At 35.9% G+C, this 72,089-nt stretch overlaps 1 protein-coding gene across 2 annotated transcripts; it reads left to right on the top strand.

Moving 5' to 3' along the window:
* Nucleotides 1-26,643: 26,643 nt before the first annotated feature.
* ZNF484 (zinc finger protein 484) lies at nucleotides 26,644-54,391 on the top strand. Of its 2 annotated transcripts, XM_061200602.1 has the most exons (6): nucleotides 26,644-26,821; nucleotides 36,620-36,664; nucleotides 38,800-38,849; nucleotides 44,740-44,866; nucleotides 45,142-45,237; nucleotides 51,794-54,391. In XM_061200602.1, the coding sequence occupies exons 1-6, from the start codon at nucleotides 26,785-26,787 to the stop codon at nucleotides 54,019-54,021; spliced, it is 2,583 nt and encodes an 860-aa protein (XP_061056585.1). In that variant the 5' UTR covers nucleotides 26,644-26,784; the 3' UTR covers nucleotides 54,022-54,391. The 2 variants fall into 2 exon arrangements, with proteins under 2 accessions (XP_061056585.1, XP_061056586.1); XM_061200603.1 differs by lacking the exon at nucleotides 38,800-38,849 and having other exon boundaries at nucleotides 26,644-26,805.
* The last annotated feature ends 17,698 nt before the right edge of the window (nucleotides 54,392-72,089 follow it).

Here is a 72,089-nt window from a genome sequence, read left to right as displayed (position 1 = left end):
CAAGCTACAGTGCTGGACACCCTATGCCAAACAACTAGCAAGACAGGAACACAACCCCACTCATTAGCAGAGAGGCTACCTAAAATCATAATAAGTTCACAGACACCCCAAAACACACCACTGCGCATGGTCATGCCCACCAGAAAGACAAGATCCAGCCTCACCCACCAGAACACAGGCACCAGTCCCCTCCACCAGGAAGCCTACAAAACCCACTGAACCAAACTTACCCACTGGGGACAGACACCAAAAACAATGGGAACTATGAACTTCAGCCTGGAGAAAGGAGACCCCAAACACAGTAAGTTAAGCAAAATGAGAAGACAGAGAAATATGCAGCAGATGAAGGAGCAAGGTAAAAACCCACCAGACCAAACAAATGAAGAGGAAATAGGCAGTCTACCTGAAAGAGAATTCAGAGTAATGTTAGTAAAGATGATCCAAAATCTTGGAAGAAGAATGGAGAAAATACAAGAAACGTTTAACAAGGACCTAGAAGAACTAAAGAGCAAGCAAACAATGATGAACAACACAATAAATGAACTTTAAAATTCTCTAGAAGGAATCAGTAGCAGAATAACTGATGCAGAAGAACGGATAAGTGACCTGGAAGATAAAATAGTGGAAATAACTACTGCAGAACATAATAAAGAAAAAAGAATGAAAAGAATTGAGGACAGTCTCAGAGACCTCTGGGACAACATTAAACGCACCAACATTCGAATTATAAGGGTCCCAGAAGAAGAAGAGAAAAAGAAAGGGACTGAGAAAATATTTGAAGAGATTATAGTTGAAAACTTCCCTAATATGGGAAAGGAAAGAGTCACTCAAGTCCAGGAGGGCACAGAGAGTCCCATACAGGATAAATCCAAGAAGAAACGTGTCAAAACACATATTAATCAAACTATCAAAAATTAAATACAAAGAAAAAATATTAAAAGCAGCAAGGGAAAAGCAACAAATAACCTATAAGGGAATCCCCATCAGGTTAATAGCTGATCTTTCAGCAGAAACTCTGCAAGCCAGAAGGGAGTGGCAGGACATATTTAAAGTGATGAAAGAGAAAAACCTACAACCAAGATTACTCTACCCAGCAAGGATCTCATTCAGATTTGATGGAGAAATTAAAACCTTTACAGACAGGCAAAAGCTAAGAGAATTCAACACCACCAAACCAGCTTTACAACAAATCCTAAAGGAACTTCTCTAGGCAGGAAACACAAGAGAAGGAAAAGACCTACAATAACAAACCCAAAACAATTAAGAAAATGGTAATAGGAACACACATATTGATAACTACCTTAAATGTAAATGGATTAAATGCTCCAACCAAAAGACATAGACTGGCTGAATGGATACAAAAACAAGACCCGTATATATGCTGTCTACAAGAGACCCACTTAAGACCTAGGGACACATACAGACTGGAAGTGAGGGGATCAAAAAAGGATATTCCATGAAAATGGAAATCAAAAGAAAGTTGGAGTAGCAATTCTCATATCAGACAAAATAGGCTTTAAAATAAAGAATATTGCAAGAGACAAAAAAGGACGCTACATAATGATCAAGGGATCAATCTAAGAAGAAGATATAACAAATGTAAATATTTATGCACCCAACATAGGAGTACCTCAGTACTTAAGGCAAAAGCATGCTAACAGCCATAAAAGGGGAAATCAACAGTAACACAATCATAGTAGGGGACTTTAACACCCCACTGTCACCAATGGACAGATCATCCAAAATGAAAATAAATAAGGAAACACAAGCTTTAAATGACACATTAAACAAGATGGACTTAATTGATATTTATAAGACATTCCATCAAAAACAACAGAATACATTTTCTTCTCAAGTGCTCATGGAACATTCTCCAGGATAGATCATATCTTGGATCACAAATCAAGCCTTGGAAAATTTAAGAAAATTGAAATCATATCAAGTATCTTTTCTGAACACAATGCTATGAGACTAGATATCAATTCCAGGAAAAATCTGTTAAAAATACAAACACATTGAGGCTAAACAATACACTATTAAATAATCAAGAGATCAGTGAAGAAATTAAAGAGGAAATCAAAAAATACATAAAAAACAAATGACAATGAAAACACGATGACCCAAAACCTATGGGATGCAGAAAAAGCAGTTCTAAGAGAGAAGTTTATAGCAATACAATCCTACCTCAAGAAACAAGAAACATCTCAAATAAACAACCTAACCTTACACCTAAAGCAATTAGAGAGAGAAGAGCAAAAATACCCCAAAGTTAGCAGAAGGAAAGAAATCATAAAGATCAGATCAGAAATAAATGAAAATAAAATGAAGGAAACAATAGCTAAGATCAATAAAACTAAACGGTGGTTCTTTGAGAAGATAAACAAAATTGATAAATCACTAGCCAGACTCATCAAAAAAAAAAAAAAAAAAGGGAGAAGACTCAAATCAATAGAATTAGAAATGAAAAAGGAGAAGTAACAACTGACACTGCAGAAATACAAAGGATCATGAGAGATTATTACAAGCAACTATATGCCAATAAAATTGACAATCTGGAAGAAATGGGCAAATTCTTAGAAAAGCACAACCTCCAGTGACTCAACCACGAAGAAATAGAAAATATGAACAGACCAATCACAAGCACTGAAATAGAAACTGTGATTAAAAACCTTCCAACAAACAAGAGCCCAGGACCAGATGGCTTCACAGGCGAATTCTATCAAACATTCAGAGAAGAGCTAACACCTATCCTTCTCAAACTTTTCCAACATATAGTCGAGGGAGGAACACTCCCAAACTCATTCTGCGAGGCCACCATCACCCTGATACCAAAACCAGACAAAGATGTCACAAAGAAAGAAAACTACAGGCCAATATCACTGATGAACATAGATGCAGAAATCCTCAACAAAATACTGGCAAACAGAATCCAACAGCACATTAAAAGGATCATACACCATGATCAAGTGGGGTTTATCCTAGGAATGCAAGGATTCTTCAATATACACAAATCGATCAATGTGATAAACCATATTAACAAATTCAAGGAGAAAACCATATGATCAGCTCAATAAATGCAGAAAAAGCTTTTGACAAAATTCACCACCCAGTTATGATAAAAACTCTCCAGAAAGTGGACACAGAGGGAACCTACCTCAACTTAATAAAGGCCATATATGACAAGCCCACAGCCAACATCATTCTCAATAGTGAAAAGCTGAAACCATTTCCTCTAAGATCAGGAACAAGACAAGGTTGCCCACTTTCACCACTATTATTCAACATGGTTTTGGAAGTTTTAGCCACAGCAATCAGAGAAGAAAAAGAAATAAAAGGAATCCAAATCAGAAAAGAAGTAAAGCTGTCACTGTCTGCAGCTGACATGTTACTATACATAGAGAATCCTAAAGGTGTTACCAGAAAACTACTAGAGCTAATCAATGAATTTGGTAAAGTAGCAGGATACAGAATTAATGCACAGAAATCTCTTGCATTCCTTATACACTAATGATGAAAAATCTGAAAGAGAAATTAAGGAAACTCTCCCATTTACCATTGCAACAAAAAGAATAAAATACCTAGGAATAAACTTACCTAAGGAGACAAAAGACCTGTATGCAGAAAACTATAAAACACTGATGAAAGAAATTAAAGATGATACAAACAGATGGAGACATATACCATGTTCTTGGATTGGAAGAATCAACATTGTGAAAATGACTATACTCCCCAAAGCAATCCACAGATTCAATGCAATTCCTGTCAAACTACCACTGGCATTTTTCACAGAACTAGAACAAAAAATTTCACAATTTGTATGGAAACACAAAAGATCCCGAATAGCCAATGTAATCTTGAGAAAGAAAAATGGAGCTGGAGGAAGAAGGCTCCCTGACTTCAGACTATACTACAAAGCTACAGTAATCAAGACAGTATAGTACTGGCACAAAAACAGAAATATAGATCAATAGAACAGGATAGAAAGCCCAGAGATAAACCCACGTACATATGGTCACCTTATATTTGATAAAGGAGGCAAGAATATACAATGGAGAAAAGACAGCCTCTTCAATAAGTGGTGCTAGAAAACTGGACAGCTACATGAAAAAGAATGAAATTAGAACACTCTCTAACAACGTACACAAAAATAAACTCAAAATGGATTAGAGACATAAATGTAAGACCGGACACTATAAAACTCTTAGAGGAAAACATAGGCAGAACACTCTATGACATAAATCACAGCAAGTTCCTTTTTGACCCACCTCCTAGAAAAATGGAAATAAAAAGAAAAATAAACAAATGGGACACAATGAAACTTAAAAGCTTTTGCACAGCAGAAGAAACCATAAACGAGATGAAAAGACAACCCTCAGAATGGGAGAAAATATTTGCAAACAAAGCAACTGACAAAGGATTAATCTCCAAAATATACAGGCAGCTCATGCAGCTCAATATCAAAAAACAAACAATCCAATCCAAAAATGAGCAGATCTAAATGGCCATTTCTCCAAAGAAGATATACAGATTAGCAACAAACAAGTGAATAGATGCTCAACGTCACTAATCATTAGAGAAATGCAAATCAAAACTACAATGAGGTATCACCTCACACCGGTCAGAATGGCCATCATCAAAAAATCTACAAACAATAAATACTGGAGAGGTTGTGGAGAAAATGGAACCCTCTTGCACTGTTGGTGAGAATGTAAATTGATACAGCCACTATGGAGAACAGCATGGAGGGTCCTTAAAGCACTAAAAATAGAACTACCATACGACCCAGCAATCCCACTACTGGGCATATGTCCTGAGAAAACCATAATTCAAAAAGAGTCATGTACCACAATGTTGATTGCAGCACTATTTACAATAGCCAGGACATGGAAGCAACCTAAGTGTCCAGCAACAGATGAATGGATAAAGAAGATGTGGCACATATATACAATGGAATATTACTCAGCAATAAAAAGAAACGAAATTGAGTTATTTGTAGTGAGGTGGATGGACCTAGCGTCGGTCATACAGAGTGAAGTAAGTCAGAAAGAGAAAAACAAATACTGTGTGCTAACACATATATATGGAATCTGAAAAAAAAAAAAGGTTCTGAAGAACCTAGGGACTGGACAGGAATAAAGACGTAGAGAATGGACTTGAGGACTTTCAAGGGGAAGGGGAAGGGTAAGCTGGGTCGAAGTGAGAGAATAGCATGGACATATATACACTACCAAATGTAAAATAGATAGCTAGTGGGAAGCAGCCACATATAGCACAGGGAGATCATCTCGGTGCTTTGTGTCCACCTAGAGGGGTGGGATAGGGAGGGTGGGATGGAGGCACAGAGGGAAGAGATATGGGGATATATGTTTATGTATAGCTGATTCACTTTGTTATACAGCAGAAACTAACACACCATTGTCAAGCAATTATACTCCAATAAAGATGTTAAAGAAAAAAATGGATTAAGAACCTAAGCATAGGACCTTAAACTATAAACCTCCTAGAAGAAAACTTGGGGGGAAAGCTTAATGACATTGCATTTGGCAATGATTTCTCATTTATGACACTAAAAACACAATCAACAAAGAAAAAATAAATAAATTGGACCTCATCAAAATGAAAAACTTTTGTGAATCAAAGGACTGTATTAACAAAGTAAATAGTAAATCATGGAATGGGATAAAACGTCTGCAAATCATATATCTGACAAGGGATTAATATTCAGAATATATAAAGAAATATAACAATAAACACAAACAGTCTTGTAGTCTAAGTACATCCTATATTTAATCTGGCACTCCTAACTCTCTGGTCCCATCAAACTCTCTCCAGTAGGGTCTTCTCTTGATTACCTTTCTGTTTTGGAGTCCTGCTCCTCCTTGGAAGAGTCACTCAACGCCTCTGACCTGCTTCTGCCTCTGGGTAAAGGAGATAACAGCACCAGCAACCCAGGGTGGAATTAGGACTCCAAGAAAATGAACTACCCAGTTCTTAGCACCCAATACAGATGCCATAAAGAGCAACAAGTAAGGCCATTAAAATGGGCAAAGGATTGAATAGATGTTTCTCCAAAGAAGATATACAAATTGACAGTAAACACATGAAAAGATCACCAATCATTAGGGAAATGAAAAGCAAGACCGTGAGATACCACTTAACATTCATTAGTATATCTATTGTTTAAAAACAAAAAACTAAGAAACAAAATAACTGTTGGAGAGGATATGGAGAAATCGGAACACTCCTGCATTGCTCGTGGGAAAGTAAAATAGTGGAGCTACTGTGGAAAACAGTTTGACACTTCCTCAAAAAGTAAAACATAGCATTACCATATAATTCATCAATACCGCTTCTAGGTATATATCCCAAAGAACTGAAAGCAGAGACTCAAACAGATACTTGCACACCAATGTTCATAGCAGCATTTTTCTTAACAGCAAAAAGGTGGAAAGAATTCAAATGTTCATTCATATAATAGATAAACAAAATGTGATATATACTGTACATACAATGGCATATTATTCAACCTAAAGAAGGAAATTCTGACACATGCTTCAGCATGGGTGACACGTGAAGACATTATGCTAAGGGAAATTAGCCAGGCCCAAAAAGGACACATGTTGTATGATTCCACTTATATGATGTACTTAGAGTAGTCAAATTCATAGAGAAAAAAGTAGAATGATTGTTGCCAGAACTGAGATTAAGGAAGAATAGCAGTTATTGTTTAATGGGTCCAGTTTCAGTTGGGAAGATGAAAAAATTCTGGAGATAAATGATGGTGATGTTTTCAAAATAATGTGAGCATACTTAATGCCACTGAACTGTACACTTAAAAATGGTTAACATGGTAAATTTTACATATGTATATTTTACCTCAATTTTTTAAAAGCCAGTATTTTAATCCCCAATTAGGGAAACGAAGTAGGGGGTGCCTCTCATATTAAACAAAATGATCTCTTTTTTAGACAAAGGGAACAAATATTTTCCTCAGGTCCTTTTTTTTGTTGTTGTTACCTCAAGTCTCTAAAATGTTTAGCAAAATGTTGAATTTCATGCCATGGGATGATTTTTCAGTCAATTTTTTGTTTACATACCGTATTTGCAATTTCTGGCTCTGAGTTATCAAGAAAAAAAGTCAGAAGAGCATTAGAAATGTGAACAGCTGAAGGTAGTTCTGAATATTGTCTAAAGTTACTGTTTAGGGAAACAGTTTCTCATATTTCCTCATAATTCTCATATTAAATTTATATAATATTATAGGGAGGCAATTTTTGAGTCTAAGTTTCATTTTGAAGCCTTCGCATATGAAACAGACAGTTGAACAGTAAAAATATTTTGTTGTTCTTGTTCTAAGGCACCTCTCATATGAACAACTTGTTCATATTCAAGTTCTGCAAAAGTGACCACTGTAATTCTGAAATGTTCTTGGTGTCTAATTGCGCCCGTTAGAAAGGTACACTTAGGAATTAGCATTAGAGTGAGAAAACAGAAAGAGAGTAGGTGCTTTGTGTGCAGAAGGCACAGTTTTAGTTTGAAAAAAACACATAAGAAATGCAAAGTAAGAGTGGTGCTTGTGACCCATGTCTCTGTAGCCATGGCCATCAATAGGGAGGGGGTTCAATGCTGCCTTGTTATTGTAGGGCAGGGATGAAATACAGGGCGCCGCACATATTCTCGGAGCCTCAGAACCTGATGAGGAGAAGGGCACAGATTTTTTGTGGTGTTTACTTGGAATTGGGTAGTACTATGGCCTAGATATCTGCGATCTCCCAAAATTCATATGTTGAAATCCTAATGAGGAACAGAGCTTGGCCAAGATGGTGGAGTAAGAAGACCCTGAGATTACCTCCTCTTGTGGTACACCAAAATTACAACTATTTACAGAGCAACTATTGATGAGAAGGACTGGAATCTACCAGAAAAGATTTACAACTAAAGAAATAAAGAAGGGACTAAAATGAGACAGGTAGGAGGAGCAGAGTCACAGTATAGTCAACACCCATACCCCAAGGTGGGCGACCCACAAATGGAAGGATACTTATGATTGCAGAGTTTCTTCCCAATAAGTGAGGGTTCTGAGCCCCATATCAGGCTCTCCAGCTCGGGGGTCTTGCACTGGAAAGACAAGCCCCCAGAACATTTGGCTTTGAAGACCAGTGGGGCTTACTTTTGGAGGAGCAAGAGGGCTGTGGGAAATAGAGATTCCATTCTTAAAGGGCACACACAAAATTAGATGCAGAAATCAGATGCACACAAATATCAGATGCAGAAAAATCTTTTGACAAAATTCAACAACTGTTTATGATTAAAACCTCGTCATCAAGTGGATATAAAGGAAATATACCTCAACATAATAAAGGCCATATATGATACGCCCACAGCTAACATCATACTCAACAGTGAAAAGCTGAAAGAGTTCCTTCTAAGATCGGAAACAAGACAAGTATGCCCACTTTTGCCACTTTTATTCAACATAGTATTGGAAGTCCTAGCCACAGTGATCAGACAATAAAAAGAAATAAAAGGAATCCAAATTGGAAAGGAAAAAGTAAAAGTGTCACTGTTTGCACGACATGATACTATATATAGACAATCCTAAAGACAGCAACAAAAAACTAATAGAGCTCATGAATGAATTTGGTAAAGACATAGGATATAAAATTAATATGCAGAAGTCTGCTGCATTTCTATACAATAATAACAAACCATCAGAAAGAGAAATTAAAGAAACAATCCCATTTACCATCACATCAAAAAAAATAAAATACCTAGGGATAAACCTACATAAAGAGATAAAAGAGCTGGACTTGAAAAACTATGAGACACTGATGAAAGAAATTGAAGACAACACAAACAGTTGGAAAGATATACCATGTTAATAGATTGGAAGAATTAATTTTGTTAAAATGCCCATAGTACCCAAGGCAATCTACAGATTCAATGCAACCTTTATTAAAATACCAAAGGCATTTTTCATAGAACTGGAAGAAATAATTTTAAAATTTGTATGGAAACACAAAAGACCCAGAATAGCAAAAACAATCTTGAGAAAGAAGAACAGAGCTGGAGGAATCATGCTCCATGACTTCAGATTATACTACAAAGCTACAGTAATCAAAACAGTATGGTACTGGCACAAAAGCAGACACACAGATCATTGGCACAAAATAGAGAGCCCAGAAATGAACCCACACACTTATGGTCAATTAATCTATGACAAAGGAGGCAAGAATATACAATGTGGAAAAAGTCTCTTCAGTATGTCGGTGTTGGGAAAACTGGACAGCTACATGTAAAAGAATAAAATTAGAACATTCCTTCACACCATACAAAAAATAAACTCAAAATGGATTAAATATCTAAATGTAAGATCTGAAACCATAAAACTCCTAGAAGAAAACATAGGTAGAACACTCTTTGACATAAATTATAGCAACATTCTTTCAGATCTATCTCCTAAGGCAAAGGAAACAAAAGCAAAAATAAACAAATGGGACTTAGCAAAACTTAAAAACTTTTGTACAGCAAAGGAAACCATTGACAAAACAAAAAGACAACCTACTGAATGGGAGAATATATTTGCAAGTGAATGATCATAAGGGATTAATATCCAAAAAATATAAACAGCTCATACAACTCAATACCAAAAAAACAAACAACCCAATTAAAAAATGGGCAGAAGATCTGAATAGACATTTTCTGAAAGAAGACTTACAAATGGCTAACAAGCACATGAAAAGATGTTCAACATCACTAATCATCAGAAAAATGCAAGTCAAAACCACAGTGAGATATCACCTCATACCTGTCAGAATGGCTATCATCAAAAAGAACACAAATTTTGGTGAAGATATGGAGAAAAGGGAACCCTTGTACACTGTTGGTGGGAATGTAAGTTGGTGCAACCACTGTGGAAAACAGTATGGAGGTTCTTTAAAAAACTAAAAATAGGGAATTCCCTGGTTGTTCAGTGGTTAATACTCCATGCTTCCACTGCCGGGGGTTCGGGTTCAATCCCTGGTCAGGGAACTAAGAACCTGTATGCCACATGGTGTGGGGGAAAAAAAAAGGAGAAAAGAAAGAAAAAATAAAAAGAAAATGAAAAGGCAAACTAAAGATTGGGGGAAAAAATTAAAAATCAAAACAAAACTAAACTAAAAGTAGAACTACCATATGATCTAGCAATTCAACTCCTGGGTATATATCTGAAGAAAATGAAAACACTAATTCAAAAAGATACATGCACCCCAATATTCATGGCAGCATTATTTGCAATAGCCAAGATACGAATCCAACCTCAATGTCCATCAAGAGTTGAATGGATAAAGAAAATGTTGTATATATACACAAAATGGAATGCTACTCATCCAGACCAAAGAATGGAATTTTGCCATTTGCAACAACATGGATGGACCTAGAGGGTGCTATGTATGCTTAGTGAAATAAGTCACAGGTAAAGACAAATACTGTGTGTTATTACTTATATGTAGAATCTAAAAATAAACCTAAAAAATAATCTAAGAAAAAGAAACAAATGAATATAACAGAAAAAAATAGACTTACACATATAGAGAACAAATTAGTTTTTACCAGTAGGGAGAGGGAAGCAGGGATGTGCCAGATAGGGGTAGGGAATTAAGAGGTACAAACTACTATGTATAAAATAAATAATCTACAGGGATATATTGTACAGCACAGGGAATATAGCCAATATTTTATAATAACTTTAAATGGAGAATAATCTATAAAAATTATGAATCACTATGTGTACACCTGAAACTAATATAATATTGTAAATCAACTATACCTCAAGAAAAAAATAAATAAAATAAAGAGAAGTTAGAAAAATTCTAACCCCCAAAGATGATAGTATTAGGAGGTGGGCATTTGGGAGGTGCTTAGTTCTTGATGATGGAATTAGTGGAATTAGTGGAATTAGTGCCTTATAAAAGAGGCCCCGGAGAGATCCCTAGCCTCATCCACCATGTGAGGACACAGTCCACCATGTGAGGACACAGCAAGAAGGTACTGGCTATGTACCAGGAAGGGCCCTCACCAGAAGGCAAACATGCTGGCACCTTGATCTTGGACTTTCCAGCCTCCAGAACCATAAACATTAAATTTCTGTTGTTTATAAGGTACCCAGTCTGTGGTATTTCTTATAGCACCCTAAGACAGGTCAAAATGTTTCTGTCCTGCTGGACTGCCTTCTTCCTTGCTTTTTGCTAAATAGAGCTGGCTTTTCTTGGGGGCAATTTTGTCTACATCCATTAGTGTTATAAGTTGTTATGTCTTGGAGAGCTGACCCCTTTATCATTATGTAATGCTTCTCTTTATCCCTGATAATTTTCCTTGCTCTGAAGTCTGCTTTGTCTTAAATTAAAATAGCTACTCCAGCTTTCTTTTCATTAGTGAGTGTTAGCATGGTGTGTCTTTCTCCATCATTTTACTTTTAATCTATCTGTGTCTTTGTATTTAAAGTGAGTTTCTTGTAGACAACTTATAGTTGGGTCTTGTTTTTTGTCCACTCTGACAGTTTTTGTGTTTTATGTGTACTCAGTGTGTATTTTAACCATTGATGTTTAAAGTGATTATTGATATAGTTGAATAATATGTTTTCTTTCTATTTGTTGCCTTTGTTCTTTGTTTCTTTTTGTTTGTTTCTACTCTTTTTCAGCTTTCTTTTGTTTAACTGAGCAATTAATATGATTCCATTTTATCTCCTCCCTTAGTGTGTCAATTATATTTCTTTTTAAAGACTTCTTAAGTGATTGATTTGAGTTTGCAAAATACATTTATGACTAGTCCAAGTCCTCTTTGAAATAACACAATACCACTTCACAGGTAGTGCAATTACCTTATAATGGAGTATTATATATCCAATTCCTTTCTTCATCCCTTACAACATTGCTGTCATTCATTTCACTTATCCATAGGCTATAGTCGCTGATTATTTTGTTGCTATTATCATTTTGAACAAATTATTATCTCTTACCTCAATTAAGAATAAGAAAAATGAAAGATTTTATTTTACCTTCATTTATTCCTTCTCTAATATTCTTCCTTTTTTATGAGATCCAAGCTTTTGACCTATACATAATTTCCATTCTTTCTGAAGAATTTCTTTTAACATTTCTTGCAACGCAAGTCTTCTGGTGACAAATTCCCTCAATTTTTGTTACTTTTGGAGGTAATTTCACTGTATACTACTTCTTCAGCTCCTTTCTCTCTTTCTTCTTCTTTTATTCCCATTAATCAGATATCACACCATTTTTAACTGTCCCTTGGTTCTTGGATAATATGTTCTAACTCTTCCATTCCTTTTTTTTTTTTAAAGGTAAATTACACTAAGTTTTCAGAGCTTCTCTCATGTTTCAGACACCAAAGAGGTGTATTTTGGGGTGGTATATATTTTTATTTATTTATTTATTTATTTATTTATTTATTTATTTATTTATTTATTTATTTATTTATTTTTTTATGGCTGTGTTGGGTCTTCGTTTCTGTTGGAGGGCTTTCTCTAGTTGCGGCAAGTGGGGGCCACTCTTCATCGTGGTGCGCAGGCCTCTCGTTATCGCGGCCTCTCTTGTTGTGGAGCACAGGCTCCAGACACGCAGGCTCAGTAATTGTGGCTCATGGGCCTAATTGCTCCGCGGCATGTGGGATCTTCCCAGACCAGGGCTCGAACCCGTGTCCCCTACATTGGTAGGCAGATTCTCAACCACTGTGCCACCAGGGAAGCCCCTTTTCCATTCCTTTTTATCTTTGCTTTTCATTTTGGAAAGTTTCTATTGACATATCTTCAACCTTACTGATTCTTGTTTGACTGAGTTCACTCTATTGATTAGCCTATGAAAGCAATTCTTTACCTCTGTTACAGAGTTTTTTATATCTAGTGCTTTCTTTTGATTCTTTCTTAAGAGTTTCTATCTCTCTGCTTACATCACCCATCTATTCTTGCATGTTGTCCACTTTTTCCGTTAGAGCCCTTAGCATATTAATCAAAATTGTATTAAGTTCCTAGTCTGAAATTTTCAACATCTCTGCTATATCTGAGTCTGTTTTGACACTTGGGTTCTATCTTTTTAAACTGTTTTTTGTTGTTGTTTTTTTAGTATGCCTTGTGATTTTTTTGAAAGCTGGACGTGATGTACTGGGTAAAAGTAACTGAATAGGTCTTTAGTATGAGGATTTATGTTTATGAGGATAGGAATTAAGCTGTGTTTAGAGTTTGCTGTAGCTGAATGTATCAGAGGCTATTTCCTCTGGTGCCCTTGGTTTTATCTCCCTTTTTGTGCAAAAATGCTATTGATGTGGTGGTAAAGGTGTGTGAGGGGTATTCATTCTATATCCCTCTGATTAGGTTTCATTTTTAGTGAGTCTGTGCTCCTGGGCTGTGACCTTCACACAGGCTCCTCAGATTGTTTATCCTTTAGGTGGGTCAGAAAGGCTTGAGGGAACTGGAGTTGGGTATTTCCCTTCCTTCATGTGTCTTCTTGAAAGACACAAGCTGATAAAATTCACACAAGCAGAAATAGACACTCTGTATAGGCCTATATCTCTTAAAGAAGTATAGGCCTATATCTATTAAAGAAATTGAATCAATAATTAATAACCTTCCTCATCAAAAAGCACCAGGTCCAGATGGTTGCACTGGTAAATTCTAACAACTATTCTGAGAAGAAATTATACCAATTCTTTACAGTCTCTTACAGAGGATAAGAGCAGAGGGAATATTTCCTAATTCTTTCTTTGAGATCAGGATTGTCCTAATACCAAAAACCAGACAAAAACTTTACAAGAAAAGAAAACTAAAGAACAATATCTTCCATAAATATAGATGCAAAACGCCTCAACAAAACATTAGCCAATTAAATCCAACAATGTATAAAAAGAATTATACACCATGACTAAGTGGGATTTATCTCAAATATGTAAGGCTGGTTCAACACTAGAAAATCAATTCATATAATCCTTCATATCAATAGGCTAAAAAATTCAGATGATTATATTAATAGATACAGAAAAATAATTTGACAAAATCCAGCACAAACTTATGATAAAACTCTCAGTAAACTAGGAATAGAGAGGAACTTTCTCAAGTTGATAAAGAATATTTATTTAAAAACCTATGCTAACATCATATTTAATCATGAGAAACTCAAAGCTTTACCACTAAGATCAAGTACAGTGCAAGGATGTCTCCTCTCACCACTCCTTTTCAACATCATACTAGAAATCATAGTTAATGCAATCAGACAAGAAAAGTAAATAAAAGTTATACAGATTTGGAAAGAGAAATAAAACTGTCTTTGTTCACAGATGACATGATAATCTATGTAGAAAATCTGAATCAACCAAAAAACTCCTACTACTAATATGTGATTACAGCAAGGTTTCAGAATACAAGGTTAAAATACAAAAGTCAACCACTTTCTTATATATCATCAATGAAAAAACAGAACTTGAAATTAAATTAAAAATACAGTATCATTTATGTTAACACCCCCCCCACCACCAAATGAAATACTTACGTATAAAGCTAACAAAATATGCATAAGATCTATACCAGGTAAACTACAAAACTCTGATGAATCAAATCAAAGAAGAGCTAAATAAAAGGAGGGACATTTCATGTTTATGGATAGGAAGACTCTGTATTGTCAGGATGTCAGTTCTTCTCAGCTTGCTCTATAAATTCATTGTAATCCCAATCAAAATCCCAGCAAGTTATTTTGTGGATACTGACAAACTGATTCTAAACTTTATTTGGGGGAGTTCCCTGGTTGCCTAGTGGTTAGGATTCCAGGCTTTCACTGCTGTGGCTCGGGTTCAATACCTGCCTGGTCATGGAACTAGATCCCACATGCATGCCACTACTAACAGTTTGCATGCCGCAACTAGAGTCCACATGCTGCAACTAAGGAGCCCGCCTGACACAATTAAGACCCAGTGCAAGCAAATAAATAAATAAATAAATGTACAGTTCAATGATTTAAAAAAAGAAGATATACAGATGTTAAATAAGCATATGAAAAGATGCTCCACATCATATGTCAGCAGGGAAATGCAAAATAAGACAGCAATGAGATACTACTACACGTCTATTGGAATGTCTAAAATCCAGAACACTGAAAGCACCAAATGCTCATGAGGATGTGGAGCAAAAGGAATTCTCATTCATTGCTGGTGGGAATGCAAAATTGTACAGCCAATTTGGAAGACAGTTTGACAGTTTTTCACAAAACTGAACACACTTTACCATATGACAGCATTTGTGCTCCTTTCAACCCAAAGGACTTGAAAACTTATGCCCATACAAAAATCTCACATGGATGCTTATAGCATCTTTATTTATAAGTGGCAAATCTTGGAAGCAACCAAGATGTTCTTCAGTAGGTGAATGAATAAATAAACTGTGGTACATCCAGGCAATGGAATATTATTCAGTACTAAAGAGAAATGAGCTATTAAGCTATGAAAAGATATGGAGGGATTTAAAAAGCATATTATTAAGTGAAAGAAGCCAAAGGCTATATACTGTATGATTCCAACTATATGAAATTCTAGTAAAGGCAAAACTATGGAGGCAGGAAAAAGATAAGTTGTTGCCAGGGGTTAGGGTAAGGGAATGGGTGAATAGGCAGAGCACAGAGGATTTTCACAGAGGGTATCATAATGATGGATACATGTAATTATACACCTTCCAAACTTATATAATGGACAACACCAATAGTGAACCCTAATGTAAACTATGGATTTAAGTGATTATGATGTGTCAATTTAGGTTTCTCAGTTATAACAAATGTACAATTCTGGTGGAGGATATTGATGATGGTGGAGGTTATGCAGGTATGGGGGCAGGCAGTATATGAGAAATCTCTGTAGCTTTCTCTCAGTTTTGCTAGGAAACTGAAACAGCTCAAAAATTTACATTCTTTTAAAAAATTCCTTTTTTGTCCTTTTAATATCCATGGGATCAGTAGTGATGTTCTGTCTTTCATTTCTGATACTGGTAATTTTGTCCTCTCTCTCTTTTTCTTAGTTAGCTTAGCTAGAGACTTATCAATTCCATTGATCTTTTCAAAAAACCAGCTTTTGGTTTTGTTGAGTTTCTCTATTAATATCCTGTTTTCAATTTTATTTATTTTTGCTCTAATTCTTATTTCTTTTCTTCTGCTTGCTTTAGTTTTACCTTGCTCTTTTTCTTTAATTTCCTAAGGTGGAAGTTTTTTTTTTTTTAACTTTATTAATTATTTATTTTTACAGTAGGTCCTTGTTTGTTATCTTCTTTAAATATAGCAGTGTGTACATGTCAATCCCATACTCCCAATCTATCCCTTCCCCTCCCCCTTCCCTCCTGGTAACCATAAATTCATTCTCTAAGTCTGTGAGTCTGTTTCTATTTTGTAAATAAGTTCATCTGTATTCATTTTTTCTGTGATTTTGCATATAAGCAATATCATATGATACTTATCTTTCTCTGTCTGACTTATTTCCCTTAGTATGATAATCTCCAGGTCCATCCATGTTGCTGCAAATGGCATGATTTCATTATTTTTAATGGCTGAGTAATATTCCATTGTATATATGTACCACATCTTTTTTTTTTTTTAAAACGTCTTTATTGAAGTATAATTGCTTTACAATGGTGTGTTAGTTTCTGCTTTATAACAAAGTGAATCAGTTATACATATACATATGTTCCCATATCTCTTCCCTCTTGCATCTCCCTCCCTCCCACCCTCCCTATCCCACTCCTCTAGGTGGTCACAAAGCACCGAGCTGTTCTCCCTGTGCTATGCTGTACCACATCTTCTTTATCCATTCATCTGTCAATGGACATTTAGGTTGTTTCCATGTTTTGGCTATTGTACACATTGCCGCAATGAACATTGGGGTGCATGTTTCCTTTTGAACCATGTTTTCCTCCAGATATATCCCCAGGAGTGAGATTGCTGGATCATATGGTAGCTCTATTTTTAGTTTTTTAAGGAACCTCCATACTGTTCTCCATAGTGGCTGTACCAATTTACATTCCCACTAACAGTGTAGGAGGTTCCCTTTTCTCCACACCCTCTTCACCATTTATTGTTTGTAGATTTTTTTAATGATGGCCATTCTGACTGGTGTGAGGTGATATCTCATTGTAGTTTTGATTTGCATTTCTTTAATAATTAGTGATATTGAGCATCTTTTCATGTGCCTCTTGGCCATCTGTATGTCTTCTTTGGAAAATTGTCTATTTAGGTCTTCTGCCCATTTTTTGATTGGGTTGTTTGTTTTTTTGATATTGGGCAGCATGTGTTGTTTGTAAATTTTGGAGACTAATCCCTTGTCGGTCACATCATTTCAAATATTTTCTCCCATTCAGTGGGTTGTCTTTTCACTTTGTTTGTGGTTTCCTTTGTTGTGCAAAAGTTTTTGAGTGTAATTAGGTACCATTTGTTTACTTTTGTTTTTATTTCCATTACTCTGGGAGACGGCTCAAAAAGATATTGCTGCAATTTATGTCAAAGAATGTTCTGCCTGTGTTTTCCTCTAAGAGTTTTATAGTATTTGGTCTTACCTTTAGGTGTTTAATCCATTTTGAATTTATTTTTTGTATGGTGTTAAAGAATGTTCTAGTTTCATTTTTTTACATGTAGCTTCCTAAGGTGGAAGTTTAGATTATTGATTTTAGCTGTTTCTTCTCTCTTAATCTATGCATTTAATATCGTAAGTTTCCCTTTAAGCACTAATTTGCTGCATCTCATAAATTTTGATGAATTATACTTTCAAAATACTTTAAAATTTTCTCCTAAGACTTTTTTGATACATGTGTTATTTAGCAGTGTGTTGCAAAGTCTCCAAAAATTTTGGGATTTTTCAGCCCCTTTTTTGTTGCTGATTTCTAGTTTAATTCCACTGTTGTCTGAGAACATACTTTAATTTGTATTCCTGTAAATTTGTTAGGACCTGTTTAATGGCCCAGAATGTGATCTATCTTGGTGAATGTTCCATGTGAGCTTGAGTTCAATGTGTATTCTGCTGTTGTTTGATGAATTATTTTATAAATGTCAATTATGTCCTGTGGATTGATGGTGCTGGTGAGTTCAAATATATCATTACTGATTTTATGCCTATAGGATCATTCAATTAGTGATAGAGGAATACTGAAGTCTCCAATAGTAACAGTGAATTTGACTATTTCTCTTTTCAGTTCTACCAGTTTTTTTCCCCTGGTTTCATTGAGAAATAATTGATACACATTACTGTATAAGTAAGTTTAAGGTGTACAGTATGGTGGTTTGATTTACATATATTGTGAAATGATTACCACAATAAGATTTAGTTAACATCTATCATCTCACATAGATACAATAAATAGAAAAGAAAAAAGCAATCTTTAAATTTATAAATATTATGAGATGAAAATTTAATACCTCCTCCTCTCATTCCTCATCTTCTATCCAAAAATTTTATCATACTTTAAATTATATCAATAATTAGTGTTTGCATCATTATAACAATGTAAATATAGTTCACTGCAGAACCTTTTAGAATACTGTGATTATATATCCTTTTAAAAAATCGAAGTATAATTGACCTACAGCACTATATTAGTTCCAGGTACACAACTTAGTGATTCAATATTTCTGTACATTACAAAATGATCACCACAGTAAGTCTAGCTACCATCGGTGACCATACAAAGTTATTACAATATTATTGACTATATTCCTAATGCTGTACATTTCATCCCCATGACTCAGTTATTTTGTAATTAGAAGTTTGTACCTCTTAATCTCCTTCACCTATTTCACTCAACCCCCCATCTTCCTCTCCTCTGGCAACCATCTGTTTGTTCTCTGTATCTATGAGTCTTTCTGGTTTGTTTTTTTGTTGTTGTTCATTTGTTTCAGATTCCACGTATAAGTGAAATCATACAGTATTTGTCTTTGTCTGATTTATTTCACTTAGCATAATACCCTCAAGGCCCATCCGTGTTGTTGCAAATGGCAAGATTCCATTCTTTTTTATGGCTGAGTAGTATTCCATTGTATGTATATGTGTATGAACATATATATATGTATTCATACATCTGTGTGAATATATATTCATATGTCTTCTTTATCCATTCAATCTGTTGATGGACACTTAGGTTGCATCCATATCTTGGCTATTGTAAATAATGCTGCTATGAACATTGGGGTACATGTATCTTTTTGAATTAAGTTTTTTCGTTTTCTTCAGATTTATACCCAGAAGTAGAATTGCTGGATCATATGGTAGCTTTTTTAAAAAATAAATTTATTTATTTTATTTATTTATTTTTGGCTGTGTTGGGTCTTCATTGCTGGGTGCAGGCTTTCTCTAATTGTGGCGAACGGGGGCTACTCTTCGTTGCAGAACAGGGGCTCTAGGTGCGTGGGCTTCAGTAGTTGTGGTGCGTGGGCTCAGTAGTTGTGGCTTGCAGGTTCTAGAGCACAGGCTCAGTAGTTGTGGCCTATTGGCTTAGTTGTGCCATGGCACATGGAATCTTCCCAGACCAGGGCTCGAACCTGCCTCCCCTGCATTGGCAGGTGGATTCTTAACCACTGCACCACCAGGGAAGTCCCATATGGTAGTTTTATTTTTAGTTTTTTGAGGAACCTCCATACTGTTTTCCTCAGTGGCTGCCCCAATTTACATTCCCACCAACAGTGTACAAGTGTTCCTTTTTTCTCCATATCTTTGCCAACATTTGTTATTTGTGTTCTTTTTGATAGTAGCCATTCTGACAGGTGTGAGGTGGTATCTCATTGCAATTTTGATTTGTATTTCTCTGATGGTTAGTGATGTTGAGCATCTTTTCCTGTGCCTGTTAACCATCTGTAAGTCTTCTTTGGAAAAATGTCTATTCAGATCTTCTGCGCCCCCCCCTTTTATTTTTTGGCCATGCCACATGGCTTGCATGATCTTAGTTCCCCGACCAGGGATTGAACCCTGGCCCAAGGCAGTGAAAGCACCAAGTCCTAACCACTGGACTACCAGGGAATTTCTCTCTGCCCATTTTTAGATTGGGTTGTTTGTTTGTTTGTTTTTTGATAGTGAGTTTTATATATTTTAGATATTAACCCCTTATCAGCAATAGCATTTGCAAATATATTCACCCATTCAGTAGGTTGTCTTTTAATTTTTTTTAAAAGATTTTTTTGATGTGGACCATTTTTAAAGTCTTTATTGAATTTGTTACAATATTGCTTCTGTTTTATGTTTTGGTGTTTTGGTCATGAGGCATGTGGGATCTTAGCTCCCTGCCCAGAGATCGAACCTGCACCCCAGCACTGGAAGGCAAAGTCTTAACTACTGGACCGCCAGGGAAGTCCCTTCTTTTCATTTTTTTGATGGTTTCCTTTGCTGTGCAAAACCTCTAGCTTTATTTTGATTAATGTTAGCATGCTATATCTTTCTCCGTTACTTTAATCTGATCTATTTGTGTCTTAAAATTTTTTTTTGTTTAGTTTGAATCCACAGCTTTATTTAGAAATAATTAATATATAACATTATGTAAACTTTAGCTGTACCGTGTAATGATTTGATACACATATATATTAGAAAATGATTACCACACAAGATTAGTTAATACATCCATCATCTCACACAATTACAGTTTTTTATTGTGATATAATGGACATATAACATATCAGTTTCAGGTTTACAACATAATGACTTGATATATATGTATACATACGTGCATATATATATAACAAAATGATCACTATTATAAGTCTAATTATATCCATTACCACACAGTAACAATTTTTTTCTTGTGATGAGAACTTTTAATATCTACCATCAGCAACTCTCAAATATACAGTACACTATTATTAACTATTTTCACCATACTGTACATTATGTCCCCAGGACTCATTTATTTTATAATTGGAAGTTTGTACCTTTTTTTTAAAATAAATGTATGTATGTGTGTATGTATGTATGTATTTATGGCTGCGTTGGATCTTTGTTGCTGTGCGTGGGCTTTCTGTAGTTGTAGCTAGCAGGGGCTACTCTTCATTGCGGTGCATGGGCTTCTCATTGCGGTGACTTCTCTTGTTGCGGAGCACGGGCTCTAGGCATGTGGGTTTCAGTAGATGTGGTGCACGGGCTCAGTAGCTGTGGCTCACGGACTCTAGAGTGCAGGCTCAGTAGCTGTGGTGCACGGGCTTAGTTGCTCCATGGCATGTGGGATCTTCCTAGACCAGGGCTCAAACCCGTGTCCCCTGCACTGGCAGGCAGATTCTTAACCACTGTGCCACGAGGGAAGTCCCAGAAGTTTGTACCTTTGGACTCCCTTCACCTCATTCAACCACCCCCACCCCCATGGCTGACAACAACGAATTTGTCTGAGTTCAATTTTTTCCTTCTTTCTTTTTAAAATTTTCAAATATAAGTGAGATCATACAGTATTTGTCTTTCTCTGTTTGACTTAGCATAATGCCCTCAAGGTCCATCCATGATGTTGCAAATGGCAGGGTTTCCTTCTTTTCATGGATTAATAATTTTCCATTATATGTACATATGAAGGTCTATACAGATCCTTTTCCCATTATTTAATTGAATTATGTCTTTTTGCTATTGAGCTGTATGAGTTCTTTATATATTTTGGATATTAATCCCTTGTCAGAAATAATTGATATATAACATTGTGTAAGTTTAAAGAGTACCTTTCTCTCTACCTGGAGATAGTAATGGATTTCACAGGTTAAGTGCTCCCCCCTATGCTGCCCCCCTACTCCCTCCCAGACTTTAGATTCCAATGGTAAGTAAGTTTTTGTTACATGTACTTCTGACCAACTGGCTATAAATCAGAGGTTCCCGTGATCTCCTCCTTGGTTTCCATTAATTTGCTAGAGTGGCTCACAGAACTCAGAGAGACATTTTACTTACTAGATTACCAGTTTATTATAAAAGGGCAAGGTATGGGGAATAGGCACTGCACTTCCATGTCCTCTCTGAGAGCGTCACTCTTCCCAAATCTCCATGTGTTCACCAATTCAGAAACTCTCTGAACCCCACCTTTTTGGATTTTTATGGAAGTGTCATTTCATAGGCGTGATTGATTAAATTGTTGGCCACTGGTGCTTGATTCAGACTCTCTCCCCTCTCTGGAGGTCAGTGGGGTGAGACTGAAAGGTAGGAGGTCAGGGGCCCCTGGTTAGCTCCCCTGATAACTAGCCCCCATCCTTAGGTGTTTTCCCAAAGCCACCTCATTAACATAACAAAAGACAACTTTTTCATTCTTATCACTCAGGAAATTCCAAATGTTTTAGTAGCTTTGTGCCAGGAGTGGGGGGCCAAAGATCAAATATATATATTTCTTTTTATAAATCACAATATCACAGCTTCCAAACCATTTGTTGTGTTACCACGTCTAAGCTTGTACTGCTTGCCCACAACAGGCCAATATGTCGAGAGACAAGGTATTGGGGCAAGGAACAGAGACTTTATTTGGAAAGTCAGAAAATCGAGAAGATGGCTGGCTAATGTCCTAAAGAACCATCTTAACTTGGAATAGAATTCAGGCTTCTTTTATGTTAAGGGAAAGGGGAAGCAGGAGGATTCAAGACTAAAGGGTAAAAGTGGAGTGCAGACTTCTTGGAGCCACCTGGCCTTCAAGGGAAGCATAACATTTCGTTGTCTTTCTGCTTGTTCATGTAGGCTGGATCACAAGCCTCCTGTAAAAACTTAAAATTGTTAGCAGTTATTTTTACTCTACCATTCTTATCGCTGCTTATTAGCAAGATTTCTGGGCTGAAAGCGAACTTATCTACAACAAGTAGTAGTCATAACTAGCTCAGGACCAGGGGATGGAAACTTTCCTCAGGGAACTTAACGAGCTATTTGGGCACAAGCAATATTTCTCTAATATTTAACTCTTTATGTGCAGGACTAGAGTAATAGAGTATAAGCTAAAAAATGAGGGAGGCTGTTCCAACTTGGTGTTAGTTCTGTTCTTCCTCTGTTACGGTTGGAAAGACTATCCTTCTGCCATTGAATTGTTTTTGCACCTTTGTCAAAAATCAGTTGGCTGTACTTCTGTACTATTTCTGGGTTCCCAATTCTTTTTCTTTGAACTGTCTATCTCTTTGCTAATATCACACTGTCTTGATTACTGTAGCTATATAATAAGTCTAAAAAATGAGTAGAATGATTTCCACTTTATTTTGTCTCAAAATTATTTTATTGAGCTGGCTGGGTCTTCCAGGGTTAGGTAGAATTAGAGTGGTGAGAACAAACATATTTGCCTTGTTCCCAAACTTAGGGGGAAAGCATTCAGTCTTTCATAATTTAATTTGATATTAGCTATAGTTTTCCCCCCAACTTATGAAGTTAGGAAGTTCACCTCTACTCTTAATTCCTGACAGTTAAAAGAAAACAAGAAATGACTGTTCAATTTTGTCAAATGCCTTTTCTGCATCAATTGATATGATCATGTGATATCTTTAATTTTATCCTGTTAATATGATGGATTACAATGATTGATTACATTGATTTAATTTATTCCATGACTTAATAAACACCACTTGGTAATAGTGTGTGATTATTTTTATATATTTGTTAAAAACAAAATAACAGGCCCAAAATGGAGTCACTTATGCTAAACATCATGTCACCAAACTGACACATACCTTAATTACAGTTTCAGCTCTCCAAGAAATAAAATCTTAAACCAGTCAATACGGAATCACCTGATCAGCATTTGTTAGGTAATCTGCCTGATAGACCCCTGTCATTCCCTAAAGGAAAGTAATCTTGCAATAACCAATCTGCTTTCTGCCTAATGTAACTTCCTTGTTTCTGCTCTCTTCTGCCCATAAAAAAATTTCATTTGCACAGCTTCTCAGAGCTCCTTTCTATCTGCTAGATAGCTCCTTTCTATCTGCTAGGTTGGATGCTGCCAGATTCATGAATCGTTGAGTAAAGCCAATAAGATCTTTAAAATTTACTCAGCTGAATTTTATTTTTAACATATTTAAAAATTCTATTTGCTAATACTTTGTTAAGGATTTTTTCCTTATCAACATTCATGAAGTATATTGATCTGTATTCTTTTTTTGTTTTTTTGGTACTGTCTTTCATTTTGGTATCAGGGCAATACTGGCCTCATGAAGTTAGTTGGAATGTGTTCCTTTTTATTGTTTATTCTGAAAGAGATTGTGTAGAATTTGTGTTAATCTTTAAATGTTTGTTAGAAATCTCCAATGAAGACATCTGGGTCTGAAGATTTCATTTTCAGATGTTTAAATTTTGACTTCAATTATAGGGCTACTCAACATATTTATTTTTTGCTGTGAAAGTTGTTGGAGTTTGTGCTTTTATGAGCAATTGGTGTATTTTTCTAAGTTGTCAAATTTATGTGTGTAGAATGGTTTTTGGTATCCTCTTTTTTTTTTTTAACATCTTTATTGGAGTATAATTGCTTTACAATGGTGTGTTAGTTTCTGCTTTATAACAAAGTGAATCAGCTATACATATACATATATCCCCATATCTCCTCCCTCTTGCATCTCCCTCCCACCCTCCCTATCCCACCCCTCTAGGTGGTCACAAAGCACTGAGCTGATCTCCCTGTGCTATGTGGCTGCTTCCCACTAGCTATCGATTTTACATTTGGTAGTGTATATATGTCAATGCCACTCTCTCACTTTGTCCCAGCTTACCCTTCCCCTTCCCCATGTCCTCAAGTCCATTCTCTAGTAGGTCTGCGTCTTTATTCCCATCCTGCCCATAAGTTCTTCATGACCATTTTTTTTTTTTTTTTAGATTCCATATATATGTGTTAGTATACAGTATTTGTTTTTCTCTTTCTGACTTACTTCACTCTGTATGACAGACTCTAGGTCCATCCACCTCACTACAAATAACTCAATTTTGTTTCTTTTTATGGCTGAGTAATAGTCCATTGTATATATGTGCCACATCTTCTTTATCCATTCATCTGTTGATGGACACTTATGTTGCTTCCATGTCCTGGCTACTGTAAATAGAGCTGCAATGAACATTGTGTTACATGACTCTTTTTGAGTTACGGTTTTCTCAGGGTATAAGCCCAATAGTGGGATTCCTGGGTTATATGGTAGTTCTATTGGTATTCTCTTTTTATTCTTTTGTTATCTGTAGGATCTACAGTGGTATCTTATATTTCATTCTTGTTTTTGGTAACTTATGTCTCTTCTAGAGGCTTGTCAATTTTATCACACTTTCCATAGAACTAGCTTATTGTTTTGTTTTCTCTATTGTTTATTGTTTTTTCAATTGTATTATTTTTGCTCATATTTTTATTATTTACTTCCTTCTTCTTGTTTTTATTTTGCTCTTCCTCTTCTAGTTTATTAATGTGGGAACTTAGGTTATTGATTCGAGAATTTTCTTTTCTAATGTAAACATTTAGCAGTATAAAATTCCTCTCACCACTACTTTACTTGCAAACTACAAATTTTGATACATTTTGTTTCCATTTTCATTCATTTCAATATATTTTTAAAATTTCCTTGAGTCTTCTCTTTTGACCCATGGATTATTTAGAATTGTGTTGTTTAATTTACAAGTGTTAATTTCCCATTGTCTTTCTGTTACTGATTTCTTGTTTGATTCTATTGTGTCCAGGGAACATACTCCTGATGGAGAAAATTTTCACATACTGAGGTATGGAGAAGTCATTTTGGCTTATACATGGTTCAGCCTGAACTTTGGGTGAACTAAAGCAGCCTGACTCATGGCCTGTCAAGTACACACAGCGCATCTGCTTTAACCATTAAGGCAAAGAATGTCTGTTTCAAAGATAAGGATAAATAACTCCCTTCCTATAGCATCCAATGTTAACACTCCCTTGAAGATAAAGTTCCCTTTCCAGACACCAGGGTCCTGCTGTCTTGCTGTATATGTAATAAATCTGTCTCTTTTGAAAGCTTGAAGGAATATATCCCTGTCATATTTGATGTATGCTCTTTGTTCTGTTAAGGTTTAAGCTTATGCTAAAAACCATGCTTCAGGGGAGTGGTTCCTCAGACCTATCTGAGAAGCTGTCTCCTGGGCTACAGTTCTCAGTTTGGCTCAAATAAAACTCTTTTATATTCCTGTCTTAGACTGTTTACTGATTATTTCCATCAATACTCTCTAAGATTTCAGTTCTATTAAATTTGATAAGATTTGTTTTACAGCCCAGCTTATGGTATCCCTTGGTAAATGCTCTATAGGTGCTTGCATAGAATGTTTATTCTACTGTTTGGGGGTGGAGTGTTTAATAATTGCTGATTAGATATTATTGTTTGACGGTGTTTGAAGCCACAGGAGTAAGGGAAAGGCCTGGGGCTGCTTGGGGTGACTGACTCTGGTCACCCAGAACTCTGGGTTGTTCCTGGTTTAATTCCAGGATACATACCTCTGGTCCACCTTTCCTCCTGACAACTCTTTAACTACACACAAGTCTACGTCACTTCAACATGGCCGCCCACAGGCCTGAGTGACTACAGGGGCGCCGCCATAATGACTTCAAATTTAAGACATTTAGAGAGGGGCGGGGTTCAGCAGAGCGCCATGTTGGATACTGGCAAGTTTTGGCAAAGAAGCCGCTACTGAGCATGCGCACACCCAGGAGGCGCCTAAGGAATTCCGCAAGGACAGGGAGGGATCCAGAAAAAGGAAGTGGGGGCTGTTGTCGTTCCAGTGATTAACTGACCACTGTCTTGAAAGAGCGTGGGTGAGGGGCTGGTGAGTGCCGGGAGTTTCCGAGGGCTGAGTGAAGAGGTGTCTCTGATGTCCGTGAAGAACAATCGGGTCAGTGATGGAGGCGGTCAGTGGATGGAATAATAGGGGTCGGTGTGGTCTTGATGGTGGCTTCCCGGCGGATTGATAGTGGGGTCTTTAATGGTGGATCCGCGGAGACATGGGGTGGGAGTGATGGGGTCTATGATGGTGGATTCCCAGGCGGAGTGATGGGGTCTGTGGGATCTTTGATGTTGGATCTCTGGACGGATTCCCGGAGTCTGTGGGGGGTGGGGAGGATAACTGTGGGGCCTGAGTAATGAAGGCTCTGAGGGGGAAGGATGCTAGATCTTCATTGATTTTCTCTTTTTTTTCTGCTTACTGGTTTGTTTCTATTCCTGATATTTTAAAAGTTGTCGATGGAAATAATAAATAATCATAATAGGAGTAGAAAAGAGTTTTATTTGAGCCAAACTGAGGACTGTAGCCCAGGAGATAGCGTCTCAGAAGGCTCTGAGGAGCAGCTGGGTTGAAGCATGATTTTCAGCATAGTCTTATACCTTATCAGAACAAAAATCATACATCAAACATGACAGGGATATATTCCTTCAAGATTTTAAGAGCACCAGATTTAGTACATATAAAGTGAGACAGCAGGACCCTGGTGTCTAGGAAGGGGATGCCATGGGAAGGGACTTATTTATTTTTATATTCGAAACAGACTTCTTTACTTTAATGGTTAAAGCAGATGTGCTGTGTGTGTTCACGCAAGTTGAGGCAGAACCATGTATAAGCCAGAATGACTTCCCCATACCTCAATATGTGAAAATTTTCTTTATCGTTATCATGGTACAATTTGCTAGAGATTTAAAAAATATATGGGGTTGCATATACATTTCAATTTACCTTATTTTGATCCCTTCCATATCCAGATTAGTAGCTACTGTGTCATTCGTAATATTTATGTATCATTTTTCTTTCCCTTTTTTATTATCAGTCATCTCAAGGTTTACTTTATTGGTCATTTTGAAGTACCGATTGTGTTTATACTCTCTACTGTTTTTATATTAATTTTATCTTTTTCTTTTTAGATAGTTTCTCTTTTATCTCCGTTTTATGTAAATTGTCATTCTTTCCCTTATTTTCCCAGTTTTATACTGGATATGTTTAGGGGTATAAAGTTTCTTTTATATACATCTTTATCTTTGAAATGTATAATTTCAGTTTGATATTCCACTTTGATCCTGAGTTATTGGAGTTTCTTCATTCCCAAATTATTGGTATGTTTTAATTGTTTATTTTAAATTTTATTATATTGTCATAAACTGTAGACTACAAAGTCTCAACTTTTAAAAATTTATCAAGATTTTCCTTGAAGACAAGTTACACAAGTTACATTGAACTTTGTTCAATGGCTATAGGAGAAAGTATGTTTTCTGTTTGTGTGGTACAAACTTCTCTTAATGTATATTAAATATAGCCTGTTCATATTTTTCAAGTTTTTTTCTTTCCTATTTTTGGTCTACTTGATTCATCATATTCTGAAAAAGGTATAATAGTAATCTCTCACTAATAATTCACTTTGTAGTTCTATGTGCTTTTTTGCTAGCTTTATTTGTGTGTGTTTGGGGGAGAGACGTACATAAACCTAATGGTTAATGCATATTGTATCATTTTTTTCATTTATTGGATGCTATTATTATAGGATCCCTCTTTTCAACAAAAAGCAATTTCAATTTTGAATTTCACTTTGGTATTTATATTGCTATCCCTGCTTTCACTTTCATTTCATTTGGATGATTTATCTTTGCCCAGGGCTTTATTTTATATTTCTATTTGCCTCATTGTTTAGGTTAACTACTTATAATAGATACATTTTGGTTTTCTCAAATCCAACCTATAACCTAGTCTTTGTTTGTCAATAGGATAATTTCACCTTTTCAGTTTAGTGTAATAATGATTTACCTGATTTTTAAACCTTCTGTTTTAATGTTTACTGTTTATTTTAACTCATTTTCTTTTCCTTTTTCATACTTTTATTGGATTGATGAAATTTCTGTTCATTGTTTCCATTCTACACCCCAGATAACTCCTGTTTTTTTCCTGAGATAGTTAGAAATGTTTTGTCATAGGATAGTATTAATTTTCCATTTAATGGCCTCCTTATCACATTGTCATCACCTTTTTTAATAATTATATATCTCTTGCAAAAATTATTGCTGAACAATTTTTCTATTTGCTGTTTCTCATCTGATTTATTTTACATTTGTTTGGAATACTTTTGTGGGTATTTTCCTCAGGTAATGATAAGAGATATTCTGCAAGTGTTTTATTTCTGAAAATGTCTTTGGCCCTAACAGAGAAGTGGTCCTTTAGATGCTACTTCTGATGTCAGTTAGCTTTCATTACTGCAGATGGGGCATCTTGATCTTCTTAATTCTTTTTCTGTAAATAATCTGTTCTTTCACACATGATTTAGATTTAGATGTGTTTTAGATTTTAAAATTTACCTTTAAAATTCAAGAATATTCCTAGGTTTGTTCACTGATTGAGCTCCAACTTGTGTGCATGTTTGCGTGTAAATTTGTTGGAAAGGCTAATGGTGTAGGCCTAGTGAATGGTGTGGATAGTTGTAGGAGTCCTTGGGTGATTTCTCAGAGTCCATCGCAGGTGCAGGTATGTCTGGAATTGCAGTCTTGGGATCACTGATGGAGATGCATTGTGGGTAGTGTGGACAAAGAACACTGCCTGCCATTTCAGTAAACAAAGGATGGTGTGGCTATCAAGCCATCAGCCACTGCAGCCACCCCCAACTGTGCATCCAGAGGGGAATCCAGAATGGGGAAAAGCAGGATATTGGCCCTAGATAGTTAGATGCATGTCAAAGGAATGATTTCAGTGAGCCCAGACTCATGCATCTCCCATATATAGGAAAGTGCTAAATTCATTAACTGGAGATGTCTGGATTTTCTTTAATTGACAGTAATCTTTTGATGTTCCAATTAGATGGTTTGGGTTTTGTTTTGTTTTGCAAAAACTCATGTATATTCTGACTCCTCCCTTACCTCTTTGGAACAGTCCCTCAGAGCTATCTGAGGGGCTGCATCCTGGGCTTAAGTCCTCAGTAAGTCTGCTGAATAAATAATAATCCTCACCTTTTAGCCTGTGCATTTTTTTTTCAGTTGACAGTAGTGATAAAAGTGTGGAGGCCAGTTATTGGTACATGTGGTATTGTGATATAATAAGAAATATATATTTTGGTTTTCATCCACAGTTCCCAGCATATAGCTCCTAACGCCTTTATAATTTCCTAAGTGATAAGGGCTATAGGGGCTTCTTTTGTTCCTGTGTCTTGAAATAGCACCAAAGGGATAGGGTGAAATTAGTGGGAGTTTTTTGCTATAAAAAGTTCCTTTCAACCACACCTGAAGTGATGTTTGGAAAGCCCCTAGTGAATTGCTGGATGGGGGCTGGTTGCCAGGGGAACCAAGCAAATTATTAGAGTTTTAGAACTTGAAACCCACTCCCTGGCTGGAGGTTGAATCAGTCGCCAATGGCCAGTTATTTAATCAATCATTTGTACATAGTGAAGCTTCCATAAAAACCCAAAAGGGTGGGTTTTGGAGAGTTTCTGGATTGAACATGTGGAGATTCTGGGAGAGCGATGCACTGATTCTGACGTATCTTGCCATAACCATCTCTTCTATTCTACCTGGCTGTTTCTGAGTTATATTCTTTTATAATAAATTGGTAATCTAATAAGTAAAATATTTTCTTGAGTTCTATGAGCTGCTCTAGCAAATTAATGGAGACTGAGGAGGAGGTCATGGGAACCTCTGATTATAACCGATTGGTCAGAGCACAAGTAACAACCTGAACTTGTGATTGGCATCTGAAGTTGGGGTGGGACAGTCTCATAGGACTAAGCCCTTAACCTGTGTGATCTAGTGCTAACTCTTAAGTAGATGGTGTCAGAAATGAGTTAAATTGTAGGGCACCCAGCTGGTGTTGTAGAATTGCTTGGTTTGGGGACACCTCCTCCCAACACACACACATTTGGTGGCCAGAAGTGTTGAGAATAGAGGAAAAACACACAAGAGGAGTTTTTCCTTTTCAGGGCATGATTGATGTAGAACCAGGACCATGAGGTAGAGATGTTGGAGGTTCTGTGATCAGGGACTGTAGAGTGAGTGATTGTGATCTCGTGGAGACAGCAGTGAGTGGTGGCTTGAAGCGAGATCCTAGTTCCATGCCCAGGAATTGGACCTGGGTAGCCTGGATGAAAACCAAGAATCCTAGCCCCTAGACCAGCAAGGGCAAAGTTTCCCTGGCTCTTGCCCCGTTTGAAAGCAAGAATGTTTCAAGGAGGCAGAAACCGTAAAAACAGGTACAAAGTTTATTATTAGAGACACAGCACAACATATGGGAGAGACACAGAGAAACAGTTTGTGTAGTTAAGACAGAAGCAAGGCAGAGATACACACCGGGAGAGAAAGAGTATGGGCGTCCTCCCTAATGAGGAGGAGTGAAGTAAAGAGGTGGTTAAATCATTTATATAAGGCATTTCGTCTGGATCTTTTCTTATCTTTGACCAGTTATCTCACTTCTTTTTCCACACCTGACCTATCCTAGGTCCCACCGTCACATGCATGCACATCTTTTTGCCAAGATGGATTCCAGTGCAGAAGCCTGTGGGAAGGTTGACACCACCTATTATGGGGTGGCGCCCCCTCCCTTTTTTGACCCCTGAGGAGCCTTTCTATGCATGTGTAGTTGGGGAGGTCTCCTTGACCTCAAACATGAGAAATATGTGGTCTATTTATCGTTTATCTGGGCAGGACTCAGCTCCTATCTGCCCCTGCCATTACTGTTATCTTAAAGTGTCCACTGGAGGCAAAGTGCAGCTGTTTACCCTGTTCCTGTGTTATTTCTATCTGGAAGTGTAAACAGGAAGCTGGCTGTAAATGTCTAACCTGGAGCCCATCTATTTCTTGCCTCAAAAAATATAAACAGAGGCTAGTTGTAAACGTCTAGCCTGGAACCCATCTATCTTCTGCCTCAATTGCGGCCTGTGGAAAGCAGGACAAGGGAACCAGTGATTCTGATGTGTGAGTAATGGCTGCTGGGGTGAGGTCAGTGTGCAGCAGTTGACAGTTGTAGTAAGCAGATTGAGGAGTGGGAGTGAGGAACTGAGTGTCAGGGTTGGTGATGACTTGAGGGGCTGGTGAAGTCAGATAATGTTTGATACAGTAATTGCATTCTATGTGGATTACTGATTTTGTAATAATAGTAGTAATTAATATTTAACAAGCACTTATGTGCCACACGTGGACTGAGTGCTTTTCAAATATTATAAAACTGGTTTGTTTATCTTATAAGGATGAGGAAACTGAGACTGAAGTAAGTTCTTCAGATTGTCACAGCTAGAAGGTGGAAGACCTGGGATTCAAATGTACATTGATTTGGCTCCACACCTCATATATTTCCCCTGTGCCACCCTATTCCATGCTATTTGATGCACTCTTGGGAGGACAGCTGAGAGGCTGTCACTGAGTGGCACTGTCTCTGTCAGGATCCCTTTGTGTTTCCACAGAGCCCTGAGGTCAGACCACTTAGTTGAGCCTTCAGGATCATTTTTTCAGACTCCAGCCCAACTTGGCCCGATAATCACTGGCAGTCTTTGGACCCTCACTCAACTTAGGGTTCCTGGGAAGACTGGAGTTTTAAGAAAACACAGAGGTGAGGCTTATTGTGAACATGCCAGCCAAAAAGAGCTTGTCTCATAGATTGCATATCCAGTTCAAATCCTGGCTTGGCAGGAATGTGACAGTTCCTGTGAGTGGGGAGGGGGAAGCCCAGAAGCACGAATCTTCTCAGAGGTGGACTTGCTGAAACAAAGCATGATCCTTTTCAATGTGAACAATGCATGGCTCATGTCTTGTACTCCAAGGCTGTTCCCTGTAGTGGGAGAGGATTTCTTTTTTTAAGTTTTTATTATAGAAAATTTCAAACATACAGGAAAGTAGAGAAAATGTTGTAATGAACCTACAAATGCCCTCATCACCCAGTCTCAATAATTATCAACTATTTGCCAGTGTTGTTTCACCTATCTCTTCTCACTTGCTTTGTTTTAGTTAGAATATCTTAAAACAAATCTTGGATACCATGTCATTTCACCCACAAATACTTTAGCATGCAAATCCAACTGATGTGGACTTTTCCCCCCCACATAACCCCTAGGCCATTACTCACCTAACAAAAGTTACAGTAGCTCCCTAATGTCATCTGATATTCAATCTGTAGTCAGAGTTCTCTGATTATTGTGGACAAAGAAAGTTGTCACCTGCCGTATCAGTAAACAAAGGATGTTGTGGTCAACAATCCATCAGCCACTGCACTCCCCCCCAGCTGTGCACCCTGAGGGGATTCAGGATGGAAAAAACCAGGATACTGGCCCTAGATATTTAAGGTGCATATCAAAGCCATGATTTAATGAGCCCAGACTCTCGAATCTTCCCATACATAGAGAACTGCTAAATTCATTAACTTGAGATGTCTGGATTTTCTTTTTCTTTTCTTTTCTTTACTTTTTTTAAAATTTTTATTGGATATAGTTGATTTACAATGTTGTGTTAGTTTCAGGTGTACAGCAAAGTGAATCAGTTATACATATACATATATCCACTTTTTTTTAGATTCTTTTCCCATATAGGCCATTACAGTGGATTTTCTTTAACAGTAATCTTTTCATGTTCCAACTACCTATTTTTTTTTTGTAAAAACTCCTATATATCCTGGTTCCTCCCTTACCTTTTCGGAACAGTCCCTCAGAGCTATCTGAGAGGCTGCATCCTGGGCTTAAGTTCTCAGCAAGTCCGTCGAATAAAACATAATTCTCACCTTTTAGGTTGTGCATTTTTTTCAGCTGATGTTATCTAAAAAATGACTTTTAAAAACTTTTTTCCTATGAAAATTAAAAAAATACAAATGTAGAGAAAGTAGTATAAAGAAGCTTCATTTAGGGGACTTCCCTGGTGGTCCAGTGGTAAAGAATCCGCCTGATGCAGGGGATGCGGGTTCGGTCCGTGGTCAGGGAACTAGGATCCCACATGCCACGGGGCAACTAAGCCCGTGCACCACAGCTACTGAGCTTGTGCGCCTCAACTAGAGAGCCTATGTGCCACAAACTACAAAGCCCATGCACTCTGGAGCCCGCGTGCCATAACTAGAGAAGAGAAAAACCCCATGCCACAACTAGAGAGAAGCCCTCGCGCCGCAATTACCCATCAGTTTTCACAATTATCAACTCATGCCCAGTCATTTGTCATCTATCCCTTCCTCCAACATTTCTTCTCTTCTGCTGGATTATTTTGAAGCAAATCTCAAAGATTTTGTCATTTTATCCGTAAATATTTCAATATGTAAAATTCCTTTAATAAAAATAGCCATGGTGCTATTATCACACCTTAAAAAATTACAATACATTTTAAAGTATCATTTTATGTGGATTGGATTGGTAAGATTTAGAGGCTTGATCAAATTCAGATTCCTTTTTTTGTTTTTGTTTTTTGGGGAGCAAGACTACTTCCCAGGTGATATACTTGATCAGGAGGCACATAATGTCTGGTTATCTGTTTTGTGATGTGACCAGCCATTGATGATTGTTTCTTAGATCCATATTTCATTATGTGTGCAAAATGGACGTTTCTATTTCTACCATTCCTTTACTTTGTCGACTTAAAAAAATGCATAATGTGAGAGTTGAGAGTTGTCTTGTTTGGGGCAAAATGAGGACTATAGCCCAGGAGACTGTTTTATATAGCTCTGAGAAACTGCTCCGAGAGGTAGGAGAGAGGGTCAGTATTATATATGATTCAGGTGAAGGGGGTGGTACATACAGTCAAGCACACATTTTAGCAAAGTCTTGCTGCTAGTCCTGTGAAGGTTGCTGCTAGTCACAAGGAGCAGATGTCTCTGTTAATGATTTTAATGCCTTTCTAGATATGAGGAGATGCAAGAATTTGGGCTCATAAAATATTCTCCTGAAAATATCTTACTATCTGCAGGGCTGTTCTGCCAGTTTTTGCCAGAGCATCAAGTGCCTCATTCCTGATCTCCACCCTGAACTCCTTTCAGGATGTGTTGAAGGTCAGCAGCTGCAGTGGCTAGTGGCTTAACCCTTGTAGAGGCAGATGGCAAGTGCCAATTTTTAGTTGGCAACTTGTAGCTGGAATAATTATATAAGCAGAAAAAGAAATTCCTTCATGAAGTGTTTGGTTATGCTTGACTGACTCTTGCTTTTTGACAAGTTTCAAAAACAATGGTTTGATTCCCTAATACTTTCCAAAGGTGCTAGAAATGTTCTCTCTCTTGATCTGGATGGCAGATGTGAAAAATAAGGGAAAATGCTGTATACTTAATATTCATGTACTTTACGTAAGTTATACCACAAAAAAAAATTAGCAAAGAAGTAACCAAAATGTTGTGTATATTAGAAAGTGTATGTTAGAAGCAAAAATTTTAAAAGTCCATCATAAAAAGATACTGGGGAGGATAGGTCTAGGGTAAAAGGGACACAGTCCCCAATGTATGAGTCTTGATTGGAACATGCTTTCAACAAAACAGCAAGAAAAGGTTTTTTTGGGTAACTGGGAATTTTGAATATGAGCTGAATATTAAAGTGTTATAGAATTGCTAATAATTTTCTCAGGCATGATAATAATCTTTTAGGAGATTGATGTTATGAATTTAGGCATGAAGTGTCATGACATCTGCAACTTTCAAATAGTTCAGCCAAAAAAAAAAATGTATATACACTAGTATACTCATATATATGTATGCATTTACATGTAACTATATGTGTATATAGAAAGATTAAACAAGTATGGCAAAATACTAATTGTTGAAACTAGATGGAAGGTATATGTGTATTTCTTGTATTAATAATTCAACTCTATGTTAGAAAACTCAATAAAAAAATTGGAAAACAGTGGCTTCAGTCAGTAAGTGACTTAGGTCTTAAGGTTTGTTATTAACTAGAACCAAATCCACTTACTATATTGTAGTTAAGACAAAGTTTCCATTGACAGTTCCCTTTTAAGAATGGGAAGAAGGAATTCCCTGGTGGTTCAGTGGTTAGGACTCAGCACTTTCACTGCTGGGTCCAGGTTCAATTCCTGTTCTGGGAGCTAAGATCCCGCAAGCCGTGGGGTGTGGCCCCCCCCCAAAAAAAGAACTGTAAGCAAAGAACAGTGAAAAAGCTAGCAGTCTCCCTTTTTTGGTCTTACTTATGGATGTTCTCACTACTTGTGATGGGCTGGTCACAGAAGCTCAAAGCAAAATCATTAAAAAGTTACTTTGCTTTTTACTAGCAAATAAGAAAAATATAAACATTCAAATTACTTATAATTTTACCATCACCCAAATATTATATCTGTTAACATATATTTCCTTCCAGATAATTTTCTCTATGTGCATGAATGCATTCATGTATGTGTGTATGTGTGTATGTACACACATATTGTTCAATGAAAATGGACTCATACTGTTTGGTACATATTTTTATTTTTACTTAACATTTTAACATATTTTTCTACAGTAGTTTAATTTTACATGACATTATGTCTATGGATGCCCTATAAAGTATTTAAAGCTGTCCACAATTACTGTTATCAAGATGTTTCTAAACTTTTTTTTTTTTTGGTATTAGCTGTGGTAAAACTACTGGATTTAAGTCTTTGTGCAACACAGGATGATTTTTTTATGATGTAGTTCTAGAAAGAAGTTTTTGGGTCAGTTGCATGGACACTAAATGATGTATATGTCCATGTGTGCCATTGACACACTTCCTTCTCTCATCTGTCCCTCTGTCAATCTGTTTTTTCAGATCTCTGCCCCTTTCCCAGAAGAACCAGAAATGACCAAGTCCCTGGTGAGTTCTTATTTGTTCATGTATTTATTTGTTGCTTTCTTTATTTTTTAGTGGATTTTAGGAGGCATCTATTAACCCATATAGTAAATGTGTAAGTATAAATAAATGAAAACTAAGATCAGAGAAAGTAAAGAAGAGATTATCAACTCCAAGTCAAGCTTGGATTATAGGTATATGTGAGTTGTGTGGCTTCACACAGTTATGAACTTTGAACTGTAAAATTGCCTCTGATCTTCCTGAAAGACATAGCAATGATGGAAGTGAAATACATGGTTTATATTGTTGAAAAGTAATTTATTTCATCTATAGTAACTATTTCCTGGTTCTTGATGTTTGAGAAAATTTTTGATAGATCTTCAGATGAATGGAGATAGGACAGTGTCTTTAACAACCCTGTTAGAAGTGCACTAACAGGTTTTCTATAGTGACTTACAAAGGAGTGCTTCTCACACTTGCACATGACTTCAGATTCTGATTTAATAGGACTGGGATTCCCACAGGATGTTAGTGCTGCTGGTGCAAGGACCACCTTGTGAAGCAAAGTTTTGAGTGAATGGATGTTGAATTTTGTCAGTTGCTTTTTCTGCATCAGTTGACATGGTCAGGTGATTTTCCTTTTTAGCTTATTGCTGCGGTAGATTACATTGATTGATTTTCACATATTGAGCCTGCCTTGCAACCTCTGAATAATTTCCACTTGGTCATGACATACACTTCTTTTTGTATATTTGTATTTGCTAATATATTTTTTAAGGATTTTGTATCATGTTTAGGAGGGATATTGTTCTATTTTTTTCTTTCATTACTGCTATGCATGGATGAAAGTCCCAAAACTCCACTTGGCTTTTTTCTTTTTCCATACCACTCCATTGGAGTGTGATGGGGCCCCTCTGTTCAGCCAGGCAAGAGTGGGAATCTAAGCTGCCCACTGGGTCTTTGCTGATGGGCATGGGATCAGGCCCAGAGTTTTCTGTTTACTTGTTATGTTTGGCTGGAGCATGTTTTGCCTAAAGGTTTTCTGTCTTTCTAGATTGCCCCTTTCCTGGTCTTTTAGCTAGAGAGAGCAGACTTTTCTTTTGTTGTGCCCTTGTTGGTGTTTCTGGGTTGTAGGCTTTTCTAGTACTTGGTCAGGGCTGTATGAGTCAACAGACTTCAGGAAACTCATGCTGTGTAGTTCCTTGGTTCCTGAGGTCCCTAGACAGTTTGCTTTTTTTCCTTTAAGCTTTCAGTCTTCTTATGTTTGCTTTATGGATAATGTCTATGGTTACTAGATGTACTTAGTGGGTGAATAGGGACAAGTGCATCTACCCTGTTTTTCCAGGGGTCGAAGTCAGTTCACTGATTTTTTTTTAAAAAGAGGAGTTATTTATATATTAAGCATGGTCTTTTTATTTTTCAATTTTTTTACCTCTTTGTTCTTTGCATTTTAACTTTTAAAAGTAAATATTTAATTTTGAGTATCATTAAGGTTATAGATATGTTTACTCAATCAAATAGTTTTTTGAAGCTTCATTAAAAAAAAAAAAAACACCTCTTATCCCTCAAATTGCAGCTTCTTAAAGGTAATCACATCACTCTGAACTCAACTGAACTAATTTTTTTAGTATTAACGTTCCTATGTCTAAATAACATGTTTATATTGGTACCTTTTGGTTTTCAGTTTTAGACAGTTTCTACTGACTTAGCACAATGGAAAATAGGGATTTAACTCTCTTTCAGACACTTAAGGCTTCAACACTTATATGCACATTTCTTCTTCCCCTCCTTCTAATATAGGTATATCATAATTTTGGGTAAATCAATAGGCTGTATTTATTATTATGATTATTTTAATTATATTCACAGCTGAACCATTTATTTTACCTTTTATGCACTATTTTTTGTTTTACCTGGAATTTATTATTGTTTGGTTTAATCATTTGTTTCATTTTCCATATTTGGATCACTAATTCAACTTCACTTTCTTCCCAGGTATATAAATATCTTCTCAATATGTTAAAATATATCAGATAATAACAGTAATCACAAACATTAATATAGTGCTTACTATATGCTAGGCACTATAAACACTCTCTATTAACTGATTTAATCATAACCCCTTTGAGGTATCTATAATCATTATCCTCATTTTACAGAGAAGGAAACAGATCCACAGAGAAGTAACTTGCCCTGGGTCACACTGCTAGTAAGTGGTGAAGCCAGAAGTAAAACCCAAGCAATTTGGCTCCAGAATATAGGTATTTATTTCAGCTGTTGAAAGAAGCTTCCTTTAGAGTCTTTGACCTGCTTGAAGTTGCTCTCTGTTTGATACTCATCCACTGACTTGGGGGTCTCCCTTTGGCATGATACTAGGAATTCCTTTCATGTCTCTCAAGTATTGGAGCTCTTGCTTTCTGGCTCTTTCCTGATTTATGCTTTCATTTTTAGAGAATATTTTCCAGTAGCTCCCTAGAAAGTATTGTGTGGAAAGTAAATTTTTTGAGACCTTGCATGTCTGGAAATATTTTTATTTTACCCTCAGTAATTTCATAGCTAATTCTAGATTGTAAGTCATTTTTACTCAGAAATTTTAAGCCATTTTTTTTACTTTTACTATCCCATCTTTTCTTACTGGATGTAATATGCAGAATAATAACCCCCAAAGGTATCCACATCCTAATTCCTGAAACCCGTGAATATGTTACTTCACATGACAATAGGGACTTTGCAGATGTGATTAAGTTAAGGATTTTGAGATGGGGTGATTGTTCTGGGTTATCTGGGAGGGCCCAGTGTAATCACAGTGTCCTTATAAGTGAAAGAGGGAGGCAGAAGGGTCAGAGTCAAGGGGAGATTTGAAGGTGCTACTCTGCTGGCTTTGAAGATAGAGGAAGGGACCATGAACCTCTTAGAAGTCAGATAAGACAAGGAAATGGATTCTCCCTTATAGCCTCCAGAAGGAGTGCATCCAACACATTGATTTTAGCCCAGTAAGACCTATTTTCAACTTCTGACCTCCAGAACTGTAAGATAATAAATTTGTGTTTTAAGTTTGTGGCAATTTGTTGCAGCAGCAATAGGAAACCATTACAGATTTTGGTACCTGGAAGTGGAATGATGCTGTAACAAATACCCAAAAATGTCAAATGGCTTTGGAATTTGGTAATGGATAGAAACTGTAAAAATTTTGAAGAGTATAATAGCAAGAGCCTAGATTTCCTCGAACAGACTGATAATAGAAATATGAATGTTAACTCTGCTAGAGGACTCAGAATGAAGTGGGAGCACACTAGGAAAAAAGCTATATTGTTTTAGAGAATATCTCAATTATTATAAACAGACTATTGATAGAAATATGGGTGTTAATGGTGCTGCTGCTGAAGACTCAGAAGGAAATGACGAACATGTTACTGGCAACTAGAGGAAAAGGACATCTCTGTTATACAGTGGCAGAAAGCTTAGCTGAATTTTGTCCTGTAGTTATGTGAAAAGCAGATTTGTCAATGATGAACTTGTATTTTTTCTCTGAGGAGATTTTGAAGCAAAAGGTTGAAGATGTAGCCTGGTTTCTTCTTCCTGCTTATAGTAAAATATGAATGTTAAGAGATAGATTGAAGGAAGAACTTTTGAGCAAAAAGGAACTAGACTTGATGTTTTGGGAAATTTTGGGGCTATCAAGATTCCAAAAGATGCTAAAATTAGTTTCACTGTAGGAAAGTATGCTCTTGAGAGAAAGTCAAGGGTGTGGATAGATGCTTATATATTTTTCTAGGTTTTTAGAAAAAAACCTTGGTATTTAGGTATTTAACAGGATGAATAGGGTGGAATGCGTTTAACTTTTTTTTTTTTTGAACTGGAAGTCTCAACCTTTGCTGTTAATTTGATTGTTTAGTTTATTTACATTTAATGCAATTACTGATATACTTGAATTTATATCCAGTTTTTTTTCTTTCTTTCTTTCTTTTTAAATTAATTAATTAATTATTTTGGCTGCATTGGGTCTTCGTTTCTGCGCATGGGCTCTCTCTAGTTGTGGCGAGAGGGGACTACTCTTCGTTGTGGTGCCTGGGCTTCTCATTGTGGTGGCTTCTCTTTGTTGTGGAGCATGGGCTCTAGGCACACAGGCTTCAGTAGTTGTGGCACGCAGGCTCAGTAGTTGTAGTTCGAGGGCTTAGTTGCTCCGCGGTTTGTGGGATCTTCCCGGACCAGGGCTCGAACCCGTGTCCCCTGCATTGGCAGGCAGATTCTTAATCACTGTGCCACCAGGGAAGTTCTATATCCAGTTTTATTAGTTTTATATTTGAACTGTCTGTTTAATATTATTTTTACATTCCTTTCTTGACTTTCTTTTAGATTAGTCAGAATTTTAATTTTTATTTTGTTAACTTGCTTGTTATACATTCTTTTATTTGTTTCCCTAGATATTACAATATCCATTTTTAACTCATTATTACCTTGTCCCCTTCTCAATAGATACTAAAACACCTTAATTCCATTTGCTGCATTTAAATTCTACACATATTTTAAACTTCACAAGGTATTACTCTTACTGTTTTTGCATAGTCAGTATTTGTAAATACTTTACAGTATTGTAAAGTGGGATTTGAGAAAGTTCTTGAATCTTTGAGTTGCTGTCATTCACCATTACTTTTTCAAATTTTGCTTCTGCCTCATATTCTCCCTCTTTATCTTCTCAGACTACAATATGTTATTCCTTTTCACTGTGTTGTACATGTGATACGTCACATGCACTTGTGTTTATTTTATTTTAAAAAAACTCTGTGGTCTGGTTTGGATATTTTCTGTTTGCTTGTCTTCTATTTCAGTAATTCTGTACTCTGCTATTAAACCTCTCTCAGTTCTTAATTTTAGATACTGAATTTTTCAGTTTTCATTTGATATCTTTATTATAAGTCCCATTTTCTCAAATGAAATTCTCCATCTTTTCTTCTAACTCCAAAGCGCTGTAGGACTGTTTCTTTTGAATTTTTTCCCTCTGGTTTTGGATATTTAGCCCTGTTTTTTGATAGGCATAAGATTTCTTTTATTGTATCAAAACATGTATAAAGCATTGTAGAAGATCTAGATTATGATATCTTTCTCAATAGTGGATTCATCTTTCCCTGAGCAGATAGAGTAGAAGATGAACATCTTTATCCAGTCAGTCACAGTGTTATGTTGAATCAATGCTGAGTTGAAGCCCTAATAATAGTCTACCTTTGGTTCACTCTGGCCATCTAGGATTTTCAGCTGAGAGCCCGGTTTGTCCTCTGTGGACCCTCCTCCTGATAGATGCCAACTCTGTCTTCTTACCAGACTACTAAAATTTTGCTTTGCTTTTCAGAGGCTATTCTGCTTAAGTGTTTAGTCTTCTGCCCATACAGCCCTAGAATTTGGCAGATGTCCTGAGGGGAAAATTGGCCATGTGTTTGAGTTCTGGTTTCTCTGTCACCCAACTGTAACCTTCTACTTGTTCAAAGCTGGATTTTCACCTTTTGCCACACCCAGAATTGGTAAATACTCCCAGTGTAAAAGTGGCTGTGTACATCAACTTAAATCTTCAATGTTCTCTTGAGAGTCTTAGTACCTAACAAGCTTCCAGTACTTCCAAACAGATGATTTCAGTATTTCATCTGGCATTTATAGTTATTCTTGGAAGAAACACTGGACTGCCACAAACTATTGTATGCCATCTGGAAATGACAGTGCCTCAAAAGGGTCTCCTTCACATACCATATGTATTGCCCATTTAAAGTGTGCATTCAATGGGTTTTAGTATATTCATGGAGCTGTGCACCCTTTTTCATAGTTTTAGAACATTTTCTTTCCCTCCCTACTCCGACTCATACATTTTAGCTGTCACCCCACCCCCCCACCCCCCCACCACATCCTTCCATTCCCCCTAGCTCTGGGCAACCAGTAGTCTTCTTTCTGTCTCAATAGGTTTGCTTGTTTTGGACATCTCATATAAATAGAATCATATAATATGTGGTCTTTTGTGACTGGCTTCTTTCATTTAGCATAGTATTTTCAAGATTCATCCATATTGTAGCATAAATCAGTACTTAATTTCTTGTTATGGCTGAATAATCTCTTGTATGGATATACCACATTTTAAAATTCATCATTAGTTGACAGACATTGCATTGGTTCTATTTTTGACTATTAAGAATAATGCTACTGTGAACATTCCTGTACAAGTTTCATGTGGATAAGTGTTTTTATTTCTATTGGGTATGTACCTAGAAGTGAAACCATTGGGTCATATTATTCCTTTTGAGGAAGTATCAGACTGTTTTACAAAGTGACTGCACCATTTTACATTCCCACCTTTACTGTAGGAGGGTTCCAGTTTCTCCATTTCCTCACTAACACTTGTTATTTTGTGTCTTTTTTTTTTTTTATTATAGCCATCCTAATGGGTACATTTTTCTGATGACTAATGACTAATGATTTAAGCAATTTTTTAAATGTCAGAATGCAAATTTTAATGTCATTTATTATTTTGCTACAAAATAATAATAAAAATACAAATAGGTACAAACAGAGCATTTTTAAAATTATAATCATCTTAGTGAATTTGAAGGGGTATCTCTTTGATTTGAATTTCAATATCCCTTATGACTAAAGATATTGAGACCCTCTCATGTGCTTTTTTGGCCATTTGTATATCTTCTTTGGAGATATGTATATTCAGATTCTTGATCCATTTTTAATTGGATCATTTGTCTTTTTATTGAGTTGTAAGAGTTCTTTATCTATTCTATACACAAGTCTCTTATCAGATATATAATTGCAAACATTTTCTCCCAGTCTTTGGGTTGTCCTTTCACTCTCTTTTTTTAAAGTACACCTTTTATATGTTTGTTTGTTTGTTTTGGCTGCGCTGCAGGGCATGTGAGATCTTAGTTCCCCAACCAGAGATCGAACCCATGCCCCCTGCAGTGGAAGTGCAGAGACCTAACCACTGGACCACCAGAGAATTCCCCCTGTGTTTTCACTTTCTTGATGGTATCCTTTTAAACACAAAGTTTTTAATTTTGATAAAGTCCAATTTACCTAATTTTTTCTTTGGTTGCTTGTGCTTTTGATTTTATATCTAAGCATCGACATATATATGCTACCAAATACAAAATACTTATCTAGTGGGAAGCAGCAGCATAGTACAGGGAGATCAGATGGGTGCTTTGTGATGACCTAGAGGGGTTGGATAGGGAAGGTGGGAGGGAGGCTCAAGAGGGAGGGGATATGGGGATATATGTATACATATAGCTGATTCACTTTGTTGTACAACAGAAACTAACACAGTATTGTGAAGCAATTAGTCGCCAATAAAGATCTATTAAAAAAAAAAAAGAAATCATTGCCAAATCCAATGTCACAAAGATATACCCTTTTTAGCTAAAACTTAAGAACATTTAGGTCTTTTGATCCATTTTAAGTTTATTTTTTAAATATGGCATGAGGTAGGAGTCCAACCTCTTTTTGCATGTGGATGTCCACTTGTCCTAGCACCATTTGTTGAAAAGACTATTTTTCCCCTTTTAAATTGTTTTGACTCCTGTGTTGAACTACCAGTTTACCATAAATATGAGGGTTTATTTCTGGATTCTTGGTTACATTCCATTGAATTCTATCGTCTATACTTATGCCAATACCACACAGTTTATTGAAAAAAAAGCCTATTTTATTCATCTTTTTTAAAGAAAGAATTGACTTAGTAGATTGATGAGTGCAAAGTGAAAAGCAGAAGATATATTCTAAGTGAAGTGTTAATGAAATATGGCATACATAGAAAAGAATGCACAAATCATGTATGCAGCTTGATGAGTTTTCACAGCGTATTCTTTTGTAACCAGCACACAGATAAAAACAAAACAAAATAAAACACCAGAATATTATCAGAACCATAGAAAGAATGGCATGATACTTTTAATATTTATTTTTTTCTTGAAATAATAATGTAAAATTTAGGTATTTAGTGGGAATCTTATATGTCGTATCATGTTAAAAATTATTAAAAATAAGTTTCTAAATATCTTGTTCCTGTCCTGCAATCCTGATCCTTTACATTGAATAAGCATGTGTTTTTCCAGGGATCAGTGTCTTTCAAGGATGTAACTGTAGACTTCAGCAGGGAAGAGTGGCAACAGTTGGACCTTGCTCAGAAAAGTCTATACAGGGATGTAATGCTGGAAAACTATTTCAACTTGATCTCAGTTGGTAAGCACAGCTCTGCTGGGTAAGACTGTACTTAATTGAGTGTATTTTCTTTCTCAGTGGAATTTCTGAAATCTGTGAGGTTTCTGAGGTACGTGGGACTTCTAAAGACCGCAGGACATCTGAAGTGTGTAATAGTTTTGTCCTTATTTTTTGTCCTATGTTCTTAACAATATTATGAATATACTTCTGTTCCCCATGAACTTTTCTGGAAAGTAAATGGAATATTTCATTGTATGACCTCTGAAATCAAGTATTCTATCATTTCCTGTTATTAGGGTGTCAAGTTCCCAAACCAGAAGTCATTTTCAACTTGGAGCGGGGAGAAGAGCCATGTATGTTGGATGGTGAAATCTCAAGCCAGAGCTATCTAGGTGAGTAGGGAACAAAAATCATAAGAGATAGTACAATCGAACTGCAGTTGTACTGGCAGAGGCTGACAACTTTGAAGTGCTACTAATATGATGTTTCTCAACATTCTGAACTTTTGGAACTGCATGGATAGAGTTGATATTTTCCACTTGGACATCTAAATGCCATCCCCACTTCAGGCCCCTTCCAATATCAGTGTCTTCGTTGCTTGACTTTTTTTTTTTTTTAACACAGTTCCCTGTGCTATTCAGTAAGTCCTTGCTGGTTGTCTATTTAATTAAATTTAATTAATTAATTAATTAATTAATTACTTAAAAAGCATCTTTATTGGAGTATAATTGCTTTACAATGGTGTGTTAGTTTCTGCTTTATAACAAAGTGAATCAGCTATACATATACATATATCCCCATATCTCCTCTCTCTTGCGTCTCCCTCCCACCCTCCCTATCCCACCCCTCTAGGTGGTCACAAAGCACTGAGCTGATCTCCCTGTGCTATGTGGCTGCTTCCCACTAGCTATCTGTTTTACATTTGGTAGTGTATATATGTCCATGCCACTCTCTTCATCCCACTTTGCTTGACTTTTTAGGAGGAATGTGCTACAATTACTGGTACATTGGATTTAGGATACTGCTTTTTTGCTTTTTCTCCCTTTTTATAGCATTTTTTATTCTTTTTACCTCCATCAAGGTCTTAAATCCTTTTCTTACATATTCAGGGGCTCATAGAGTTGCTTTTTTAAAAAATTACTGTGGGTCACACTCCTGCTGATTTCTTTTCATTTTTTTTCTTTTCCCTTAGTGCTTCAGAATTGTCATCTAGAGATGGCCTTATTATATCTTCTCCCATGCCTCTCCTCCAACTGTTGACTTTGAGGGTACCATTACCTACATTTGGGGACAGCTTTTTGTTGTATGTGACATTAGTAATTATGCTTCCTGACATTTTCTTCCTACCTGGCTAGTGTAACACAACACTCACTAGGTCTTTCTGATTAATTTATTAATTTTGATATTTTACAAAAAGTTTCTGTACCTTGTGTGCAGGAAATTGAGTAAATTACAGTCCTCAGTTTGTAGTCAATATATTCATCACTCTGTTTAAGCTCCCCTTCTTATTTTATTTCTTTCATAACTTTTTTCTTTTTTTTTTTTTGCCACACCCTGCAGCATTCAGGATCTTAGTTCTCTGACCAGGGATCAAACTGTGCCCCCCTGCAGTGGAAGCTCAGAGTCCTAACCACTGGACAGCCAGGGAATTCCCTATTTTACAATTTAAAAAATTATTTTATTTTATTTCTTTATTTAGCCCTTTTAATCCTCACTCCCTACTTGTTTTTATTCTTCCCAGAGGCAACTGCTCTATTATATTTGATATGTTTGCAATCTATCCTTGAATTTGTGGGGTATTTATAAAATTTAAATTGTTGGTCATTTTAATTTATAGAAATGGTACTGTGCTGTATGTCCTACTCAGTTTCTTATTTTTTTCTCTCAGAACTAAATTGGTTCATGTTACAATGTGTTTTTCTAGTTCATTTCTTCTAATTGACGCATACATTCCATAGTGTGTATATATGCCACATTTACTTGTCCAGCTTTCTAGCTACTACAACTAGTACTGTAATAAATTTCTTCATGAACTATTCTTATAGGAAATGAGAGTTTCTTGAGGAAGAGTAGTGGGATTGTTTTATTACTGAGTATACTAATACTTTATTTCACTAAGTATAAACATGTTGTTTTCTAGATTGGATGTATTAGTCTGCAATCCCCTGAACATACAAGGGCATCAGTTTCTCCACATCCCTGCCCATATTTTTAATAATTTCACATAAGGTGGCTAATCTGATGGATTTTAACTTCTAACTATTGTTTTAATTTGTGTTTCTTTAATAACAAAATATTTTGAACATCTTATCATGTACCTTGTAGTAGATTCTGACTTCATTTTTGGTATTTGACTGCTGACACCTTCTAAACTTCACCACTGTCTCTTCACCTTCTGCCTCACATCTGGGCAAACTGACAAGAAAGCCCAGGTGGTCTCTCCCTTGGTACTAGTGGGAAGTTGCACTCTATCAGTCAGCTTAGCCCCACATCCCAACCACCATAAAAAACCCAAGCCAGTTTCCTTTTCTTGCTCTCTTAAGTCACTTTTGGACCTGCTTAGGAGCTCTCCCTTTAAAAGCCTCATTGTGTGAGTAATGAACCTTTTCACACCTTATTGGTATGTGTGTCAAATCATCACTCTTGACATTTGAACCAAATTTGGGGTGGGAGTCCATTCCTCCTCCACAGGGGACTTCACAGTTGGTGTAGTAAGCAGGATCTTTAGACAATGACTACCACCAAGGGGTCTTTCTTCTCTTGTTCTGTGGCTTTACTGTTCTCTGGTGAGTACACACTTTGAGCTGTGCTACTTTATGCTACATTTGCTGAGTCCCACAAGTCTCTGTCATATTTTTTTTTTCTCTGTGGGTGGGTGAGGATATATTTATTCTCTCAGAGTATACTTAATAAGTGGAAATAAGAATCAGAGTAAATAATCACATTTATATGTATATTTTGTAGGCCGATTAGCAATAAGTGAAATTGAAATAAAAATGACAAACATAAAAACAGCAAAAAACAAATAACAGTTAAAACGATGATGGCAGGTACATTGAGAAACAGGTACAATGCTGAAAGCTCTGTAAGTTTAGCCAAATCTTTCTGGAAAGAACTCTGGAAACATATAATAAGTGATATTAAACTGAACATGCTTCCTGCCCTGGAAATTCTACTTTGGGGACATACTCCAAGAATGTAAGCAAAAGAAAAGTCAAGAAGTTGACACAAAGTTGTTTATGGCTACACTATGTATGATGATAAACTAAACAACCCAAATGGTCCAAACAGAGGAAAAACTACCATAGCTATAAAAAAAATTATAAGTATAGGAAGTACTAATATACAGAAATGTACTATGAAATGTTATGTGAAAGAAGCAAAAACAAATAATCTATCAACACAGAGTTTAAATACATATAATGTACACACAGACCTTAGCAGTGTTCATAAGATTTTAAACAATATAAATAAATTATAATGCTCTGTCATATTTTTAACCAATTGAAGTTGGAAGTTATTGGCATTATGGGACATATGTAAAGGACAACGCCTTCCTTAAAGTGATCTAGACCTATCTATGTGTCTTAGATTGAATCATGTGTCTCAATTCTGGCATAAGCCATGACTGACTCCAGAATCGGGAACAAGTCTTAACCTGTCACTGTTGGTTGTGTGTCTCAAGGAAGCATTGGCCCCCATTGTATACAGCTTTCAGGGGAACAACTGATACCTTACACATATAAGGGCCCATCAGGTGGCTGCTTGTGTGGAGGAAGAGCAGTTACAATGCAGCATGCTAACAGCAGATGGCACACCTTTCAAAATTTTGTCATATTTTATTGTGCTTTTTGCTCTTCCCTGTGACTCATCTTCTCAAACAATTCTTTATGCTCTTTCTACTAATTTTTCTCTTTTAGAAAATATCAGTTAGATGCCCTCCTCCTTTTACTTTCCAGTGATATCACCAAAACCATGTCTGTATTTACTTATGCCTGGATTATTCTAACCCTATTTGGATGTGCTGTTTCCTTTTTTTTTAAACTTTTTTTCTTAGATGCTGATTAAAATATTTTGCTTATCTTGTCATAGCTATATGGTGCAAAATATTATCTAACATATGACAAATTCCTCTCTCAATGGGTTTATAAACTAAAGGAAGAACATGCCTCATATTTGCAATTCACATTTATCTCTGTTTAGTTTCCATAATCATGTTTACTTTGTTTTTACATTTTCTTTAATGATCCCCCTGCATCTGACCCTTTATTTTCTGACCTATCTGCCTATTCAGATAATCCACATACTTATGCTTTGCTCTCAGGTTTCACTTACTCCTTGAATTGGACCTAACTATTACAGCATACATTGCTTTTTCCCTTTTCTAATTCTCCAACCCCCAGAAATTCAGAGAAAACGATATTAATTTGTGTGATAACTGAGTCTTTTACCTCTTTTTAAAAATGTTTCCTTAGAGAATAGTTAGTGAAATTAACTTCTTTAATTTATGTGATAGGCAGAGGAGGTTATTTTGTGCTGTTTCAGAGGGATTTGAAAATTTTTCTGCTAGGAGTAATTCAAAGGGCCAATAATTGTAATTAGAAAGGGAAGATAACTGCAAGAAATGTTTAAAATTTCAGGCTTTGAGCATTAAGCATTTTTTATTGTGCAAATCTATGCCGATTAAATATGACTATGAAAGGCTCAGAAATATCTGTGTTTGTTTTTAAGTTAAAAGAAAAGAGAGCCTTCCTAGAGTTGTGCTGAGATTTGAGATTCATTTTCAGAGCATGGAACCCTAAATGATCCATGAAGAAAATGAATTTTGAATAGGAACAGAGGATCAGAAAAAGGAAGCTTAATGGGGAAAAGGAAAAGAATATATGTTTGGATTCAGTAATAAAATAGACTTTAGTGACTGGTGGAAAGATAGCTTGTATACATTCATTTTATTGGCCTGAATTATGACTCTGTATTTTATTGAATGAGTAATTCAATGTGTGACAGAGGAATTATGGATAAACTTTTTACCACAGGAGCAAATTTTTTACATTGAACATTGTTGGTAATAATGTAAATGTTGTCAGGTGTAGCAATGGGTTTATAAGCTAAAGAAAGTGAAAGGTTGCAAAAGATGAAAATCCATTTTTAGAAATCAGTATTAGAGGTCCTCAGGATTAATGAACGCCATTAATGTGTGTGAGCAAAAATGTAATATAAAAATTAAAGAATGTGTTTGGGGACATTACAAGGCCCTAGAGATAGAATGAAATGGATATGAGGTTATACTGTGTCTATATTCAAGAATAATCTAATTTTTACTTAAATATTTACTGAGAATCTACTATGTCTTACACACTATTCCAGAATTTGGAATATTAGTGATTCTTATTCTGGGCAAGAATGGCATATTGGAGTAAAACTAAGCCCCTGTCTCTGAGAGACCCCCAAGAAACAGTGACTTAGAGAATATAAACATTGACCCATCACATGACAGTTCCAAAGTGAGTGGTCCAGGTCTGCCAGGCCACTCTGCTTCCAATGACTATTTAGGGACAGAGTTTCTAGAAAGTCATTGCACCATCATCTCCTAGAGCAGGGGTCAGCAAACATTTTCTGTAAAGGCCCAGAAGTAAATATTTTAGGCTTTGTGAGGCATGTGATTGCTGTCATAATTACTCAATTTTGTTTTGAAGCCCCAAAGCATCTATAAACAGTACATCAATGAATGGATGTGGCTGTGTTCCAATAAGAACTTTATGGACATGGAAATTTGAATTTCATATAATTTTCATGTACCATGAAGTATTACTCTTCTTTTGTTTTTTCAACCATTCAAAACTGTAAAATCCTTTCTTAGCTTTTGGGTAGAGGCCTGGATTTAGCCTGAGGGCTGTAGTTTTCTGATCTCTGCCTTGGGCATTGCCAGCTGCAAGTCTGGAATATAGCCAGTGGGAAGAGAAGAGGGTTTTGGGAGACACACCCACTTCCTTAAGACCTTGGCCTGATTACAACAAATATAATTTTTACTCCCATTTGATTGGTGATAACTGAATTACTTGGCTTTACCTAATGACAAATGAGGCTTTACAGACCTATTGTTTTGAGGCAGACACATGCTTGGCTACAAGCTTAATACTGTTGAAGGAAGGAGACAGATTTTGATGGACAACTTTCAGTCTCTGCTTCAGAGTTGGCCCTTTTTGCTGTTATATTCTTTCTATTAGATGCATGTATGTGCACCCCAAACAGGACATAAAGAATTGAATCATATACATACATTTATTGTTTGTAATGGTAAAGCTAATTCAGGATGACTGAGGCTACAATAGTTTTCTAAACATAAATAAGTTGGTATTTAAGGCACAGTGGTTAATAGGGAAAAGAGAAAGCAGGGAGATTAGGATTTATAGATGAAGGATAGTAAGAATCTAGACTCAGAAACACTTCTTTTTAGCCACATAGTTTGTCACTTTGTTCCTCTGACACCTTATTATGTAGTTCTGCTACATGCACAGAACTGATATACTTCAGTTTGAATCTCATCTTCCCCAATTACTAAACATTTGATTTGGACACACTATTTAACTCTTCTGTGGCTCAGTTTCCTCATCTGTAAAATAGGGACAATAATAACACCAATAACAAAAGGTTGTAATGACGTTTAAATGAGTTAGAACTTGGAAAAATGCCTGGCAAATCTAAATGCTATTGTTTATCAGACAGTAAATGTAATGTTAATGCTTATTTTATTATTGCATATTATTATATATAAAGAGATTACTACACATATATTTATTCATATTTTTTATACTTATCTATATTTATTATTATGTTTATATAAACCTCTTCCATTTCTCTGTGTTCACCCTGTATCCACTCTATGTATCATCCCTTCTGTGTTCTGCTAACTGTTCTTTGTGTGTTTTATTTTATTTTATTTTTTAGATCAGGGTATTGGTTTTGAAACGTCACAACAGGGAATGTCTGAAGAAGTTTCAATCCAGTTTGAGAGAATTAATCTCTTCACAAGAGATGACCTGTATTCCATTTTAGAAGAATTGTGGCAAGATGATGAACAGACAGGGAGATATGAGGAAAACCAGAACAAACATTTAAGTCATGTTGCCTTCATCAACAAGGATACACTAACTAATGAGGGAGACTGTGAATATGATAAAGACATTAGGAAAATATTTCATGTAAACACATACCTTGTTCCTTCAAGAAAAAGACTCCATAACTATGACGCATTTCAAAAGAGTTTGAAGCCTATTGTAAGCCTATGTAATTATAATAGAAACAATGCAACAGAAAATTTTGATAAGATTATTGGATATGATAATATCTTTACTCATATGAATTCTCATACAGAAATGAATGCTTGTGAATATAATCAATGTAAGAAACTTCTGAGTCATAAGCAAACTCTCATTCAACATCAAAAATTTCATGGGGAGAACCTCTATTTATTTTCTGATTGTGTAAAACTTTCCACCCATAAGTCACACCTTTTTGTGCATCAAAGGATTTATACTGAAGAGAAACATCATGAGTGCAGCATATGTGAAACAGTTTTCACTCGGAAGTCCCAATTTGCTGTACCTCAGGTTTATACAAGAGAGAAACCCTATATATGCACTGAATATGGGAAGGACTTTTCCCTCAATTCAAACCATGAGAAAACTCCTCACACTGAGGAGACTGATTGTAAATGCAGTCCACATGGAAAAACCTTTATCCAGAAGTCAGATCTGGTCAGACACCAGAGAATTCATACTGGAGGGAAAAAAACCTATAATTATAGTGAATGTGGGAAAAATGTCTCTCAGAATTCAAACCTCAATATACATAAAAAAGTTCATACTGGTGAGAAACACTTTGAATGTACTGAATGTGGAAAAGCTTTCACAAGGAAATCAACACTAAGTATGCATCAGAAAATTCATACAGGAGAAAAACCCTATGTATGTACTGAATGTGGGAAAGCCTTTATCCGGAAGTCACATTTTATTACACATGAGAGAATTCATACCGGAGAGAAACCTTATGAATGCAGTGACTGTGGGAAGTCCTTTATAAAGAAGTCACAGCTCCATGTGCATCAGCGAATTCACACAGGGGAGAATCCCTTTATATGTTCAGAATGTGGGAAGGTCTTCACCCATAAGACAAATCTCATTATACACCAGAAAATTCATACTGGTGAGAGACCCTATATATGTACTGAATGTGGGAAGGCCTTTACTGATAGGTCAAATCTCATTAAACACCAAAAAATTCATACTGGAGAGAAACCCTATAAATGCAGCGACTGTGGAAAATCATTCACCTGGGAGTCACGGCTCAGGATACATCAGAAATGTCATACTGGAGAGAGACATTATGAATGCAGTGAATGTGGGAAAGCATTTATTCAGAAGTCAACACTGAGTATGCACCAGAGAATTCATAAAGGAGAAAAACCCTATGTTTGCACTGAATGTGGGAAGGCCTTCTTCCATAAGTCACATTTTATTACACATGAGAGAATTCATACTGGAGAGAAACCTTACGAATGCAGTGATTGTGGGAAATCCTTCACGAAGAAATCACAGCTTCATGTACATCAGCAAATTCACACAGGAGAGAAACCCTACAGATGTGCTGAATGTGGAAAGGCTTTTACTGACAGATCAAATCTCTTTACACACCAGAAAATTCATACTGGTGAGAAACCCTATAAATGTAATGACTGTGGAAAAGCCTTCACTCGGAAGTCAGGCCTCCATATACATCAGCAGTCTCATACTGGAGAAAGACATTATGAGTGCAGTGAATGTGGGAAAGCCTTTGCAAGAAAATCAACACTAATTATGCATCAGAGAATTCATACAGGAGAGAAACCTTATATTTGTACTGAATGTGGGAAGTCCTTCATCCAGAAGTCACACTTAAATCGACATCGGAGAATTCATACTGGAGAGAAGCCCTATGAATGCAGTGACTGTGGGAAGACCTTTATTAAGAAGTCACAACTCCTTGAACATCATCGAATTCACACAGGAGAGAAACCATATATGTGTGCTGAATGTGGAAAGGCCTTCACCATCAGATCAAATCTTATTAAACACCAGAAAATTCATACTAAACAGAAACCCTATAAATGTAGTGACTTTAGGAAAGCCTTCAACTAGAAAGCACAACTCAGTATACATCAGAAATCTGATACTGGGGAAGTAGAATGCTCAGTGCCACAATCATGGTGTGGGGATAAAAGTTTTGAGGAGCTATAGCTTGACTAAGAAGCAAGAGGTAACCAAAGTCACTTTATCCAGTCAGAAGTATGAATATCTGGATCTCATAGCTGGCGTCCAGTTTTATACATATGGGGAGACACTCTGGAGAAAGTGTTTAAGCAGTGTTTAATGGCCATGCTTGGTTACTTGGGATTGTCAAGCCCCTGCAAATAATAGTACATATGGAAGGAGATAACTTGGCAATCTTTCTTGTTTTACATTTTGGATAAGCAGCTTTATAAATCAGGGCTGTTGAGTTTTTCATGCCCTGCATAGCAAAAATATTCAACGTTGACCAAAGGAATTTCTTAATGAACAGTGTTCTAAGAAAAATTTCCATAGTCCAAGCACCCTAAGGACACTGAAATCAAGGCAACAGTATAGACAATTCAGGTCTATAATGAAGAAAAGCTAGAAGTTTTTGTGAAAATTGACATTAAAGGCACAAAGAAGGACTCTACTTTTTTTTTCTTTGGGAAGTCAGTATTATTTATTGTTTATAATGTTTATCAGTGTGTGGAAATTTGGATTAGTAAATTTAAAATTTACAATTTGACTTTGAGATTGGCAAATCAGAACCACAGACTTACCTGAATATTCACAGGCATCTTTAGGTAACCAATATGTTCCCTCATTTACTAATTCCCTGCCATGGCAGCAGATAACTCATGCCCAAGAGGTATAAAGTGCTCCCAGCCTATATCCCAAAAGTGATCAATGATGTAAGCAGCACCCCATAGACTACTTGTCACACTAGAACTGGCCCTGAGATCATGGAATTTAGCTGCAGGTTACAGATTTAGCACTCTGGATTCTCAGCATCTTCCACAGAAACCCATACTTTTTACTGATTTCTGTTTGAAAAAGAGACAAATTAAGAAAATGAGTTTTAAAACCTAGAATTCTTTCCTTCTAATTTCGTTAATGCATTCTCTACATATTTATTATTACATACTAGGTTATTATGAGGCAATTGTCTTGAATTTGAACTTGTATTCTTAGAAGATAGTTGCACATTTGGAAGAGTACTCCTATTTCCTTTCAATCTCTACCAATTAATCAATTGTGTTTTCAAATCCTCTGTATTCTTAAACTTTTTTTGATCTTTTATTCTATCAGATACTAAAAGAATGTGTGTACTAATCTCCCAGAAAAATTGGGAATTTGTCTCTCTTTTAGAGCTACCAGTTTTTGTTTTATATATTCTAAGTCTTTGTCTTTACATACATTCATATTTAGAATTGTCATACTCTTTCTGGTTAGTTGAAACTTAATCATTATAAAATGTCTGTTTTTATCTCTAGTGGTGCTTTTTGTCTCAAAATTTACTAGGTAAGATATTAATACAATATGCATACTTTACTTATTAAAGGCTAATGTAAATTAGTACACCACTTTCTGTATAAGGTGAAGAGTTAGAACATTAACTTTATTTCCTTCTTGACTTATATGGTATTGGTAGCATGCATTTTAATTCTGAATGTAGTTGACACACTCAATCATTACTGTTTCAGAGTCAATATGCATTTAAATTAATCCAGATATTTGCCCTTTTTGTTACTTTTTTCCCTTCTTGTTCTTGAATTTTCCTTCTAGAATCATTTTTTTTTCTGACTGAAGAACATTTTTTAGTATGTTTGCTAGTGACAAATTGTTTTCATTTGTTGGAAAATGTCTTAATTTTGCCTTCATTTTTAAAGGATGTTTTTACTGAGTATAGAATTCTAAGTTGGCAGTTATTTTCTATTAGTATTTTGAGATATTTTGTTATGATTTGTATTTCATTGTTTTGTTGAAAAGTAAGCTTTCAATCCAGTGTCCTTTGAAGGTTATGTTCTTTTTAAAATTCTTCTTTTCTCTCACTCTTTTAAAATCTATGTCTTTGTCTTAGGCTGTCAACAGTTGGACAGTGATATGCTTAGGTATGATGTTCTATGTATTTATCCTGCTTGGGGTTTGCAGTGTTTTTTAAAATCTGGAGCTTAATGGTTTTTTTCTTTGGGTTTTTTTTTTTTTTTTTTGCACATTTGGGGAAATTTCTAGCTATTATTTATTCAAATTATGCATTTACTTCATTATGTTCCTCCCCTTCTCCTAGTGATGACCCCATTGTCTAGATCCCAATAGTATTTTTCTGTTGACTATTGTTTCTTTTGAGTTTTGGTGATGTCTTGTCTTCTCATATACCTGGTGATTTTAAATGAACTGCTTAGACACTATATATTAAAAATTGTAGATATGATTAGATTGTCTGGATGATATCTTTCAGAGGGGATTTCCTTTGCTTCTAACAGGGGACCAGCCTAGGAACATGAGCAATCCCTGATTGCCTTCATCCAATCATGTACTGAGATTATTCAAAACTGGGCTGCAGTCCCTGTGAAGGCTTGTCTATTTTTTATCACTCTTATTCTTAGGGGATACCCTCAAGACTTAGGACTTTGGGAGATTTATCAGGCGCCTCCTCCTTAGAGGGAACTTAATTCTACTATTTGTCCCTTTAGTCCCATAAGTTTGCCAAAAACCTGTCTTAAGCTTCTCTTGCCCAGTATTTGCTTTAAGAATTAGCAAACAACTATTTTTAATAAATAGTTCCAAATTCCAGAGGTTATGTCTTTAATCTTATTCTTGCAGTTTCTCACTTCCTTGGTGCTGTCACAAAGCTAAACGTATTTAATATTTTCTTCCACCTTTTTTAGTTCTCAGAGGGAGTACTGGTACAGACCACCTACATTGCCATTAACAGAAGTTTTCGATTCACTGAGATAGCTGTTGCTACTTAAGGAATGCAGAGTCCAGAAATATATATTTTTTAATTACCAAAACTCTCCAAACTTTCCAAAAAATGAAAGTGCTCTGATTTGCAACATGACTTTATTCTCAATTTTTGTTTCTAAAAGTTAAGGCATTCACTCTTTTGTTAAACACTTTATAAACTTTTATACATATGAGAAAATTACTTCTGGTCGTGTGAAATTTTATTACAGTAGCTGCCAAACTTTAGCAAAAGGAGGAGATTGACTAAGAGTCTCTCAGATTCCTTCTTTGATAGTATGCCCCCCCCACCCCTTTGGATAATTAATAGAAAATTAAGTTAATGAAAACTGGTGTTAAGAGCCCAGCGGTTTGATTCTCAACTTTTTAATTCTCAGGTACATTTTAAAAAATACAATTCTACATTACCAAGCCAAAAAAAAAAAAAAAAACTTTACCTTTCGTAAACACACAATTAATCTCTAGGAGAAAGGAAGAGTGTTTTGTGGACCTCCATGTATCTCAAGGGATACTTGGGATTGATTGAGGAATGGATGGTGGAAAATTATCAGTGGAATATGAGAGCTAAATCTTAAGTAGGTAAACCCCAAGGTCAGTATAAATTGATTGGGGGAAATGTGGAGTATAGACTTGACTTGGGAAAGTAGTGTGAGTTAGCCATATCTTTTTTTTTTAACATCTCTATTGGAGTATAATTGTTTACAATGGTGTGTTAGTTTCTGCTATATAACAAAGTGAATCAGCTATACATATACATATGTCCTCATATCTCCTCTCTCTTGCCTTTCCCTCCCCACTCCCTATGCCACTCCTCTAGGTGGACACAAAGCACTGAGCCGATTTCCCTGTCCTATGCGGCTGCTTCCCACTAGCTATCTGTTTTACATTTGGTAGTGTATATATGTCCATGCCACTCCCTCACTTCATCCCAGCTTACCCTTCCCCCTCCTCATGTCTTCAAGTCCATTCTCTACAGCTGTATCTTTTTATGACAGCACTATAATACAGTTCACTTGTATTTAGAGCAAAACTGTTTTAAGATAGTTTTACAATATAAATTTTTAAATTAAAAATGCACTTTATATTAATTTTTCAAAAAGGAATCTTGTTCTGTGAATTCAGTAAATGTAAGAGAACGGTCACTCGGACCAGTATTTAATTATACATCAGGTAATTCATAGGGGAGAGTACTTCTTTGATTAAATGTGGGTAAGGCTGCATTCACAAATCATACTTCATTACAGAAACTCATTTTGGAGAGAAAACCCTATAAAAGCAGTCACTAGAAAACACTACACCTGGAAGTTATCAGAAAATTTCTGCTAGAGGAAGACAAATGCACTAAATATGGGAATAGGTTCATTCAGAAATCAGTTTTCAGTATTCTGTATTTATACACAAGTAAAATTGTGTATTTCTTAAAAGTGAGAAAGTATTCTTACACAAGTCAGAATTATAAATTATTAATTACAAGTTATTCATACTACAGAGAGGCCCTATGATATTGTATATTGTATGTTATACGTCAAAAAGTCTTTGTCCATGAGTTACACCTTACTGGACATCAGATAAATAATTGAGAAAAATAAGTCTTCTAAGAATACATCATTTTCTTAAAATGTCACAAAATTCATAGTGGGAGGAAACTATATATTTGTTACAGTGGAAGAAGCCTTCCTATAGAAGCAAATTCCTCAAGAAATATGATTCATCTTGTTTATTGCTTTAATTTCATGCCCATGTCTCTAGAACCAGTGGGGACAAATAGGTCAGTCCAAAAATCGCCTTTCTTTTAATTAAAAAAAATACTTAAAGACACATATGTGCACACACATAAAACTTTGTATAAATGTGACTTATAATATATTTTATCTCTTGAATTTTGTACTTTCTCCACTCTCAGCAACTCCAGCCATCAACAGTCTGTCAACAGATAAGCAATGCTGATGAACTTCTTTTATTTTTCTTTATACTCATAACCATATATAGACACATTAATATGTTATCTGTGCACACATATATGAGTGTGTGTTTCAATTGTCTTAATATGGGATTATACACACATTTTTGCGTCTTTTGCACTCAACAGTACTTTTAACCAGCTGAAGAGTCCATGGTGTGGACATGCCATAATTTGTTCAACCACTTTGCCACTGTTTATTGACATTTTTGTCACTAGGAAAAATGATCTGATAAACATCTTCAAGAGGTGACATAGCATAATAGGTTAGTGGACAAGCATAATCATGCCCTTACCTACTGGAGCTTTTTTTTTTCCCCTGTAAGAGTGAGATTGATGGATTGAATTGTGTTTTCTTATTTTAATAGATGTTGCCAGATTTCTCTGGAATAAGACTAGCATTTCATATTTCTAACATTAGTATAAAAATGTGCCCTTCCCCTGTATTAAAAGTAGCTGTTACTCTTTAACCTTGAGGAGTTTTATGATTTCAAAGTGATAGTTTTATTTTAATTGACATGACCTCTTTAAAAGTTCCTTGGCCACTTTGCTAATCTGCAAAGTTGCCTTTATAAACCATCCTAAATTTTTCTTTTTGGATTGTCTTGTCAATTTGTAACAGCTTTTTATGTTCTAAAGGTAGTAACTCCTTAAAAAAAAAAAGCCTATTGTTTCTCTCTTGACTTTGTATATGCTATTTTCCCATTCACATCTTATTTTTTACATGTTTAAATATGCCCATCTATTCTTCCGCAGTTTCTGAATTTCTAGTCTTAGTTAAGCTTCACATATTATAAGATTTTTAAGTGTTTGTGAGGTTTTTTGTATACCTTGTATATCTTTTTTCTTGGATATGGATAGTCACTTTCACAGTTGTAGACACTGTTGGTTTGCTGAGCAATTCCAATACTCCTCTCTCACTGCTTACTCCATTAGCATCTTTTGAAGCTGGTAGTGGCCAAGTGAACTGACTCAGGCCAGGAGAAGCAAAACACTGGTAGTTCTGGGAAAACCTTTGCTTTCCTAAAGAAAAGGACAGACTTAGCTGCTGTCATCAATTTACCCTTTCTTCCTTTTACATGATGCCTGGGGCAGAGGCAACATTTTCTCATAGGGGAGAGGCCAAAAGAATCAGAGACGTGTCCTGACATATATTTAATCAACACTAGCAGCAAGTTACCTCCTGACTTTTGCTATGTGATAAAAATAGACATGCTTTGTATAAACCATTCTATTTTAGATTTCTCTTGCATGGGAAAGTATGCCTGAATTTATTCAGGCATCAAAATTTATAAAGTAGTCCATCTTTTCTCTATTAAAATAAATAGAAAAGATTTTTTAAAACCCCAGTAAACTAGATACCCCACAGAAACCAAAATGAAGTAGACAGATAGCAAAATTAAACAAGATGTGTAATGAGTAAAAACAACCACAGATACTGGGTCAATCAATAGGACCAGAAGAGAATACTACCAAGAGTAAATGATTTCCTAGCAACACATAATTGATCAAAATTGAAAAAGAAAAAACTGAAAAAAGTCAATAATCATAAAAAATTGTAAATGTCATTATAGAGCAACCATTTAAAATGTACCGGGACCATAGGAAAATACTTCTTAGATAGGACACACAAATAATGAACTATAAAAGAAAAAGTGTTAAGTTTGACTTTTCAAAATTAAAAACTTGTCCTTTGAAAGGCACTGTTAAGAAAATGAAATGACAAGATACAGAATGGGACAGAATATTTGCAGTAGACCTCTGACAAAAGATTTGTGTTCTGAAAATATAAAGAAATTTACAACCCAATTGTAAAAAAGCAGATAACCGCCCCCCACACACACACAAATTGCAGCAAAGTCAAATAGAGATCATTCATGAAAAAGATATGAAATAGCCAATAAGGACAAGAAAGGATTTTCAACGTTAGCCATCAGGGAAATACAAATTAAAATCACGAGACACCTCTATACACTCATTAAAAACACTAAAAAGGATTGGCATCATGTGTTGAAAGATGTGGAGCAACTGGAACTCATACATGGCAAATGGGAATATAAAATGACACAAACACTGTAAAATAGTTTGGCAAATTCTTAACAGTTAAACATACAACTACTATACAACACAGCCATCCCATTCCTATATTTAGCCCAAGAGAAATAAAAACTTATGTCCATACAAAGACTTGTACATGAATGTTGATATCAGTTTTATTCATAATAGCTTCAAATAGCTTCAAATAACCCACATGTCCATCATCAAGTGAATGGATAGTCAAAATGTGGTATATTCATAAATGAATACTACAATACTATTCAGCAATGAAAAGGAATGGACTACTGATACATGTAACAACATAAATGAATTTCAAAGCCATTCTGAGTAAAAGAAGCAGACACAAACGAGTATTATATACTGAATGGTTGCAATTATATGAAATTCTAGAAATGAAAACTAACATATAGTGAAGTGACAAAAATTACATCAGTGGTTGCCTGGGGCTAGGGGCAGAGGGAGGGATGGCCAGCAAATGGGTACAAGAAACCTTTTGGGGATGATGAAAATGTTCTGTATTTTTATTGTGTTGGTGTACACAACTGTCAAAATGCATTGAATTCAACACAATGGGTGCAGTTTATCGTATGTAAATTATATCAATAAAGTTGATTTTAAAAAATAACATGAAAAGATGGACTTATATATGAATTTAGCTCACGTTTAAAGACAAGATAATTTTATTCAAACCTTCCAAGTCCTAGAGAAAGATAGCGTTTCCCAGTACATTTTACTATTTTCATTGCACCATTGTGGTTTAAAAATATGCCATCACTATACAACCATCATAGTAAATACAATACAAAAATAATTATTGACTCGTGTCATGTATGACTACACATGCATTTTAGCAAATAGAATCTTGCAGTATATAAAATGAAAATTAATAGTGATTTTAATTTTAAAATTCAACAGTGATGGAATATCAAGAAATTAGAATATGTAATTAAATTAAAAGAGAAAAGCAGTATGTTGATATCAATATTTACTGTAAAGTGATTAGTTCATCATTCTTTACTAATAGGCATAGTAGAAAACTACTTAAATATAGTTATTCTCTAATAGCAACAACAAATATTTTAAATGGAAATAAATAGTTGAATTAAAATCAGTAATTAGAGATTTCCACTGGTACCATTATTGTTTAACATACTATTAGAAAATATGATGTATGAAATAACATGAAAAATGCAAGTATTGATACAAACATTGCAAACAGAATTAAGAATAGATTCTAGTGGCAGGAGGGTTTTAAAACAGCAGACATGGCATTTAATTCTATGAGAAAATGTGATTCATTTTTTATTATTGATAATATATGCACCAGCCTAAAATATTTAAAACATTACAAAAGAAAGTGCAGGTAAATGCTACCTCCACTATTTCATGGTCCCCACATTCCTCTGCCGATTATAATCTTTGAAAATGTAAGCAGAAAATAGGCATGGCTTGTTAATTAGTCTAGATATTAGAACCCATATATCTGTATCACTTATTTTTAAAATCTTACTTGTATATATCCTATATATACATTAATAATGGGTGTACCATTATTATTTACCCCATCACATTCTGATGGGCATTTGTTTGTATCTAGTATTTTTATATGTCAGAAAGTGTATAGTTTTTCATGAAGAGAATTTCCAGGTTGGGGATATTTTAAACTTATACATCATAGAAGTTAAAAGATGTTCAAATTTTTCTGACAGTTTGATAAGTGAAACAGGTAACTATATATATTTTTTTTAAATTATATTTTCATATGAATGTGGTAGAATTTTGTGTGTTTAGAAGCCATTTTATTTCTTTTACTATGAACTGCCTACTTATTTTCTTTGCCCATTGTTTTACTGTCTTATTGTTTCTTTGTTGGTTCTATATACTTAGGAAATGATCCCTTTGTCATATACCATGCATATGGTTCTTACTAATCTGTCATTTCTCTATTGATTTTCCTTGTGATACATTCAGCTATACGTTTTTTTCTTTCAAATTTTATTTTGATATAATTTCAGATTTAAAGAAAATTTGAAAGAACATTACAAAATTCTCATATATCCTTTACCCAGATTCACTGAATGTTAATATTTAACTACCTTTACTTCAACTTTCCCCATTAAAATATGCATACGTCCACAAACACACACATACACACGTCATTTTTTGAACCTTTGAGAGTATATTGAAGATATCATTCCTCTTTATCCCAAATTTTTCAATTTTTATTTTCTAAAAACAAGGACATTCTCTTATATAACCACAGCACAATTACCAAAACAGGAATTAATATGGATTCAATGCTATTACCTAATCCACAGACTTTATTCAGATTTTACTACTTCATCAAATAACATACTAATTGCTAAAGCAAATACTAGTTTATGTTTTACATTGTTATCATGTCCTTTTTAAAAACCATCTTTATTGGAGTATAATTGCTTTACAATGGTGTGTTAGTTTCTGCTTTATAACAAAGTGAATCAGTTATACATATACATATGTTCCCATATCTCTTCCCTCTTGCATCTCACTCCCTCCCACCCTCCCTATCCCACCTCTCTAGGTGGTCCCAAAACACAGAGATGATCTCCCTGTGCTATGCGGTTGCTTCCCACTAGCTATCTATTTTACGTTTGGTAGTGTAGATATGTCCATGCCACTCTCTCACTTTGTCACATCTTACCCTTCCCCCTCCCCATATCCTCAAGTCCATTCTCTAGTAGGTCTGTGTCTTTATTCCCGTCTTGCCACTAGGTTCTTCATGACCTTTTTTTTTTCCCCCTTAGATTCCATATATATGTGTTAGCATACTGTATTTGTTTTTCTCTTTCTGACTTACTTCACTCTGTATGACAGACTCTAGGTCCATCCACCTCACTACAAATAACTCAATTTCGTTTCTTTTTATGGCTGAGTAATATTCCATTGTATATATGTGCCACATCTTCTTTATGCATTCATCCAATGATGGACACTTAGGTTGCTTCCATGTCCTGACTATTGTAAATAGAGCTGCAATGAACATTTTGGTACATGACTCTTTTTGAATTATGGTTTTCTCAGGGTATATGCGCAGTAGTGGGATTGCTGGGTCATATGGTAGTTCTATTTTTAGTTTTTTCAGGAACCTCCATACTGTTCTCCATAGTGGCTGTATCAATTTACATTTCCACCAACAGTGCAAGAGTGTTCCCTTTTCTCCACACCCTCTCCAGCATTCATTGTTTCTAGATTTTTTGATGATGGCCGTTCTGACCAGTGTGAGATGATATCTCATTGTAGTTTTGATTTGCATTTCTCTAATGATTAATGATGTTGAGCATTCTTTCACGTGTTTGTTGGCAATCTGTATATCTTCTTTGGAGAAATGTCTATTTAGGTCTTTTGCCCATTTAGTCTCCCTAAATCTACAACAGCTCCTCAGTCTTTTTGTGCTCTTCATGACATTTTTAAAAACATCTTTATAGGAGTATAATTGCTTTACACTGGTGTGTTAGTTTCTGCTTTATAACAAAATGAATCAATTATACATACACATATATCCCCATATCTTTTACCTCTTGCGTCTCCCTCCCGCCACCCTCCCACCCCTCTAGGTGGTCACAAATCACCGAGCTGAACTCCCTGTGCTATGCGGCTGCTTCCCACTAGCTATTGGTTTTACATTTGGTAGTGTATCTATGTCCATGCCACTCTCTCACTTTGTCTCAGCTTAACCTTCCCTCTCCCCGTGTCCTCAAGTCCATTCTCTAGTAGGTCTGTGTCTTTATTCCTGTCCTGCCCCTAGGTTCTTCATGACCTTTTTGTTTTTTTAGATTCCATATAAATTTTGTTAGCGTACGGTATTTGTTTTTCTCTTTCTGACTTATTCACTCTGTATGACAAACTCTAGGTCCATCCACATCATTACAAATAACTCAATTTCGTTTCTTTTTATGGCTGAGTAATATTCCATTGTATATATATGCCACGTCTTCTTTATCCATTCATCTGTCGATGGACACTTAAGTTGCTTCCATGTCCTGGCTATTGTAAATAGAGCTGCAGTGAATATTGTGGTACATGACTCTTTTTGAATTATGGTTTTCTCAGGGTATATGCCCAGTAGTGGGATTGCTGGGTCATATGGTAGTTTTAGTTTTAGTTTTTTAAGGAACCTCCATACTGTTCTCCATAGTAGCTATATCAATTTACATTCCCACCAGCAGTGCAAGAGGGTTCCCTTTTCTCCAAACCCTCTCCAGCATTTATTGTTTGTAGATTTTTTAATGATGGCCATTCTGACTGGTGTGAGATGATATCTAATTGTAGTTTTGATTTGCATTTCTCTAATGATTAATGATGTTGAGGCACAGCCCTGATGCCTGGCTGGAGCACCAAGAGCCTGTCATCCACATGGCTCAGAATAAAAGGGAGAAAAGAAATTAAGAAACAAAGAAGAAGATAAAATAAAATAAAATAAAGTTATTAAAATGAAAAATAAAAATAATTATTAAGAAGAAAAATTTTTTTAAGTAATAAAAAGAAAAAGAAAGAAAGAAAAAAGAGAGCAATGAAACCAAAACACAAATCCACCAATGATAACAAGTGCTAAAACCTATACTAAAAAAACCCCCAAAAACGGACAGACAGAACCCTAGGACAAATGATAAACGCAAAGCTATACAGACAAAATCACAGAGAGAAGCGTACATATACACACTCACAAAAAAAGAAAAAGGCAAAAAAAAATATGTATATCGTTGCTCCCAAAGTCCACCTCCGCAATTTGGGATGATTCGTTTTCTAGTCAGGTATCCCACAGATGCAGGGTACATCAAGTTGATTGTGGAGATTTAATCTGCTGCTCCTGAGGCTGCTGGGAGAGATTTCCCTTTCTTTTCTTTGTTCACACAGCTCCTGGGGTTCAGCTTTGGATTTGGCCCTGCCTCTGCGTGTAGGTCGCCTGAGGGCATGTGTTCTTCGCTCAGACAGGATAGGGTTAAAGGAGCAGCTGATTCGGGGGCTCTGCCTCACTCAGGCTGGGGGGACAGAGGGGTACAGAGTTTGGGGCGAGCCTGCGGTGGCAGAGGCAGGCGTGACGTTGCACCAGGCTGAAGTGCACCGTGTGTTCTCCCAGGGAAGTTGTCCCTGGATCATGGGACCCTGGCAGTGGTGGGCTGCACAGGATCCCGGGAGGGAAGGTGTGGATAGTGACCTTTGCTTGCACACAGGCTTCTTGATGGCTGCAGCAGCAGCCTTAGCGTCTCATGCCCGTCTCTGTGGTTTGCGCTGATAGCCATGGCTCACGCCCGTCTCTGGAGCTCCTTTAAGCGGCGCTCTTAATCCCCTCTCCTCGCGCACCAGGAAACAAAGAGGCAAGAAAAAGTCTCTTGCCTCTTTGGCAGCTCCAGACTTTTTCCCGGACTCCCTCTCGGCTAGCTGTGGCACACTAGCCCCCTTCAGGCTGTGTTCACGCAGCCTACCCCAGTCGTCTCCCTGGGATCCTACCAAAGCTGGAGCCTCAGCTCCCAGTCCCCGCCTGCCACGGCGGGTGAGCAGACAAGCCTCTCGGGCTGGTGAGTGCTGGTCGGCACCGTTCCTCTGTGCGGGAATCTCTCCGCTTTGCCCTCCGCACCCCTGTTGCTGCGCTCTCCTCCATGGCTCCAAAGCTTCCCCCCTCCGCCACCAGCATTCTCCGCCCGCAAAGGGGCTTCCTAGTGTGTGGAAACCTTTCCTCCTTCACAGCTCCCTCCCACTGATGCAGGTCCCGTCCCTATTCTTTTGTCTCTGTATTTTCATTTTTCTTTTGCCCTACCCAGGTATGTGGGGAATTTCTTGCCTTTTGGGAAGTCTGAGGTCTTCTGCCTGAGTTCAGTAGGTGTTCTGTAGGGGTTGTTCCACATGTAGATGTATTTCTGATGTAATTGTGGGGAGGAAGGTGATCTCCACGTCTTACTCTTCCGCCATCTTGAAGCTCCTCCTCTTCATGACCTTTTAAATGAAGAGTATGGACCAGTTATTTTGTAGACTGTCTCTCTGTTTTTGTCTGATGTTTCCTCATAATTAGATTCTGATAATTTTCATTCAAAAAACCATAGAAATGACTTTGTATTGTCAGTTCATCATATCAGAAGTCATATGATATTGATTTACTTCATTACCAGTTATATTAACTTTGATCATTTAAGGTTGCTGTCTACCAGGTTTCTCCCCTGTCAAGTTTCTGTTTTCCATTAATATTAATAAGTTCCCTGGAGGGGGGAATCTTTGAGACTATGTAAATATCCTTTAACTCCTCATAGATTCATCCACTACACTTAGCATTTACTGATGCTTCTTGCATGAATCCATTATTCTGATGGCTGCAAAATGATAACTTTCTAATTCCATATTTTTTGTATGTGTATTAGATGACTTTCTATTTTTAAAAATTCATATTTTTATTTTTCCAGCTTCATTGAGACATAATTGATACATAATGTGTAAATTTAAGGTGTACAATGTGATGATTGTATACACATTTATTGTAAAATGATTACTAAAATAAGGTCAGTTAACACTTCAATTATCTCACATAATTACCTTTTTTTGTGTGATGAGAACATTTAAGATCTACTCTCTTAGCAACTTTCAAGTATATAATACAGTATTGTTAACTATAGTTACCATGAGGTACATTATATCCCCAGAACTTATTCAATATTAAACTATAAGTGTGTATCCTTTGACAAACTCTCATTTCCCCTGGCCCCCAGCCCCAGCAACAACCACTATACTCTCTCTGTTTCTATGAGATTGGTTTTATTAGATTCCACATATAAGTGAGATCATACAGTATTTGCCTTTGTCTGGCTTATTTCACTTAGGATAATGCCCTAAAGAGCCATCCACGTTGCCTCAAATGGCAGGATTTCCTTCTTTCTTATGTGTGAATAATATTCTATTGTGTGTGTGTATGTATGTATGTGTGTATAATGTTTTCTTTATCATTGATGGACACTTAGGTTGTTTCCATACTTTGGCTATTGTGAATAATGCTGCAATGAACATGAGAGTGCAAATATCTCTTTGAGATACTCATTTCATTACCTTTGGATATATACACAGGAGTGGAATTGCTGGGTCATATCTTAGTTCTATTTTTAATTTTTTGAGGAATCTCCATATGGTTTTCCATAGTGGCTGTACCAATTTACATTCCTACCAACAGTGCACGAGAGTTCCCTTTTCTTCCCATCCTTAAAAACACTTGTTATCTCTTGGGTTTTTTTGTTTTTGTTTTTTGTAATAGCCATTCTAACAGGTGTGAGGTAATATCTTGTGGTTTTGATTTGCATTTCCCTTATGATAAGTGATGTTGAGCATCTTTTCATGTACATGTTGGCCATTTGGATATCTTCTTTGGGAACATGTCTATTCAGGTTCTCTACCCACTTTTTAAAATGGATTGTTTCTTTTTTCTGCTACTGAGTTGTATGAGTTCTTTCTATATTTTGAATATTAACTCCTTATCCTAGGTATGATTAGCAGATATTTTCTCCCATTCTGTAGGTTTCCTTTTCATTTTGTTAATTGTTTCTTTTGTTATGTAGAAGTTTTTAGTTTTATGTAGTGCCACTTATTGACTTTTGCTTTTGTAGCTTGTGATTTTAGTGTCATAAATAAAATCATTGCCAACATCTATGTCAAGAGCTTCTTCCTTCTGTTATTTTCTAGAAGTTTTATGATATAAGGTCTTATCTTTAGTCTTTAGTTCCATTTTGAGTTAATTTTTGTGAGTGGTGTGAGGGAGGGGTCCAATTTTATTTTTTCTGCATGTGGTTATATAGTTTTCCCAACACCATGTGTTGAAGACTGTTCTCTCTCCATTGAGTATTCTTGGCTCCCTTGTCAAATATTATTTGACTCAATATGCATGGGTTAATTTCCGGGTTTTCTATTTTGTTCCATTGATCAGTGTGTATTTTTTATGCCAATACTATACTGTTTTGATTACTATGGATTTGAAATACAGTTTGAAATCAGGGCGCATGATGCCTCCAGCTTTGTTCTTTCCTAAGATTGCTTTGGTTACTTGGGGTCTTTTGTGGTTCCATGCAAATTTTAGAATTGTTTTATCTATTTCTGTGAAAAATACCACTGGAATTTTTATAGGGATTGCATTGAATCTATAGATGGCATTGGGCAGTATGGATATTTAAACAATATTAATCCTTCTGATCCATGGATATGGGACATCTTTCTGTTTATTTGTGTCTTCTTCAATTTCTTTCATCAATGTCTTACAGTTTGTTTGGTTTTGTTTTTTTGGCTGCACTGTGTGACTTGTGGGATCTTAGTTCCCTGACCAGGGACCAAACCTGGGCCCATGGCAGTGAAGGCACAGAGTCCTAACCACTGGACCACCAGGGAATTCCCTGTCTTACAGTTTTTAGTGTACAGATCTTTCACCTCCATGGTTAAATTTATTCCTAAGTATTATATTGTTTTTGATACTATTGTAAATAAGATTCGTTTTTAAATTTTTTTTTCAGATTGATCATTTGTTAGTGTGTAGAAGTGCAACTGATTTTTGTATGTTGATTTTACATTATCCTGAAACTTTACTGAATTCATTTATTAGTTCTAATAGTTTTTAGCAGAGTCTTTAGGATTATTTTTATATAAGATCATCTGAAAACAGAGATAGTTTTACTTCTTTATTTCTGATTTAGATGCCTATTATTTCTTTTTCTTGATTAATTGCTCTGGCTAGGACATCTAGTACTCTCTTGAATAAGAGTGGTGAGAGTGGGCGTGCCTTTCTTATTTCTAATCTTAGAGGAAAAGCTTTCAACCTTTCACCACTGGGTAAGATGTTAGCTGTGTGCTTGTCATATATGGCCTTTATTATGTTGAGGTACATTCATTCTATACTCAATTTGTTGAGAATCTTTATCATGAAAGGATATTGAATTTTTCAAATGCTTTTTCTGCATCTATTGAGAGGATTGTGTGATTTTTATCTTTAATTCTATTAATGTGATGTATCACATTTATTGATTGTGTATGTTGAATCATCCTTGTAACCCAGGGATATAGCCCTCTTCATCATGGTGTATGATCCTTTTAATGTGTCAATTGAATTTGGTTTGCTAATATTTTCATGAGTTTTTTCCCATCTATATTCACCAGGGATGTAGTTTTCTTTTCTTGTAGTGGCTTTGGTATCAGAGTAATGCTGGTTTTGTAAAATGAGTTTGGGAGTGTTCTCTTCATCTGCAGTTTTAGGGGAAGAGTTTGAGAAGAATTGGCATTAATTCTTCTTTAAATGTTTATTACAATTCACCAGTGACACCATCTGCTCATGGACTTTTCTTTGTTGGGAGGTTTTTAAATTACTGCTTCAATGTTATTGATATTGGTTTGTGCAGATTTTCTTTCTTGATGATTCAGTCTTGATAGGTTGTATATTCCTAGGAATTTTCCATTTCTTCTAGGTTATCCAATTTGTTGATGTATAATTGTTAGAGTAACCTCTTGTGATTCTTTGTATTTCTGTGTTGTCAGTTGTAATGTCTCCTCTTTTATTTCTGATATTATTTATTTAGTCTTTTTCCTTTGTTAAAAGGTTTATCAATTTTCTGTATGTTTTCAAAAATTAGCTCTTAGTTTTGTTGATCTTTTCTATTGTTTTTCTGGTATCTACTTCATTTATGTCTGCTCTGATATTTCTTTCCTTCTGCTAACTTTGGGCTTTGTTCTTCTTTTTCTAGTTCTTTGAGGTGTAAAGTTATGTTATTTATTTGAGTTCTTTCTTTTTCCTTAATGTAGGCTAAAACTTTCCTCTTAGAATTTCTTATGCTTCATCTCAGAAGTTTTGGTATGTTGTATTTTTGGTTTTGTTTGTTTCAAGATATTTTCTGATTCCTTTTGATATCTTCTTTGACCCATTGGTTGTTCAGGAGCAGGCTGTTTAATTTCCACATCTTTGTGAATTTTACAGTTTTCCTCATGTTAGTAATTTCTAGTTTTGTATCACTGTGGTCAGAAAAGATACTTGGTATGATTTCAATCATCTTAAGTTTGCTAAGACATCTTTTGTGATCTAACATATCATCTATTGTGGAGAATGTTCTTTGTATGCTTGAGTAGAATGCGTATTCTGGTTTTGTAATATGGAATGTTCTGTTATATGTATGTTAGGCCCATTTGGTCTAAAGTGTAATTCAAGTCCACTGCTTCTACCCTCTGGATGATCTATCCATTGTTAAAAGTGGGGTATTGAAGTCTGCAACTATTATTGTATTGTCTATTTCTCCCTTCAGACCTGTTAGTATTTGCTTAATATGTTTAGGTACTATGTTGTTGGGAGCATTTAAATTTACAATTTGTTTATCCTCTTGATAAATTTACCCCTTTATCATTATACAATAATGTTCTTTGTCTCTTGTTACAGTTTTTGGCTTAAAGTCTGTTTTGTCTGATGTAAATGTAGCACTCCCTGCTTCCTTTTGGTTTCCATTTGCACAGAATATCTTTTTCCATCCCTTTACTTTGAGCCTATATATGTCCCTAAAACTGAAATGAGTTGTAGGCAGCATATCCTTGGTTCTCGTTTTTTAAATCCATTCAGCCACTATATGCTTCTGATTGGAGAATTTAAGCCATTTACATTTAAAGTACTTATTCATAGGGAAGCACCTATTAATGCAATCTTACTGTTTCTGGCTTTTTTGTTGTTTGCTTTTTCTTTTTTTCCTTTCTATTGTCTTCCTTTGTGTATTGATGATTATCCATAGTGATATACTTTGATTCCCTTCTCTTTATCTTTTGTGTATCTACTATATGTTTTTGCTTTGTCATTACCATGAGGCTTACATAAAACATAGTATATGTGTAACCATCTATTTAACATTGATAACAACTTAACTTCAATCATATGCAAAAGCTCTGCTCTTTTACTCCCCTTCACATTTTTTGCTTTTGATGTCACAATTTACCTCTTTTTTTTAAACCTCTTTTTATATTGTGTATCCATTAACAAATTGTTGTAACTATAGTTAGTTTTAATGTTTTTGTCCTTTAACCTTAACACTAGCACCAAGAGGTTAGCACACCACCATATTATAGTATTAGAATATTCTGAATTTGATGTATACTTACCTTTGGCAGTGTGGCTTTTATTTTAATATGGTTTCATGTTACTAAT

Source organism: Eubalaena glacialis, chromosome 9 (genome assembly GCF_028564815.1).
Source record: "Eubalaena glacialis isolate mEubGla1 chromosome 9, mEubGla1.1.hap2.+ XY, whole genome shotgun sequence".
NCBI classification, from domain to species: Eukaryota; Metazoa; Chordata; class Mammalia; order Artiodactyla; family Balaenidae; genus Eubalaena; species Eubalaena glacialis.
The sequence above is the reverse complement of the archived record's forward strand: the minus strand, read 5'-3'. Positions and strand labels throughout refer to the sequence as shown.

Bases quoted from the DNA above. Each gene is read 5' to 3' on its own strand.
- ZNF484 (XM_061200602.1), top strand. From the start codon at position 26,785: ATGTCCGTGAAGAACAATCGGGTCAGTGATGGAGGCG. The intron at 38,850-44,739 runs GTAAGTGGTGAA...GTGTTTTTCCAG, and splicing joins TGCCCTGGGTCACACTGCTA to GGATCAGTGTCTTTCAAGGA. The intron at 45,238-51,793 runs GTGAGTAGGGAA...TTTATTTTTTAG, and splicing joins CTCAAGCCAGAGCTATCTAG to ATCAGGGTATTGGTTTTGAA.